The following is a 72089-nucleotide window of genomic DNA, read 5'->3' as shown; positions in this document are numbered from 1 at the left end:
GCGGGCCTAGCGGTTTGGACGCGCGCGATCCCTTTCCCCGAGCAGGTGCACTGTTTTATCACTTAAACAGCAGCAGAGCTCACCATTGTAGTACCCTCGCGATAAATCTTTTATTCCAGCGCCAGCAGACCCAAGCAGGGTACCCAAGCTTGCAGCCAGCGATGCTGGAATGATTATTTTATTTGATTTCATTTCATTTTGAGTCATTATCGGCTCACCTATTTAGTGAAGACCTATGAACACATGTTAAGTGGTTTGGTTTAAAAATGGTGAGAGCTACAGTGTGTAGCGAATGATGTTCACATTTGTCCGTTCTGCTCTATAGTATTCTTGCAAAATATATGGGTGCAAGAAAATAAAAGGGAAACGAAGAAGACAATTCACTCCTGTATGATGAGCGCTGCGTAGAAGCACGGCACCGTTTTCTTTGTGGAGGTATAGCGAACGCGCATTCCTTTCTTTCTTTTTTGGTTCGCGTCGGCCGAGTGGCGATATCCTATTACACCCGGAACGAGGACCTATCGCTTTGCGATCGCATACAAGAGTGAGCCATCTTTTGACGATGGTAGGATAATTATTGACCTGAGGAATAATATGGATTTATGTGGTTGTGGTGGACTTTGTGTTTGTGATTGTGAAAATGTGAGTGTGTGTCTGTGTATGTGTGAACCAGGGATCCCACTTGACAAGTAAGTTCTTTGTGTGTGCTTTTTCATGTGACACGAGTGATACATTTATGTACAATTGCGTGGAATAGTGGCTTAAAAAATAAGGGAAGCAGCGCTTGCATTGCTATCTGTAGGATAGACCGAGAGCGTTTTTAATGGAATTACCTCGCGAACCTTGTGAAGTCTTCGTTTTGGGCAGGCTGTTTTATGAGAGCCGGTCCTGTTGCGATGCATTTGATACGCTTTCCTGAAGCCGCGTGCTTTGTTCTTGTAGTGTGGTTTACGCCTTTATCAATAGAAATGAATAGAAGTGTTTGTTTGTTTGTTTGTTTGTTTGTTTGTATGTTTGTTTGTTCGTTTGTTAGTATGTGTCTGTCACGTACGTAGCGCTGTTCAAGCTTTATTTGCTTTGCAAAAATTCAGACTTTATGGTATTAAGCTGTTCGAGTAGAAGTGACTTTCCCTGCTCGCTTAAGATAAATTGTGTATCCCTGCCCTGTGCTTTCTTCACGCAGGGACAATGCAAATGAGTATTTAGCATTATGCAATAATTATCTGATAGCAGAAATGGGTGTCTTTGTCACAGTTTATTAGCGTGTGTGTCGATATTTTATTCTATTTTTTTCTCTTATTGCTATTCGAGCAAAAGTGCGTGTAATTTTCGCTGCTCTTTTCTTATTTTCTCTACTTTTATGTAGAAGAAAGCCTCCTGCGTAAAAGCTGAATAATGTTCTATCAGTGGAAGTGGGGTTGTTTGTTTGATTTTGTTGGGTGTTCGATATCTTGATGAAGTAAGCAGTGCTTAATTTTGCAGGGTTTTGAGCAGAAATGCTGGTATCTGAGCACGGAGTAGAAATTGCTATATTTCTCTGCTCCCTAAGAAACTTTGTACGTCGTTTTCCAGGCAGACCGCGTTTAGTTTACGCGAAATGAACTTATGTATGCTCTATGATGATCCGCCGCAGGCTTAGACCTTTTCCCCGATCACCAGTGTTTTGGCATTCGATGTCGCATGTCTAGACTTGTTCAGTAGTGTCTTTCTTGCTGCAATTTTTACCCTTCGCTGATATCTTGTTGCTGCTAGCCGCGTAGCGATCAGCGGTGATTCTCCGATTATTCCTAGGCGGTACGGCTTAAGCCTTTTCCCTGCTCACTGAAGGAAATTTGTGTATCCCTGTCCTGTGCTTTCTTTACGCAAGGGTAATGCGTCTGTGTATGTGGCACTATCATATACCAGACATGAGTGTCTTTTTCTTGGTTTATAGGCATATGCTTCAGGTTTTTTAAGTCAAGCAAAAGTGCGTGTAATATTTCGCTGCTCTTTTTCTTATTTTCTCGACTTTTATGTAGAAGAAAGCCTCCTGCGTAAAAGCTGAATAGTGTTCTACCAGTGGAAGTGGGGTTGTTTGTTTGATTTTGTTGGGTGTTCGATATCTTGACGAAGTAAGCAGTGCTTAATTTTGCAGGTTTTTGAGCAGAAATGCTGGTATCTGAGCACGGAGTAGAAATTTCTATATTTCTCTGCTCCTTAAGAAAATTTGTACGTCGTTTTCCAAGCAGACCGCGTTTAGTTTACGTGAAGTAGAAAAATGAAGTTGTGTATGCTCTATGATGATCCGCCGCGGGCTTAGGCCTTTTCCCCGATGAGCAGTGTTTTGTATGCGATGTCGCATGTCTGGACTTGATCAGCGTTGCAATTTTTACCCTTCGTTAATATCTTGTTGTTGTTGTCGTCTTGTGTTAGACGTTGAGCTTCGTAGCGATGTGCGGTAACGCTACGATTATTCCTGAGCGCTCCGTGTGTTTAATGCGTTGTCCTCTGTGCGTGCATGCGTGTGCTTTTTTTCTCCTGATTTGTGACGTCATCGTGGCATGTCTGGACTTGCTTAGCAGTGTTGCAGTTCTTCCCGCTGCTAGTATCTTGTTGGTGTCATGTTGTGCTAGCCGCGTGGCGATGTGTGGTGACCTGAGGTCTTAAGCCTTTTCCCTGCTCACCTAAGGAAATTTGTGTATCCCTGTCCTGTGCTTTCTTTACGCAAGGGCAATGCGTCTGCGTATGTGGCACTATCACATACCAGACCTGAGTGTCTTTTTCTTAGTTTATTAGCATATGCTTCAGGTTTTTTAAGTCAAGCACAAGTGCGCGCAATTTTTCGCTGCTCTCTTCCTCAAATCACCGATTTTACGCAGAAGAAAGTCGCATGGTGCAGCTGAGAAGTGGGTTTCTCTGATTGTTTGTTAGATGTTGTTAGGAGCTCGGTATGTTGAGGAAGTCAGCTGTTAAAGGTATCCGTGAAGAAATGCTTGCATCTGAACGCAGGATAGGAATTCCTGAAGCACGGCACCCTCAGTGTAAATTAATTATTTTGGATATGAGTCGGCTTCACTGCATGACAAGGCTGAAATGGGAAGAGAGAAAAAATTGGAGCGCTTCATTAGTAGCGATCCAAGTAATAGGGCAATTATAGTTTCCATAGAAAGTTGAATTTTAATGGGCTCCTAAAATTATAGTTTTGTAGAAGCTTTTCGAAACTGCAATGCAATAATCATTAACATAGTATAGGAATGCAATCATGTTCCCGTAAAGGCGTTCTGTCTTGTGCTTTGGAGTGCGCGAATAGAACTTTGCTCCCAGGCTTTCCCGCCTTTATGCTCGCAATGCGCGAATGGAACTTTGCCCACCCGGCTTCCGCGCGTTTTTGCTCGCAGGTGTAGCCTCAGACAACGAATGTATGAGCATAGAAAGGGTCATGTATTACATAAGCCTGGAGGTGACGTTGAGTGGTCTCACTTATTATTTTAAGGAGCAGTGGTAGTTTACTGTAATTCTAATGACCATGATGAGCCTTTGGGGTGAAAATAGTTAATATGCAGGGTGCTTTTTTGTTGAATTTTAATGAGAGAATCAATGTCATTCAGAGTAGGACAAAGGAAATAATCTTGCGATTCAATAATTAATAGGAGTCTTTGCCGGTGTCTTCTTCAGACAGGATGTGATGATGTCACGCAGTCTGTAGCAATGCGTTGACTGTTACTGAAAAAAGTGTAGCAAAATGGTGTGTATTCCCCTGGACAGATTTATGATGAGCACTGTTTTTGAACAAGAGGAGTGCGTGTGCTTGGAAATAGTTTGATGCTGGTTTCCTTCTTTGTTTCTTTTCGCTTTTTCCCCCTTGTTGTCTGACAAACATGCGCTGACATGCCTGGGCTTGTTCTGACATGCTTTCCTTCTACATGTAGTTTTTTTCTTTTTGTACAAGGAATATTCTTGACGATAGTGCTGCCTTGAATGGGAATAGTGCTATTCTTAATACTTTTGCGATTCCTTTAGTTCAGAGAGTAACCGCGAGGGGGACAGGTGTGTGACTTTATTCAGGAGGAACAAAGCATCATTATTCAATTATCTACCTGGCTCTCGGGTGGGATGAACATGTCTTGCTGCACCATTTTTTCCCTGTACAGTAAGACTTTGGGAATGAAATGCTATAATCTCCTCTTTTCTATGGTGCTCTTCTGCAATAGTTCCCTATGCAATCGTTATAGAAGAATAAAGGAAATAATCTTGGGATAGTGATTCAATAAATAACAGGTCCCATGTCTAGAGCGTACGCGTTCTTGAGCCACGCACCTGCAAGATGACGTCATACCGTGGCTTCACTGCAGGTTGACCTTGTGTAGAGGAGCATTAGTGGAAAAAAACAGGGTAGCCCTGAGACAATAGGATGCCGTCACGACCAATGAGACTGGCCTGCAGGGGGCGCAAGGATTCACTTCTCTCTCTTGGACGCTGGCGGGTGTAGACACGGTAATTATGATCCTGGCAATTGCGTTGATCGTCAGTTGAAGAGCGTAGCTTAGGTGGGGTTCTGTCTGCCTCTGATGGGGTGCGGATCTGTGGTTCGTCACAGGTGAATGGTGTTCGACGATGCACGTGGATTTTGTGACGAGCGGATTTACAATGAGGGAATGCTGTGAACGGGAAAAATGATGGTGAGTGTCTTTTCACTCTGTTCAAGTGTTCGTTTTCCTCTGTTGCCCAACAGTCGTGCGAATTTGTCCTGACGTGTCCTGACATGCTCCGATATGCATGCTTTCCTGTGTTAACGCTTTGTATTTTTTTCTTTTTTGACAAGGAACATTGTCGTCTTGACGATAGTGCTGCCCTGAGTACTGCGCGCGTTGATTTGTTGAGTGCCTAGTCCTCTTATTAGCCGTTGATGGAGTTACATGTTAGGATATTTTGTTCTTTTGCAAGTCTCATATAGTAAGACTTTGGAATTCCTACGATCAGTTTTCATGCATGGTGCTCTTCTGCAATAGTTTCCTATGCAATCGTTATAGAAGAATAAAGGAAATAATCTTGGGATAGCGATTCAATAAATAATAGGTCCCCTGTCTAGAGCGCACGCGTCCTTGAGCCACGCAGGTGCATGATGACGTCATACCGTGGCTTCACTGCAGATTGACCAAAGGAGCATTAGTGGAAAAGAACAGTGTAGCCCTGAGACAATAGGATGATGTCTGGACCAATGAGAACTGCCAGCAGGGGGCGCAGGAATGCTCTTCTCTCTTAGCCTCTCGCAGGTGGCGGTAGGAGCGCGCAGAGGGCGCTACGAGCGCGCGCATGCGTAGCACCCGTAGAGCGGCGCTTACGTCAGTCCACCTCTGGCTCTCGTTGGGAGAAGACGTGCGGTCGTTCGCTCCGTCGTCACTTGATCCCTGGCTGTCGACGAGAGCAGTCGCATCGGTCTGCGCTCCTACTGTGGTGAGGTGATTTGTTGTGTAACTAATGCTTTCGCCAACTTTGTTCCCGCTTTGTTTGCGATTTTCGTGCCCGTGCACGTCGGGTGCTGGTTGCTGTTGTCCGGGCATTCCCGCCATTTTCTATCATCTTCTGCCTTGGGACCGGGAGTAGTGCTGGCGTGATTCTTAATAATTTTGTGAGATTAGTTGAGAAAGTAACCGCTAGGGGGTGCAGCTGCGGAGTTTATACAGGACAAAAACCATTACGAGTCAGTTTCTGCCTGCCTCTCGGATGGAGCAGTTGCATGGTTCTGCGCTCGTGTTCTGGTGGGCTCATTTGTTGTGTAACTAATTCTTTTTGTTGTTAGCTATTGATGGTTTGCATACTCTTGCTTTCCCAGCCTCTGTATTACGAGTGTTTTTCTCCTTGCATGCCCAGAGCTGTCCTAACCTGCCTAGACATGTCATGATGACGTCACAGCTGACGTCACAGGATGTCCGGAACTTGTGGTCATAGCTGCGATGCTTTGCAACCTGCCTCTGTGCTCCGTCGCCCGGCGATGGTCAGCGGCCTTTCCGGGTCGCTTCCTTCAAGATGGCGTCGTTGATCTTCAACTAAACTCCTTCTCTCCACTCTCTCTCTATCTATTTTTTATTTTTTATGGACTCTCGTAGTGCACAACGCTCGGGTGGTCTGGACACGAGTTAGACGTTCCCAAATTAGTGTGATGACTCATTGGATGATGCTGATTAATGTGGGGGGTCCCAATTAGCTCTAATTGCTAATTAAATCGTGTTCAGGCCAGTTGGGCGTTGTGCACTATGAGAGTCCAGTACCTACTACTACCGTTAATACGATGAAAGGACACAGTAAATCTTTTTGCACCCTTTAGGGTGTAAAAGGGGTGTAATTTGCGGATGACACCCCACTTTTTTCAGTTACACCCTTCGCTACACCCTTGTCAAGCTACAAGGGTGTTTCATGGGTGTAAAATGGGTGTACATTATTATTCCATACTGAAAGGGTGTCCACGTTAACACCCTTAAAGGTGTTCGCCATGGGAAAGCTTAAAAAACACTCTTAAGGCTGTGAAAAGTTTTACTGTGTAGATAACCCTCCGGGCACATTTATAACGCTCAGGTCATTAGCGAAGATGAAGTCCACCACTTCGTCCCCCTACTATCCCCACGATGCCCCCCACACACGGCTTGCTTTTAGCATGCCACTCATCCAAGCCAATAGACCACACCGGACATGTTCGGCAGGAGTTGGTCTATAGAAAAAAAGCATTGGGATGAAAAAAGTAGTCAACGGCAGAAACAGGCATAGAGACCAAACAGACAGGCACACGGAGAGTCGAACTCGGATCGCTAGATTCAGAGTCCAGAATGCTGACCATTACACCATGAGACCTCATATTCCGATGCCGGGCCTCCTGGGTGAAAGTTAGGTATCCTAGCCACTAGACTACACTGCACATGTTAAGCAGGAGTTGGTCAATAGAAAGAAGATGAAAAATAGTCAACGCCTGAAACAGGTATACATGCAAGAACAGACAGTTCCCATGGAGAGTCGAACTTAGATCGCTGGATTCAGAGTCCAGAGTGCTCACCATTACACCATGGGACCTTATATTCCGATGCCAAGAATCGATCCCGGGCCTCCTGGGTGAAAGCCAGGTATCCCAGCCACTAGACCACACCGGACACGTTAGGCAGGGGTTGGTTTATAGAGGAAAGGAATTCAGATGAAAAAAGTAGTCAACGCATGAAACAGGTATAGATACAAAAACAGACACGTCCCACCGAGAGTCGACCTCGGATCGCTGGACTCAGAGTGCTCACCATTACACCATGGAACCTCATATTGTGACGACGATAACGAAGACTCATGCCACGCGACTCATGTCTCACGCATTCTCATTCTGTCCATTAAACCATTGGCATCACCACGCTGTACTGCCCGTATCATTTTGGTGGAGGTGCTGGCTCGCCCCGACGGAACTGCTGCCGCCAGGGTCATCGACACCCCAGCCCGACCTGCCAACAGACCTATGAGACCCAAGATGACCCGACCTGACCAGAAGTCCCCATCCCCGTTGAGAACCGACGCCCATGACAGCAGCACCCCGCGATGGCTCAGCTCCCGCCCTCGGACCACTGACCCTACAGCGAGCAGCACAGCGTCCCCATCGCCTCATCACCCCATGGTCGCCGAACATCGTTCCCCTGTGCATGCTCGTCCTCATCGTCATCACCCTTCAACCCGTTGACATCCACGCCGTCGACGCCACCTTCCACCATCCTCGTCTCTTTTGGCGCAGCCGCGTTGCGCGCCGACTGGAGCACTTCAGAAACCAGGAATTTGAGCACGCCTACGACAGAAAACCGGGTGCCTGCTCCCAGAGTTTCAGCAAAATTGGCCTTCAGTAAGATGCGATAAATACGACCTCACTGTTCTGATGACCCGGGTCGTCCTCTTTCACTTGGTAGTGTCAGCCATTCCACGACTTCATATGTTGACGCTTGAGAGGTTAACGACAAACTGCCAGCTGAGAACGGCGAGCCCGAGGCGGTGATGTGGGATGATCCTCATCTCATTTCAGGCAGCCGCGTTGCGCTTCTACTGGAGCACTTCAGAAACCAGGAATTTGAGCACGGCTACGGCATAAACCCGTGCGCCTCCTCCCAGACGTTCGGCAAACGAGCCTTGGGTATGAGGAGAAAAATACGACCGACCGAGCACTCGTTTGATGAGCCTGGTCGTTCTCTTTCACTTGGTAGTGCCAGCTTGTCCACGACCCTATATGACAAACAGGGCAGTATTTTTCCGCAGGACGGTTTTCCACATGTCTTGACGAAAAAATGGAAAACGCGGCCGGGTCGTCATCGTAGACCAGACAAACACAACGCACGTTTACCCGAGGTTCGACACAACTAAGATTGCCGACGAAGCCTCAGGGCTAGTTGTTGCCTGATGCCAAGTTAATTTTGTATAACACCTATTCTAACTTTGCGCAGGTCTCGCAGTATTCGCAGCATCCTCGCTCCTCGCGCTGAATCGGCAGCAACACGGTTTCTCTCCTTGCAATAAAACACGCTGTCAAACATGCCATTGCATAACCCCAATCCTTTTTTTCTTAATAAACATATCCCCCCCCCCTAGTAACGCCGATTCCTCTACATTCAAAACCCGACACTCTTTGCACTGCAATTGGTTTAATTCACGGTATTTGATTATGTGCGAAAAACGCAACATTCACTATATTGGTGAAACATGAAACTCCATGCGAGAAAGAATTTGTGGCCACAACTCCGATATAGCCCCGTCCCTATATCAATACACTTTAATGCATAGGGACAGGAATTTAACACTCATCTATCAATTGTACTCCTTGAACACGGATGTGAAAATGACATTAAATGAAAAAAAAAAAAAATTGCGAACCCTACCTAAACTTTGCTCCCTTCAGCCACAGAGGTTAAACATATACACCATACCATTAAAGTTGTTCAGTTTCCAATTATCCATCAAATAAGTCGTCCTTCAGTAGTCCAGGAAATGCGGATGTTGAAGGAGGGGGGCCCGACAGCGCTGCCGGCCGGCGACCGCAGGGCGATCTTGTGCCTTCCCCGAGACTCCGGACCCAGGCAGCACAATGTACTGAAAGTCGAGTGCAATGGGTGTGGACAGGTAGGTGGAAGGTCTTGAACAAACCCGTGACAATTAAGCGCGTTGAGAAGACACCCCCATTGCACTCGACTTTCAGTGCATTTTGCTGCCTGGAGGATCTGGAGGGTCGCCTTGCGTTTTTCGGCTGTCTGCGCTGTAAATCTTCCCCTGTTCTATCTCTGTGACACATGTGTTGTAGTTGCTGATCTGATTCCCACCTTTACTTATTATATTTTCAGTCTCCTCGGCTAGCTGCAACAGTGTCTTCGTTAGTGTTTTGTTTCACTTAGATATTTCCATCTTTCCCTACTCCTCTACTTGTGTCCAGTTGTATGGCTACTCTTTGACCTGACGAACGGTACAGGTCTTGTTTGTGTTAATTGTAATAAAGCTTCTTTCTTTCTCTCTGTGTAAATAGTGTATACGTCGTTTCTCAGAAACATCCAGCAATATCGTTAACCGAAATACCGTTTATCCTGGAAGAGGCGGCACTCGGATGAGTAGATTTCAACGCACGTGTCGTTGGTTATGATTATCAGTATGAGAACATGCCCTGACATTTGTTGGAACAGATTACGTGAAAATACTTATAACTTCCGGTTGCTCGTGTTTATTGCTATGGTGGAGCTGGAAACACGGCGGGATACTGCACACGATTAGCGAGGAAAGTATTCTGAGCACCGAAGAAAGTACGTTAAATGCCCCAAAAATACTTGTCGCCAAAACTATGGAGTAGATACAAAAATACCGGAAAAGTATTTAAAATACCGTGTTTCGAGTACGAACTCAAGACTCGTGCAAGCATGGTCATATACGCTTGCAATTCTGGCGCAGCTTTTCTGTGGCTAAAATCAAGCATCATAGAGGATGAGTGTTTCCTGTGTTTACGTTGCGGGATACTTGTTTCATAGCAACGACGCTCCCGCTGCTCAAGTAGCTTGCCGCCTATATTTTTATACAGGACGGCTTTTGTGGCGTTCTATAAGATTGGACTGTAAACGCAGCAAAGTTTCATGTACCGACAATATTGAACGTGCGGCATTACGTGCACTAAAATGCGGGGGTAATTTTGAATAAGACAGCAAAGCCGGAGGGTTCTCTCTATACAGCACACGTGGCAGTCATTGCACCCTTTTGCGCCAATTGTCTCAACAGCGGTAGTGGGAGTGTACAATCTGTTTCCTTTAAAAGCAAACTTCCTCCCATTCACACAAGATGTCCTTCCAATAGATGACCTTCTACAGTAATAATGAGATATGGAGGAAACGGAAGCAAACGATACTTTGTACAAATTGTTTCCGAAGCCCTTCGAAAGGAAATCGATGTCGTTAATCTTTCAATAACATTCACCATGTGGGCGAGGACTTCCCGGATGCGTTTGCCTACTCCGCGCGTTGTACTACATGCTCATAAAGCGAACAAATCTTCTACCGAACAGAAATGTAATGAAGGATCGCTAAACGTGATCGAAATACTTCAATTGAATGCGTTCCAGAGAAAGTAACAACATTTACGCGTTATTATTAATGAAGAAATCATTGACACAAGTTAACCATGCATTCTGAGGCTTATGTTGAGGCAAACACGCAGCCTTCTTGAGAAATAACCTCGTTACCTTTATGTCCTGCAGACGGCGGGACAATGGATTAGAAATTAGAAATAAAATGCATCAACAACCAACGACGAGATTCTAAGCGTAGAAAATCCAACGAAACGGTAAGAGAATGTTCAAGAAAGTACCTCGGTATATTTTGAACAGAAGATCATTCTCTGTTGGAACAGTCTATCGGCGTCCACTTCCCTCGACATTAGATTTGATTTCGGAACATCGGACAATGTTCTGAGGTGAGAAAGAAAAGTGTCGTTACTTTTAACAGGTCTTTGGAGAATACGCAACAAGTATATAGCCACTAAATATATGAGTCCTCGAATTTTTTATAACCCCAGATTATTTCGATTGGTCGGACTCAAGCAGACTTGTACAAGTATTGTATTTTGAAGTACTGTGTTTTATGTACTTTTATCGCTATTTAGTATCTTACTAGAATCATTCTGTTGTGGCGGCCCGGTGACGACGATGACGAAGTGCCTCTGCTGCCACGCGCTACGGCGCTGGCACAGCAGTTCTACCGGCACCGTCCTAGTATGAGGCCACGACCATCTGCACGCTGGGATACTCCATCATCGCCGGTCAGGACTCGTGTAGAGGAACACCACCTCCTCTACATTTGGTGACCCTAACAACGAACACCATGTTCGGCGTAATTCGGCCACTCACCATCCTAAATTTTTCGGCGGCAAACCAGCAGCGAACCACCCTCTAGCAGGCAAGGCGCACCGGGACCACTGTTCCACCGAGGACCCACAGGGAGATCACATTAAGCTTACTTTGCGGCCTCCACCTGCTTCATGATGCTCCTCCCTGGCACTTCTCTGGCGGCAACCGGCATTCACGCTGTCGTACCGGTCGCGGTACTGTCACCCACTCATCAGCGCATTCACCCATGAACAATTAGCACTCAACAACTCACTCAGCAACAATCAACGCTCGGCAGCAATCTCTCAGCAAGCACTCACCAGCTCAGCAGCACTCAGCAGTGAACAAGGGCTCAATGCACTCAGCAGACAATCAGCAACCACTCAAACACCCAACCACTCAACCAATCGTCACTGGAACCAGCCGCAGCACTCTTGTTCCCGTCATCCCGCTGCTGCTGCATCAACAGCCACAAGCACAAGCCGTATGCCCAGCCGTCCACCATCTACGAGCCGTCATCATTCGCCTCTTCGTAGTATCGACACGAACCTCAACCGCATGCACCGCTCCGCGTCTGAGGGGGGGAGTAATGTGGCGGCCCGTGTGTGATGACGAAGACGTGCCTCTGCTGCCACGCGCTACGGCGCTGGCACAGTTCTACCGGCACCGAGGCCATCTGCACGCTGGGACATTCCATCATCGCCGGTCAGGACTCGTGTAGAGGAACACCACCTCCTCTACACTGTCTTCAAAATACTTACTTCTGTATTTTCGGCCTTTCGCAGTTTTCTCTTTTTTCCTTGTTGTCCTCCCCCCCTTCTTGTTCCGGAGAAATATCGCGGAGAAATAATGTATTATCCGGAGAAATAATACATTTATAAGTTACAACAAGATGTTTTTGTTTTTTCCGAGATGTAACTTCTATTCGTGTTGTAAAGACATGACTTTGGTCGCTTTTAACCTCTAAATATACGTTACAGTGGTGTAACCTATAAGAAATCTCGAAATCTACGTCTATACAGAAGTTACATGTTTCTAAAAGTTACAATAAAAGGTACGGGTTTAAGAGTGTATTGTGACAGCGCTAGCGCATGGGCGAGTGACCGTTTGCAACTTCCTGGTTCATGGGTGCTCCCTCCCCTCCCCAGGAATGGTACATTTGGTATACTTTTGGGAGGGGCAACCGAGGGGAAATCCTCCCCCCACAGAAAGTCCCCCCCCCCGAAGTATTTTTCTGGGTCATGACCGAGCATCGATCTTCAGAGTCTTCACTCTAAAAACTCAACTTCACCGCATAGCACGCTCAGCTCGAATACTTGCCACGAGGGTTATCGCTTTTGATTCGAAGAGAGAGAGGGGGGCGTACGCCTCTTTGTGGCAATTTGAAACGCACGATAATCGACACAAAAAGGCGTACGCTTCCCTCTCTCCTCGAATCATAAGCGAAAACCCTATCATTCGTGGCAAAGGTTGGTGCAGAGCGTGCTATGCGGTCAAGTTCTGTGTTTAGAGTGTTCAGCAACATGAGCGGGAAAGTACAGGAATGTGTTTTCGAAAATGATCTACGACTTGGAGTATAGTATTAGGTATACCGGAGATAACGGTCTGTGTGCTATACGCGAGTTCTCAAAAATGTGTACAATTAGCCAATAACATGCATTAGGTGTGATATTCTGAAGCTCACGCCCACATTTTGTCTGGTATATCCATCCAACCGAGCTAGGCTTCTGTCGATGTTACATAAACCGGCGTAGTGTTCACAAGCGTATCAGTACGTACATGGTAGAAGTTGGCCTCCTCTAACCAATCAGCTCAGCCTACGCCGGATGCATGCCCGATACATTCCTCCCGGATGTATCGGGGGTTTATAAACGACAGCCTGGCCTAACAGAAACAACGGTCGTCTGCGAAACTTGTGCTGTCTTCTGCAAGTAGTAAGTCCCATTCTGTTCCTTGTCTACGTGTCCAGTGTTAGTTGGCTATCGATTTGGCTATGGATATGGCTATCTAAAAAATTAGCGCTCTCCCAGCTGGTGCAACGGGGAGTAATTTCGTTCAGCTTCTAAGAAAATGCGGGGATAATTTTTAAATTGCGCGTAATGCCTTGCAGATATGGGTCAAATGTAGGAGCATAACTGCAATGGGTTATGATTAGGGTTCTTCGTTTTCGGGGGGTGGGGGGTGCTATTTATCGGGCGCTTGGATCACCGTCTGATATGTTATCGGGGAATTTTCGGGTGAAACGAAACGCATATGAAAAAAGACACTGCTGTGACACTGGGAGGAGACACAAGATTCTTTATATTTCCGCTCGGAACTGGGGCAGTGAATGACAACGGTATTCAAACACTTGCCTGAGCTCCATAAAAGCTCGTCTTTGACCCCAGCATGAGGGGATTATCAAAGGAGGACAAATAGGTTGTCACAAATAGCTCTCTTTGTTGATATTATAATCTACTTTTCCGACGATTTACCGAGAAGGACAAGTTGAAGGACCGCAAGGATTTCGGGTAGATATCGGGTATTACCAGAATTAATAACTTGTTCGGGGGGGAACTATGGTGAGAAATCGGGTTTAAGTCGAAAACGAAGAACCCTAGTTATGATGTACCACTGGATGGGATAGCGTGCGATAACGGGTTTGGCGTGAAGAAAAACATTTTTGACTGGCAATGAGTACCTTAAGTAGCACACATAAATACCTCGCAACCTATAGTTACCCGATGTGAAAGAGTAAGAGATGTGACATATGCAGCTTCCGTGTGACGTACTGATCAAGCACCAATTCAGCAGAACCAGTACAAAACGGGGCATCCCGATCAATATTCGGTAATTACAACGGCCAGTGTAGTGTCCGGAATACTGGGCAAATGCCCATTGTTTTCGTGTGGTTTTAATAATGCATTTTCAATATTTGAGCACGAATCGGGTGATGAGAAACGTCCTCTATCGTTTTGATACTGTTTATAAATGCCGGCGTTCGTGCCTGTTTTCGCGTAGGTGCCGGAAACTCTGATCGCCCTTATCGAATCGAAACATCGCCTACATCGAAAAATCGCCCTTAAGCAGTGGTGCATGCAGGAGAAATTGACATCGGTCACCGCGCACACTCTTAAAAATGATGGTGGTGGTGGTGGTGATGGCGAAAGGGCTTGCCGTTGTCGGCCTCACGTATGTGGGCAACGTCACGACTGACGCCCTGGGGAAATGTGCGTCCTGGGCCGACTTCTAGGGGAACTGTGCCGACATATGTCTGAAAGCGTCTGAGGAAAACCCAGGAAAAACCCCAGACAGCACAGCCGGCGTGACGTGCACTCTTAAAAATGAACTTCACCGCGTTGCACGCTCCTAACCAACCACCATCTCGAGTGATATCGTTATCTGCCCTGATTTGCTGAAAACGGGAGGCGTACGCCTTTTCTGTGACAATTATGAACAGCATAAGTGTCACAAAAAGGGCGTACGCCTTCCGTTTTCAACAAATCAGGGCAGATAACGATATCATTCGAGATGATGGTTGGCTAGGAGCTTGCTATGCGGTGAAGTTCATTTTTAAGAGTGCACGTCACTTTGAAGCCATCGATCTCAAAGGTACTGGAACGTACTCACGTAAAGCACGCCCCATTGCGAAGTAAGCTCAAGAACACACGTTTCATTGGTGGACATGAGAGTGGAAGAGCGTCCTTTCGCGCTTCACCGCGACCAGCCGCGACAAAAATATGTAAACCGAAACCAATTAATTACCGCAACAAATGACCCGCTTCGCTGGCAGATTTTTCTCTAAAAGGTGTCCACTGAAGGTTCCAGAAGGGGTAGTACCCATTTTAATGCAAACGACGCCCTGCTTTAGAAGTTATGTTTTTCAAGAAACTCATTTGAATTTTTATTTAAATAACGAGTACCTCTCACTCACTTACACGGTGAGCAGCTTGCAGGTGGTAAAGGACGGATACTCGTAAAAAAGAAAGTTTGTCGATTGGTGCACCCGTTCGCGAATTATTTAGCCCGGGGATTTAACTGGGACGCCTTGTATGTCGCTGGGGTGGAACCGCCTTCCTGATACCATGCCCTCCATTACCGGCGCCAGGCAGTTTAAGAAATGTTTATGCGACCGTTCAGCTGCCGTAGTCATTTTTCAAGCTCCACGTTGTACACGTGTGATCCCTGCATTGTTCGTCTGATCATCCGAAATGTTTCATTTACTTTATATTTAGCTCCACGTATCAGCACAATTTGTTCTTGCGGACTCGGAAATATTTTGTATGCTGCTCATATTAACATTATGTTATTAAGTGTTGGGCACTCCCCGCCGTACTTCCCACGGCCCAGAGGACAAATAAATAAATACGTGCGTTTGAAGGCAGCACAACACGGCAACCATCCACCTTCCGCCTGCAAATCCTTTTAGGGTGCCGTAAACGAAATGCGTTCGCATGGCATACGATGGGCGTTAAAGTCAAACCGGGACTTTTCTTTTTTCGCAAAAGTAAAATGAACTTAGAGGCGAGAAATTAGTTATATTTTTGAACGTAATCTCCAGCTGCACTAACGCAGTTGTCCCAGCGTTTCACGAGGGCTTGGATGTCAGCAGCGTAGAAACAGCCATGATCGGACCGTATTCTTGACCTCGTCGTCGCAGCTGAAGTGGCGGCCCCCAAGGAACGCCTTCAGTGGACTGAAGAGATGCAAATGGCTGGGGGCGAGGTCTGGACTGTAAGGGGGATGTGGCGGAAACTTCCAGCCAAGTTCCTGTAAGGTGCCTGTCGTGAGATGGGCGGTATGCGGGCGTGCATTGTCCTGTAGGAGGAAGACTCCTTTGGTGATAAGGCCCGGCTTTCCGAAACTGGAGGTGTTCATAACTGATAGTGTTCAACGTTCCCACAGAAAGGTCCGTCTTTCGAGCCAGTTCGAGACATGCTATCCGTCGGTTCTTGAGGATCGGGCGCTCCACAAGTTGGATGTTCTCAGGAACTCTGACACTTGGCTCTGAGCCGTCCCGGCCGGGATCGTCCTGCACTGATGTACGGCCGTCTCGGAACCGTTTGCTCCACTCAAACGCTTTGCTGCGGCTAAGTGTATCGTGGCCATACTGAGCCTGCAGTCTTCCGTGAATTTCAGATGACTTTACGCCTTCATTCACGAGAAACTTCATGACAATTCGCTGTTCCATGTGCGCGCTCACCTCGTTGTCGGCCATCTTGTCCAGCACGTGTCTTCTGTTTTGCAAAAACTTTGGAGCACCACGTGGTGAACGCGGAGGCCTGTCGCGTGTGAAAATGACGAAAAAGAAGTAGCGCGGCCATTTGAACACTCAGGAGACAGAAAGTCCTGGTTTGAGTTGAACACCCCTCGCACATTCGCGTGGCATGCGCGACAATTGAAGTTTATTTTTTTTTTTCCTTGCGATGGCGCGTTTCAGATGGTTGGCTGTTGTTTGACTTGGATGCAGGGTTGAGAGGTCCGGAAACGAGACGCCGCGCTCTCAGCCAATTACGCAGCAGGAGGAGAATCACGTGGAACGCCGAGGGTATTAAAAGGAAACGACAAATTAGCATAGATTGAGAAGAAAAAGAACTCGTTACAAGTTAAGTTACCGTGTACAAAATGTAACTAAGTTAATAACGAAGTTCCTCAGCCTGAAATGTAACTCGTAGTTACTGAGTTACTTAACAAAAAGAACGAGTTACTTCCGAGTTACTTCGGACACAAAATAACATTACACAGGTGCAGCGCGCGTGAGCATTTGTGTTAGACATTGGGTTGCCTGCGGAGGAGTGCAACACGCTTAGATCGTTTTCGTTTATGTCCAACAATAGGCCTCCCTGTTTGTAAACAAATAACGTCATAGTGTTCGCCAGCGCCACAAATTTGGTAGAATTGAACTACGCTCGACACTAGAGGTAAACAAGGTCGCGAAAGCCCCGGTCTTGAGGGGATTACGATATGGTCCCTTAAAGAGACGCGACCCTCGGTCCTGCTTTTCTTTCAATGGGAGGCAGCGAACAAGCGCCCGTTCGTGGAAACCAGCCCTCTTCTTCCGATTTGTTTCGGTTTCAGTGTGTCTGGTAGAGGTCTATTCGAACGCTTTGCATATTACTCCGAACCTTACTCCTAACTCTTACTCCCTTTGGGCGCACAATGGTTCAGCTTCATTTCAATGGCAGCGGTTCTTACTTCCTGAACAAAATACTGTCATTGATTGATTCAATATCACGTTTTATGGCAAAAAATGCCATGAGGGAACCGGAGAGACAGCAAGAAAATATGTGGACGTGAGTGAAAAGCGAGTTAAAAGTAACTTGGAACTTAACTGAAGTTACTTTGACAAAGTTACCTGAAAAAGGAACGAGTTCCTCTGAAAGTTACCACGGCGCAAAAGTACCGAGTTAGTAGTTACAAGTTACCAAAAAAAGGAACTTAGTTACAGTAACGAGTTACCTCGAGCTCTGTAAGTTAGAGCGTTAACCATGGAGCAAAAGTGTCGCGCTTTACGCCAGAGAGAGAGAGAGAGAGATGATGATGACGATGATATGGGGATGACTTCCGCTCATTGAGCATAATGCAGCTTTTCGCCAAACGCACGCACAACCAATATGAAATCAATCTGCAGTTCATGATCGACCACCTCAATTTATTCGTGGGCATATTGTTGCCGTCCTACACATTATTAGACAGGCAAAAGCAGTGGACAGAATTAGCCGCAATATTGAACTGTGTTAAGAGCGTTGACTGGGCCTGCTGAGACAGGTGATTTTTTTAGGCAAATCTCCGCGTATGGTGCTGATGATCTGTTCGTGTCTGATAGTGAAGCGCGGTCTCTGCGGTGAAGCATGTTCCTATTTTGCTCGCAGTGTATAAGTTACGGCGCTCAGTGCCGGCAATTTGTTAAGTATGGCGCAGAAGAAAAATGAAGAGCTCCCACAAAGCAGTGTGCATGCCTGGTTGTGCGGGTCAGTGGCGACTGACCAGCTGATTTGCTAGTTACAAGCCATGTTCAACGGAACTTTTGGACATGAATGGAGTGGATAAAGTTAAAAGCAGCACCCTCGGAGAACGGGAGGGGGTCCGTATCTGATTGGTCATGCTGGCATGCAGGGCACAGAAGAGCTTGGTCTAAGCAGGCCACCCTGGAGCACTGCACGGGCTTTCGGGTACGTCCCGCCCGCTTTCTCTTTGCAGGCCTGGCATGCACATTGCCGGGCCTATAGATTCAGCTCGAACCTGTGTAACCCCACTTTTTGCGAGCCACGGTCAACTTTTACAGTCCGCTTCACTGGGTCGGACTGGGTACGCTACAAATTGGTCGGGGCCGGAAACCTATAAATTAATCGGGTTCGGTACGGAATCGTCGGGCATCGAACATTAGTAAACCAACGACGCTTCTCAGATGTGCACATGTGACGGATGTGAAGGTCATAAGCAATACGCATGTTTCTGACAATCTTCAAAGTGCGACTGATAAAACGGCATAGATAGAGGCAGGCTGGTAGACGAAAGGGACTTAACACGATGTTGAGATTTGGGGAGATATGTTTGGCCAAAATACACTCTTAAAAATGAACTTCACCGCATAGCACGCTCCTAGCCAACCATAATCTCGAATGATATCGTTATCTGCCCTGATGTGTTGAAAACGGGAGGCGCCCGCCTTTTTTGTGACACTTATGCTGTTTATAATTGTCACAAAAAAGGCGTACGCCTCCCGTTTTCAACAAATCAGGGCAGATAACGATATATTTTGAGATGATGGTTGGTTAGGAGCGTGCTATGCGGTGAAGTTCATTTTTAAGAGTGTACGCCAAAATCGAGGTTGGTCGCAGCTATGAGGAGGTGTTGAAAGAGGTCCTGGGCCGACTTCTAAGATATCTGAAAGAGTCTGAGGAAAATCCCAGACAGCAAAGCCGGGGTTCGAAGCCGAGTACTTCCCTGTCTGCAGTTTATGACACAGTTATGAGGACTTGCCCATTCATTTGGAGGGGTGGTGGCTGCTGAAACACATGAGGGTTGCTGGTGGTGCCATAGTGAAAGAGTAGCAGTCAAACAAGAGAAACCCAGTCCGTGTCCGTCAGGAATCGTAGTAGAGCTCTAATGGCAAAACGCTGGGATGCTGGGTTGTTTCGGTGCCCAGGAATTTTCAGATTTAATGGACCTGAGCTTGGGTTTACATGGAGGGACAAAAGACAAACACCAAGCGGCTCAAGTCAGCAAATGACTCTTACTCAAAAGACCACATAAATTGTTATGCGAGTACAGACCGTAGGAAAAGGGGCAAGTGACGCAGAAACCAAGGGCAGCTTCCACGGCGCCTCACTGACGCAATACCCTGACGACTAAAAAATGACTAAAGCTTCCCTCATCTGACGTTTCCTTTTTGCTTGTTGCAGTCTACCAATAACCCAAGCTTCATTCCACACAAGTTCACAATTTTAGTACAATACGTTTTTCTATACTGACCTAGCCTTTAGAACTGATCCAGGCGTTACAAGTATAAATAAATAAATGAATACCTTCTCTCTAGCATTTGCTCCCTATGTCAGCGAAGAAACCTAAAAAAAAAGCATGTTCTCTCGGTGTTGCTGAAATCACGTCTTGCTGTCCCACCGAAATCCCCCGGCTGGATAATTCGTGAACAGATGGCGCCATCGAATAAATTTCTGTTTGGTAGAGATCCTTGGGACATCGGCCATGAACTGAGTAGTGTGCGGCTCATTTGCATACACTCACTAATTAAATAAACATGCTAACTTTTAGCTTTTACTTCGCACGCTTACGGAACCTCTGTTTTACGCATCGGGACCTTCAGCAAAAAATATTCCAAGAAAAAAAAAAGGCATCGACACTTAGTGATTTTTCCGAGTAATTAATTGGTTTCGGTTCACATATTTCTTGCGCGGAGCAGTGCACCAATGCGCTCTTTGGATCAGCTATCCGGCTGTCAATTTCGTGTTCATTCGCCTGGTTCACCCAGGGGGGCGACGGAAGATTATAGGAACAGCCGCAAGAGACGCTTTGGTATTCGTTCTCAAAGCAACTGATAAACAGCGCTGGCGGTTCTGTCGTTCCGCAGGTGAGATAGCGTGCTCTTATCATGGATGATGGTGAATGCGCCGAGAGCGCTGTGGACTAGTGGGGTACACACTAACAATTAACCACACCACATAGCATGCTCCTTGCCAACCATCATCCCGAATGACAACGTTCTCGCTCGATTTGTTGAAAACGGGAGGAGGAGCCTTTTTACGCTTATGTTTGGCATAATTGATACCAAAAAAAAAGCGTACGCCTCCCATTTTCCTCATATCAAGGGAGAGACCGTTGTCATTCGGGATGATGGTTGGCTAGGAGCCTGCTATGTGGTGTAGCTAATTTTTAAGAGTGTACGCCAAAATCGAGGTTGGTCGCAGCTATGAGGAGGTGTTGAAAGAGGTCCTGGGCCGACTTCTAAGATATCTGAAAGAGTCTGAGGAAAATCCCAGACAGCAAAGCCGGAGTTCGAAGCCGAGTACTTCCCTGTCTGCAGTTTATGACACAGTTATGAGGACTTGCCCATTCATTTGGAGGGGTGGTGGCTGCTGAAACACATGCCCCACTACTCCACATTCACAGAGCTCGTGGCGCATTCATCATCATCCATGATAAGAGCACGCTATCTCGCCTGCGGAACGACAGAACCGCCAACGCTGTTTATCAGTCGCTTTGAGAACGAATACAAAAGCGTCTCTTGTGGCTGTTTCTAATCTTCCGTCGCCCCCGTGCGTGAACGAGGCGGATGAACACGAAATTGACAGCCGGATAGCTGGTCCAAAGAGCGCATTGGTGCACTGCTCCGCGCAAGAAATATGCAAACCGAAACCAATTAATTATTCGGAAAAATCACTAAGTGTCGATGCTTTTTTTTTCTTGGAATATTTTTCGCTGAAGGTCCCGATGCGTAAAACAGAGGTTCCGTAAGCGTACGAAGTAAAAGCTAAAAGTTAGCATGTTTATTTAATTAGTGAGTGTATGCAAATGAGCCGCACACTACTCAGTTCATGGCCGATGCCCCAAGGATCTCTATCAAACAGAAATTGTTTAGATGGCGCCACCTGTTCACGAATTATCCAGCCGGGGGATTTCGGTGGGACAACAGGTACATGGTTGTAATTGTGTCTTGCCGTAACAAGACAGAAAGGTGGGTGAACAACCTACTTCCCACTGGCCAGGCGTGTTCTAAAATTCTGGTAATATATAGCATGTCCATCTTTCAAATACAGCGCTGTAGCTGACACAGTGAAGAGCATCAACCAATCATGAAGGTCCTTCTCCTGTTACTCGTCGTCATTGGATGTGAGTATCCATGTCAACGTTTCCGAAACATTTCCAAATGTTTACGATGCTGTAATAATTCCATTGCAGTGGCAGCAGCTGATGCCTGGCCTGGGTGGGGACGTAGAAGTGCTGATCCCGGTAAGAATATCATTTTACACATCCATCGTCGATGAATATTAGTAATATGATGGATAGCTTATAATGAAAGAACATCAATGGACTGAGTCCACCTTTATAGGGTTTAGGACCCTCATTGGGTAACAATAATAATAATCTATGAAATATCCAAGTGGTTTTAGACCTACAACCTAAGAGGGTAGTCAGTCAGCACAGGTTGTTCCATAAGAAGTTATCCAGCAGACTTATCTATTTAAAAAAAAAGGGAAACAGTCATACCGCACCGTCTCGCGTTTTCTCGACGTGGATCTAGACTGTCCTAGGCACTACTAGACCATGTTGTTCCTGCTCACGTCCCGTGTATTTACAACGAGCGTAGTAACCGTGTCAATGTTTCCGAAACATGTCCAAATGTTTACGATGCTGTAATAATTCTGTTGCAGAGGCAGCAGCTCAGTACATGAATCTGGAGGATGATCGTAGAAGTGCTGATCCCGGTAAGAATATCATTTTACACATCCATCGTCGATGAATATTAGTAATATGCTGGATAGCTTATAATGAAAGAACATCAGTCGACTGAGTCCACCTTTATAGGGTTTAGGACCCTCATTGGGTAACAATAATAATAATCCATGAAATATCAAAGTCGTTTTAGACCTACAACATAAGAGGGTAGTCAGTCAGCACAGGTTGTTCCATAAGAAGTTATCCAGCAGACTTATCTATTAAAAAAAAAAAAGAACGGAAAACAGTCATCCCGCATGGTCTCGCGTTTTCTAGATGTGGATCTAGACTGTCCTAGGCACTACTAGACCATGTTGTTCCTGCTCACGTCCCGTGTATTTATAACGAGCGTAGTAACCGTGTCAATGTTTCCGAACAATGTCCAAATGTTTACGATGCAGTAATAATTCTGTTGCGGAGGCAGCAGCTGGAAACGTGTTTCCGTTTGTTCGTAGAAGTGCTGATCCCGGTAAGAATATCATTTTACACACCCATCGTCGATGAATATTAGTAATATGCTGGATAGCTTATAATGAAAGAACATCAATTGACTGAGTCCACCCTTATAGGGTTTAGGACCCTCATTCGGTAACTATAATAATAATCGATGAAATATCAAAGTCGTTTTAGACCTACAACATAAGAGGGTAGATGGGTAGAAATCCAGCGAACCGGTAGAGATGTAGGAAGGGAGTTGCCTCAGGAAGGGAGTTGCCTCAGGACAGGAGCCGCCGATATTTCCAACAGAGACTGTTCTTCTTCTGCCCAGAAGAAGAACAGTCTCTGTTCGAAATATCGGCGGCTCCTGTCCTGAGGCAACTCCCTTCCAACATAAGAGGGTAGCCAGTCAGCACAGATTGTTCCATAAGAAGTATCCAGCAGACTTATCTATTTAAAAAAAAAGGAAACAGTCATACCGCACCGTCTCGCGTTTCCTCGATGTGGATCGAGACTGTCCTATAAGATGTACTAGACCATGTTGTTCCTACTCACCTCTCGTATATTTACAACGTGCGTAATTAATCACCTTGGACTGGGCGTTTTTTTTTTTTTTTGCATCCGTAGAATCCTTGTAAGAACGTCATTTTACTCTCCCAAAACGCATCGATTGTTGTTGAATAATAATAATATGCTCGACAACTTTTAATGCAAGTACCTCAGTCTGTTGACTCGGCCCTTCGCTTACACCAATCACATCTTTGCTGCGTCGGACGCTGTACTCATCTTGTCATACCCCCAAGAACACACACGGTCCTCAGGATGTCCCCACAGTATCATCGTGTCCTCGTCCTTCAAGGTGTATCCCCAGAACATCCTGAGGATGACACTCGCGGACAGTCCGTGAAGAGTCATTCAAGTACGTCCTGTGCCCGTCAGTGTGGGTAGATAGTGGGACGAGAAATATTATTTGTTTAGTTTACCAGCTCAGACTCCCTAAACACTTTTTTTTCCCGGCCGAAGCTTGGACCCGATTGACATTCTTCTGAAATAAAGGGTGGTCCAGCATAAAATTATCTGCCTCCGAAAAGGATGATTGTCTATGATACATGGAGCATTTCTCGTGAGGCCGACAACGGCAAGCCCAATCACCATCACCACCACCTCGTGGAAAGGACGGAAACGTGCGATTCTGTCCTACTGCTTTTGACTTGCAAAGGCCCCACCTGAATTTCTCAAACCAGAATGAGTAAGAAACATAGACTTTGCAGTGATGTAGAGCTAATACGTACTTCAATTAATTATATGCTTTTAGTAGTTTTTCCTGGCGTAATCGAAACAAACATGGACAGCTCACCCTTTGTTTTGTGTCGCAGACGAGCATGGCTCTCGAATGTACGGAGAGTCGCCGTAAATAATCTATAATATTCGCCGATGCCCAGAATGCGTGTGCGAAGGCAAGTATACGAGAACCTCGTTTTACACGTTCGCTATTCGTATTATACCGTATACCTCGCACATCCAAACTAGCGGAAATGCAAAGGGTGCATCCACTGCAATGCGCGACTCCGATGTGCGCACGGAACTGCACTCTGGTTACCGGTGACCACGGATGTCCGGACTGTGAGTGTCCACCGACTCACTGCCCGAGGAAGAAATGTCCTCCGGGATGTCACAGAGAAACGGGCATCCTCCATGACCGATGCCCAGAATGCGTGTGCGAAGGCAAGTATACGAAAACATCGTTTTACACGTTCGCTATTTGTATTATACCGTATTCCTTGCACATCCAAACTAGCGGAAATGCAAGTGGTGCATGCACTGCAATGCGCGACTCCGCTGTGCGCACCGAACTGCACCCTGGTTACCGGTGACCACGGATGTCCAGACTGTGAGTGTCCACCGACTCACTGCCCGAGGAAGAAATGTCCTCCGGGATGTCACAGAGAAACGGGTATCCTCCATGACCGATGCCCAGAATGCGTGTGCGAAGGCAAGTATACGAGAACCTCGTTTTACACGTTCGCTATTCGTATTATACCGTATACCTCGCACATCCAAACTAGCGGAAATGCAAAGGGTGCATCCACTGCAATGCGCGACTCCGATGTGCGCACGGAACTGCACTCTGGTTACCGGTGACCACGGATGTCCGGACTGTGAGTGTCCACCGACATAACAATAAAACATAAAAATACAATATAAAATAACATATAAAATAACAATAAACAGTATCTGTTTCAGCTTCGGAAGAGAATACCTTTCGGTGTTGTTTTCGGGAAGGTTTTTCCTAATACCTTTCGGAGTGCGTCTGCGCTTATTGTCCATTATGTACTAGAAAGGAACAGTCAGGCTTCATTCTGGCAGTTAACCAAGATACCAAGATGCATGGAGTCAGAGTCAGTATGCAACTGTTCTCTGTGCAATAATAAAAAATAAAAAAACATTGATATAGGTTCTCTGACGACTTGGGGGGTGTTTTATAAGTGCGCATTCTGAAAAAGGGATATGAATATAAAAAAAATTGCATCCTAGAAATGCTCTAGCAGTATTCTCATGTGGTCCTTACGTAGGATCTGTGGATGATCTGAGGATGCCATAGGGACGCTATATAGTGCCAAAATGACATGCTGAGGATGATTTGAGGATCAGATTCACCGTCCTGCAGATGTCACCCCCGTCCATGCACGATGCTCTTAGGATATCCCTGGGATGACAGTGTGTTGTTGGGGACCCCAAGAACACTCGCAATCCTCAGGACGTACTCAAAGTGTCATCGCGTCCTCGTCCGTAAGGGGATGTCCGGAGGAGATCCAGAGAATGTCCTCATGGGATCTTCCAGTGATAGTCATTTGCGTACGTCCTGCGGGCGTCAGCCGGAGGACATATATAGGAGAAGTAAATTAGTTTAATACTACTGTGCATTTCAATGCCTCCGCCCATTGATTAGCGTTCCGGATTGTTTATCCTAACCAAATTCAACCATACCAGCATTGATCATCTATACAGTGGCTGGCAGATCTTTCCTTTTAATAAATGTATATTCCCCCTACGAAAAATACTACAAAGAGAAAATACAAAATACAGGGGTACAAATGCAAACTGAATGATATCAATGGATATTCCATGCACTGGGTTTAATGTGCGATAAAATATAGCTTTCTAGGTCTTTCATTGTGATCTTGTTGCTGTTAATATCCGAGCAAGGTCCCTGACCGGATGCTACACGGATCATTTCCGTGGAAGGTACAGAAAAGTGATGACATATTACAGCGCGTGCTTGACTTTCGATGGGTGCTTGAAATCAACTAAGTAGAAAACACGGACGTTACCTTGGTTGGAACCTAATACTCCGAGGAATTCGTCACTGCAGTGTTGCTTATACATGAAATTTAATTAAAGTTAGGTACCTCACCCTTCGTTTTGACTGCGATGCTAGGACGACTCTCGCACATGCGGGAGTTCGCAAGACAAGCAATATATAGTATATGTTTTATCTGCGAAAGGAAATGCCACTGGCGCATATTTCTTTCAAAGTGGACTGCCTTAGACGTAGTGGCGCAGGACTTTCTATATTTTAGGTTTTTATACCGCGACACCCATTCTTCGTCATCGAAAACAATCGAAGAGGAGAAACTGAAAATGACCAGCTGGGGGCCGAGGTTGAAAAACTGAAAAAAAAAAGTTGCTTTCTACTGTAAACGTCTGCTCACTTCTAAATGAGAGAAATGAAAGAAGATTCACTGTAGCAACATGCGGAACAACATGATCCTATAGTGCTCCTGAGACAGTCCCATTTTTGTCCCCAGATGTTGTCGCTAGGATCATCTCTGGAGTCTCATTTTAACACTTTTCTAACAAATTGAGGAGCCTTTGGGGATATTCCCAGGGTGTCATTTCTGTCCCACAGTGACATCCTCAGGATGAGTTGGGGATGTCAACGTGTTCTCGGGGTACCCCCACGCAATGCGATAGATTAAGATCCAGTAAAACACTCAACGCATCAGCACAGACATGTGTCTCCTGCTATGAAGACGATTATCACATTCGTGTCACATCAGCTTAGTGTCCGTAGCGGACGCTGATATGCTGGGTAACCACAAGGGTCAGCACACCGTCATCATGTCCGGCTGCCGGCACGCCCTCTATGTCTGTGATGATGAATCTGAGAAGAGATCCTTCGACCTTTAGATTAAAAACCTAGGACATTGAAAGAAGGGTGATACGTGCTCGTTATACTCATGTTGAGAACACACAACGAAGGGTAGGTTACATGCAGGTATGTGCCGTTGACTAAGCGGTGGTTGTGCTGTGTTCGCTGACTGAAGTTGGCATGGAGGAAAGACGACAAGGAGGCGCGCTCTTCTTCAGAAAAGAGAAGTGACGTGAGGATGGGACATGAGCTGTAGCTTCTTTGGAGGCACGTTACCTGAATACCCCAATAGGGTCGCTTTGCACACGACACTTTGGGGGACACTTTGACGCGCTAGACCGCACCTCTCGAAGTATTCCGAAACTATGCGTTGAGGTCTCCCGTAGAGATGTGTGTAATCGAAAGCGAAAAACGAACGGTGATGTCACTGGAGTGGCCACCAATCTCGGCTTCACTTCTCAGAGCAATAGGACTCCTCCTCTCTTTTCTTCCTCAATGGAAGTTGGTCTCACGTTAGTGGTCAGTGTCTCTATGTGCATGAAGATGAGGATGGCGATGGTAAATGATGATCTGGATGAAGAGACGATGAAATAAATCTAGATCAAGAGACGATGCCTCTTCTTCAAGTCTAAGATACGTCTTTTCCTCTTTCAGTTGTCACGACATACAATATGTTGTACGAATGAGACTTCCTCCATGACAGCAGACATTAAATGGAGCTAGCAGACGACGCGCGGTTATCGGATCGCCACCTCTCCCGTCTGGTGGCGCTGCGCAGCCCCGCCGCCACCAGGGGAACGGAAGTGAGGCGAAGGCGACGGTAGCACAGCAACTTGGTTCGGTAACCCGCTTTTACGGGGGGGTTGGAGATATCAAACAAGTATGTCGCAAGCAGTACCTTTTGGTCATTTAGGACATGAGAAAAAAAAAAGAAGAAAGGACTCGAAATGAATAATGCAATCAGCACCCAAAGTAACCACAGCATAACTTTGGCTACCTTTATGCTAACACTTTTCCGCCATTAGTGACCAGTGGCAGTGCAAGTCGAATCGTGAACACAGGAGCTTTCTTGGAAGCCCCTCTAGCAACGTGGGCGGAGCGTGACGCTCCTCCTTGAGGGTGACGTTGAGGATGGGGTGTATGCAATCAGGGCGACTACCTTTGACGAGAACAGGTCTCCCCTAGTCAAAGATAGGAACACAATACTATCATGGAGAGTGGTTGATCCGCTTGCGGAAGACACCTTTCCCTTGCCCAATAATAAGATGAATGTGCTTCGTCGCTTCGGGTTCGTTACAGCGTAGCAAGGGAAACCAATAGGAAACCAAAAGGGAATCCAATATAAACGAACGAGTGTTTGCGAAAGCCACCGCCTGCGCTTTTAACACACTCTAAAAAAAGAACTTAACCGCATAGCACGCTGTGCGTCAACCATTGCCACGGATGATAGGGTTATCGCTTCTGATTTGAAGAGAGAGGTAGTCGTACGCCTTTTTGTGACAACTTTCATGTATTTAAATTGCCACAAAAAGGCGTACGCCCACCTCTCTCTTTGAATCAGACGCGATAACCCTACACTGTTAAAGCAGAGCTTCACCGCATCAGCACGCTCATAGCCAACCATCATTCCGAATGATATCATTCTGGCATTGGTTTGTCGAAAATGGGAGGAAGCGCCTATCTGGGGCAGATTATCTTGTCCCAGATAGGCGCCTCCCCCTGTTTTGAACAAATCATGACACAGAATGATATCATTCGGTGTGATGGTTGGCTAGGAGCGTGCTATGCGGTGAAGTTCTGTTTTAACAGTGTAGTCAAAGATAGGAAAACAATACTATCATGGAGAGTGGTTGGTCCGCTTGCGGAAGACACCTTTCCCTTGCCCAATAATAAGATGGACGTGCTTAGTCGCTTCGGGTTCGTTATAGCAAGGGGTTTACGAACGAATGCGGTATTCCAAGCAGCACAATGCACTGAAAGTCGAGTGTAATAGGTGTGGATGGTATGTGTCTTCTCAACGCTCTAAGATGAAAGTCACTGAAAAGGTTAGCCAGCTATAGGGCTCGAACTCACATCTTCTGGATTACCGCGGTCCAAACTCTACCGATTGAGCTAAGCTAACAGTTTTTTTTTTTCTCAATCAAACTGATTTTAATGTGTCAATGGTATGTGAGCTAAGCTAACAGTGATGTGGGTTCCAGTCTTGCAGCTGTTTAGCCTTTTCAGTGACTTTCATCTTTCATCGTTAATTTCTTAGGCGATTTGAGGCTTTGTATGTATTTGTACTTTCTACGTTGTTTCAGCCCAAGAACATCCAGTTCTCTCATTATGAACGTTCTTTAGTTTCACCAGTCTGTTCAGGGCCTTCCCGTCCACCCCTATTGCACTCGACCTTCAGGACATTCACCGACGACGCCTGCGCTTGTAACAGGGTTGGGGACTTTACGAGATTCAAAGACGAGATTCGCCTCGTTAGACATAAGAAATTTGAAGAAAAAGCTACTGCTGGGAAAACGCATACTCGCGAAATGCATCAGAAGCTGTCTTACAGAAGCCCTTACTGTCATGCACGGAGTAAGAACTCCGGAGCACGGAGCATGTACGGAGCATGTACTCCGTGCTCTCAGGCAACACACCTTGCGGAACAGACATCTGTATTACTCGTGCGAACGTCTGGTGACGTGAACATCTTGAAATCGAAATTTCCTCGATGTATTTGCGACGCAACTTTTGCTCGCGCACTATCTTCCTGCGTTGCAAAAACAGCTGTCCCTCTAATAAGACGATCTACATGCCCTGGTTTCCCTGTACAGTTTGAGGAGGACGCGAACAGCGATTCGCAGAAAAACAGGAAGAAAAACCGCAGGATATCCCCAAAGAAAACTCAAAAAAGGTCCGAGATGTCGTCATGTGGAATACAGTGATCTATGAGTTATACCGGCATACCTTGGAGAAAAATAAATATAACGTAGGCTGCTGGCGAAGGGTCAAGATATCCTTTGTCGTGGGGGAGAGTAACGCACTCGCCGCCATAAAGGCGATTAACGAGACCTCAGGATATTACTTTTCTTGCTGACCTCTCCTGGACGCTAAAGAGAGGGGTACGTTTTTTCTTTTTTTTTCCTCTTTTTTTTCTCGATCCGAAGATCCCGGAAGCCTTAGCTGTAACTTAGTTCTTCAGATTATGTTTTGAGTGGCCGTGAGTAGTATATACTCTTCCCAACACAAAGTCCAATATATACTGATGACTATATTCCATGCAGAGAATTCAAAGTTCAAGGCACGTGAAGCATCTCCTGGCTATGGTAAGTATTGCAATGGAATTCACTTATTCTGTTCTCGAATTAACCACGAAAAATGCAAATTTCGTTCCCACATTTGGTGCCCTCCAATTGTGCAATACTTAAAATTTTTCGTTTTCTTCTTGTCTTTTTTTTTTCATTTGCCCCATTGTGTCTGCACTGTTTTCCGCCCTTGCGAGCAGGATATTGTGTATTACCTAAGCCGTTGTCCACGAGCGACTTTCAACACATTGTGGCTCTATTCTGGGGCACATTATAACTAGAGCTGAGCGCGGGTACAGGCATACCTGCGGTTACCTGCAGTTACCCGCACATCGTCACGATTTGCGGATAACTGCGATATTTGCGATAGCTGCGGGTAGTGGGCAAAATGCGGGTGTACCCGCAATGCACTCCATCGCCAACTAAGTAATCCCTCTCTGTCGCACGCGAGCTCAGCAGTGCGCCATATCGTTGGCCGTATAAATCCATGTGCCAGACTACAGCAGGCAAGTGCTGGCGGGTGAGTTCGGTTACTAATGCAGACATATATGGCTCTCTGTTGGATTGCAGTTTTATTGGCATATGATTGAAGCCGTCCGAGACACGTAGCCAACACTCAGAATTTCCTTCGTTTTAAAATAGAAACAGCGGTAAACTGGAAGAGGAACATTTCCCCCTGTGGGGCCGAATGCGGGTATGCGGACATACAGACAGAACTGCGGGTGCGAGTCACCCGGATTAAATTCTTGCGCGTGCGGGAGCGGGTCACACACGCGATGGTACAGTGCGGGTCCAAGTTTGCTTACCCGCACTCACCCTCCACTTATAACAGTCATTAAAATTATACAACATTTAAAGTTGAGAACATGGAATAAGAAACTGTAACAAACCCGCGAAAACTGTCCGTGCTTGAAAGCTGAAGAGACTCCTCCAGGCATCGATCGCCATTCCCAATGAAACAATACAGAGTTTTAGTACGTCGTGTGCTATCCTGTTTGCGCAAGTAAGGGATAGCATAGATGGTTCTGCGCATGCCCAGAATAGCGAGAGACATTCGCGCAGTGCGAGGAACCACCAAGGGCATCTGTTACGTACGCTACCGCCTTTACGTACGATGTACTAAAAGTCTCTAATGAAGCAAGTCAGCTGTAGATAACAAACGACACATGAATAATGATATGAGAAATAAGAAGACGACAAGATTGGGAGCGCGAACTCTCAGAGCAGATAAGTGACTACAAAGCAGACGACAGCGTCGTCCCTGACACTACTCTGTTAAACAATGGCATGGGCACTCATTTGCAGGGTGTCTTTTTTTAGGCGATACAGATTTGTCATAAAAAAACTATAAGGGCTCTAGACGTGCTGTTTTCACATCTGTCATCTCTGGGTCGGCGAACATTCTTGGCCATATGTTGCTCAACTGTCAAATCACTAATTACCTAAAAATAGTTAATTTACTTTTTAATTATAAAAGCTACGTAGCGTTCCAGTCTCCGAAACCGACCTAATGGTCCGGACACTAAGCCTAGCTTTATTGTCTTCCTAATGTCCCGTGCTTTTCCTCGTCCTCGTCTATTCCTACGTTACATGCTCCCACACCATCCCTCCGTGGATGGTACGGCAAGACGTTTTTTCCTATGGTGGCCATCTCGTCTCCCCCCCGCGCACCTTTATAACCAATAGCCTTCAGTAGACCCCTTTGGTGTACTGCTTTTTGGACTTCATATGGCCCACTGAAACTGGTCTTGCTTCCCGGGACACCAGTATCGCGTCACCAACTCAAATTTCAGGTATCTTTCTGCTCTTGCGCCTGTCAAAGTTCCTCTTCATTCTGGAGCGGTACTTGTCAATCGACTTACGTTGCTCTTGCAGTGTGACGTGATTGGTTACGTGCAAGCGTTCATCAGCAGGGAACAGCGCCGGTGTGTTAAATGCTGCAAAGTGTGGACTGCATCCGAGAGCAGTGATGTGCGATCTGTTATGGTGCCATACCGGAGCATCTAGTGCTCACTTCTAGCCTCCTCTGAATTGGGTGTACATCGAGATGTACTGTTTTATGACTCTAATTACTCTTTCGGCGAGGCCATTTGCAGTTGGGTGGTATGGTGTTGTCGGTTGGAGTCGTATTCCTCGTTGCTGGACCCAACTGCGTAACCGACGACTCCTGAATGGCGGTCCGTTGTCCGAAACTATTGTTTTGGTGTTCCGGAAGGTGTCTCGGTCCATTAGAGTAATCACGGCGTCCTCTCGCCCTGGACGCGCAGCGAGTACATTGGTCTATGGCCACCAGGAACGCCTGTGTACGACTAATGCCCTCCCCTTTCTTTTTGAGCTCGGCAGCCCCTCTCTCTCATGAGGATGAGTGAGAGAGAGTGGCTGGTTTGTCCCTTCAGATGACGCACCCTTGGAAGTCGCTGGGCAGGTGTGGTAGCTTAGCTCAATTGGTAGAGCCCTGGACCGGTAATCCAGAAGATGTGGGTTCGAGTCCTAGAGCCTGGCTAACCTTTTCAGCTAACCTTTTCGCCGAATTCTGACCTCGCCGAGCAGGGGCCTGCTAGAAATTTGCTTTTTTCTGGGTCACATATACTTAGTGGAGTTATGTGGTATCTGTTTGGCATCTTTTTGGGACTCGTTTTTAGATGGCTCCTATCTAGGGTTGCCACCTTTCCTAGTGAAAAATACCCGCTGAAGGAGAGGAGGTGGAGTAGATGGAAAGGAGGAAAGGCTACTGGGAAAAGGAAGCGGGTGAAGGGTATACACGCAGAGAGAGAGAGAGAAAGAGAGAGAGCTCAAGATAATATGAGGAAACATAGGTTCCTGCGTCTGGCTGTATGATTAATGCTAGAAATTGCTCTAAACAAGCACGAACGCTACACTGGATCGTACTGGAGCAACCGAATTGGACTGCCACTTACTTTGAAAAACACATCGACGCAGACAAACCCTTCTTTGCAGGCGGATATCTCATCGTGTACGGTATCGGTCGTGTACGGCCTAAGTTCTAGCTGGCTCAACGCAACCACCAACAGCTTCGCACAGCCACTGATCTCGTCCCCTCCGAACACAAGACTCAATGAATAACAATGATAATAATAATAATAATGAATAACTAAGAAAAGTACTGGTGACTGCGGAGTTGGGTGTGTGATTTATTCAAGCTGTAGTGGAATGTTGAAGGGAAAGCCCCGCGAAATCCCCTGTGAAAGGTCTCGAGCCACAGATACCGGCAGAAGGCTGCCGGTATCACCTTCCTACAGGGAACCGGCAGAGCGAGCAAATAACCGGCCGTGACGGTATAATACCGGCCTGGTGGCACACTCCTATCACACAGCGAGGTTTAGGCGATTCATGTCACATAGCGGCCACATGACCAGTGACCGGTGACTTTTTGCATTCAAGGATAAATGCTATATTCATTGTAGTTGAAATACTTTTTGGAGTATTTCCTACTCTATCTTAATTACTTTAATTTTTATGTATTTATACTCTGCCTTAATTACATTCTAACGTCAGTATTTATTATCTGATCTTAAATACATTTTTGAGTATCTTGTACATGTCTGATTACAGCCAAACGAAGCTTCTTCGCACCGCCAAAGATTCCAGTTGGAAATGGTCTGTGTTCTTATCTGGACACCATAATACCGTGTTAGCAGAAGAGTCTACAACGGTAGGTGTGTTTGCTACTTTTTGTCTCTCTCCCCCCCATGTAACAACAACAACCTAAATAAATGAATGAATGGATGATGCTGATGATATGGGATGTTTCCCTGCGTTGTGTGCATGACCCTACCCCTTTCCAAAAAGGTTCACATGAAGAGATGAAGTGGGAAGGAAAACAAAACAAATCCCTACAGTTCTTGAAGGAGGCCCTCAGAAAGGAAAGACAAGAGGGCGAAGTGCACGGCAGTGATGTGCGGGGTTACACCATGGGCCGACAACTTTGCGGATGTTGAATGGCATCCAATCCAGCAGATCAGGTTCCGTCGCCAGGCTGAAGCCGACTTGCTATTCCTTGCAAAAAAAGAAAAAGAAACAGAAACAGAAAAGGAAAAAGGGGCAGCGGGGGGCATTCGGCTGGTGGATAGTAGCCCATAGGGACCAGCACAGCTGCCGGGGCACCATCCGCTCACTTGTCGCCTCAGGCGCGGAGGGGAACGGTATGCTTGTATGTGCACCAATTTGTTAGGGAGCCTCCATGGGTTGCTGCGGCTTCTCCGCTTTTCAGGGAGGAGACACCCTTTAACCGTGCCAACGCCGCCTTTCCTCCTCGCCCTTACGCGGAGCGCGCATTTTGACTCCCAACTTGCTACGCGCTGCCCATTGCCGGCTGTGCATTTTGCGCGTTCGAGCGGCCATCCGGCACATATACACGCAAGTGATTGCATTTCTTCGGTGTCTTAGCGTAATTGTACGTTTTGGGAACAAATATCGCAACTCATCCCTCCGGAATTTTAAATCCAGCGTGCAACAAGTGTGTCAGAACTTCCTCTATGACTGCTGAAATCGGTCGTTCCACGAGTCATTTTCTCGGGTAATACCAGAGTTCCAGAGATTTTTTTCTGCGTGTACCACGTTCGGGTCACAGTTCTTTTGCATCGGAATTTACGCATGAAAGAGCTCCTTTTTTTCTTTTCTCTATTTCTATGAACCACTGCTAGGGCTCAGTTCATCTCCGTATGGTGGCATGGGGTCGTTGATCTGTCGCCTAAAGAGCTAGGTCGGAAACCAGCGTTCGCTCTTGTTTGAGTAGTTCCTACTTGATTGAGCAAATACATTCGTTGGTGGACGAAGACAAGCGTGCGTGGAGATCTGCAGAGTGCGTTACTCGCATGATACGTCGTGCAGCGAAAGGCCAGGGTGCTGTGTGCCCAAGTGTGCCAATTGCGTTAAATCTCCGCAAAGCCACAACAAGCTCATTGAGCTTCGTGAACACGTACGTGGTGCAATGAATGTTCGGTATATTTCGGGTAGCGTGAGAAATGTGCTACACGTTTCTTCGTACAAATGTGAAGAGGCATTCCTCTTTTATTGATAATAATGTGGGCAATAATCTTCCGACTTGTAACCAACACAAAGAAGAACTATGTCATGTAATCGTGGGCAAATTTGTACAACTGCGATTAAGGGTGCAGTTGCGACAGGAGCATATTTCGGTAAAACAACGTCGTTTTCAAGCACAACGGCAGCTGGCGTTGCACTTGAATGAGATGTTATAATAAACTCTGCTTGCGATTAACATATTTCTGTTGTCTATACACATTCCCATGTTTACTATTGTAATTCGCTGGTCGAGACGCAACCGCGTCTCCAGGTGCAGTGACGAGTTTAAACAAACGTTACAAAGCATTAACAACATATTTTACAACCCATGACCAGCTCTACTAGCATATATGACAGTTTTGCTACGCTAGTATCCTTCATTCTGCTTTTACCCCCTTCCTGTCGCGAAAAATTGAGAAAAACGCAACCCCGCCGCTGACGCCCAATGCGATGTGGGAGTCAAGATGCCGGCGCTCGTAGCAGACGACGGAGTTGTCGCCTCCCTGAAAAGGGGACGCACATGGAGGCTCCCTACAATTTGTGGAACCGCAGCGCCCTCTTGACTACTAGAGGTGTGCGCCGCCGCCGAGTGCATAAGCCACGCCGCCGCCGCCGATGCAGAGGGGTCGTCGCGGCGCCGCCTCCGATACTGCAATAGCTGGCCGTGGCGAGAGCCCATACAAGAGCCCGTTGACGTTCTTTGTATTGGCTAAATCCGAAATATAACTTTGCTTTTTCCGACAGTCGTCTATTCAGAGCATGCTACGAATAATTTGTACCTAAAAGCGTCGAAACCTAATGCTTGAAAGACTATAAAACGCCGGCATCGTGTTCACCCCGCACTTTTACATAACACTTGCAGAAGCGGGACAGGGGCGGAGAAGGGTCACGCCGATAGAAGCAGGTCGGCGTGGCGCCGCCGCAATATAGTAAATAGTAGATACGCCGCCGCCGACAAAATTGCGTCAGCGCACACCTCTATTGACAACATCCATAGGTCTGGCGCAAGGGAGGCGAAGACGCCAGGGGGCATCCAGGCTATAACCGTTCGCTCTCTCGTGGACACTTTTGGGCGCTTTGGATCTCGCTGAATCCGATATGGAGGTGGGGTGGGGTGGGGGGAGACCGCTGTATCGCCGACCGCTTGCGCGGACACAGAGAGCGGGAAGCCGCATGCGGACCTCCAAAGTTGGAGCATCTTGGTTGCCGCCGCGAAGTGCACTCCTTCATAGAGTACGGTCCCGAGCACTGTGTGGGCCAACGACAGTTGCGCGAGAGATGCCCGAAACGCTGGCAGTTGGAACACTGGGTTGGGCCATTCAAGTCCCCATATTGAAACATTTTCCTCTTTACGTGTACTCCTCACATAGTATTCCTCAGAACGAGGTTAACGACCACAAGTGTCTCCATAAAAGTAGGAATACTACACTCCTAAGAAGACAGGTAGAATTTTCTACCCAAGCTGGTAGAATGACAGTTACTACTGTATAGTAGTTTGTTTCTACTCTGCAGCTATTCCCAAAAGGTAAAATTGGTTTGAGTAGAAATGTGGTTGCAATACAGTTCTACCGAGATGGATAGCCTTTTTGTCTTGAAGTGTACAGCTGGTACTTTTCCTCACTTACGCGTAGCACCGCGAAACAGGGATTTCCCTACGCCCTCCCTCCCTGCATTTTTGCAACCCCTCGAAATTTCTCAGGTGACCCCACCCAGCTCCGCCACCAACACGTTCTGATAGTGTCTCCAGCACAGCGAGTTACATCCTGTACTGCCAAACTTGGGCTGTAGCACCACAGTCATGCAGATGGTCGTACCACGCATTTGTCCAAAATCATTTGAAAGTGACTGTTCAATGCATATATTGCGCGCATATATGCAATGTGTGCGGATACGCAAACTCAATGTGGATAATCAAGAACCATTTGTGCCCAACTCAATCGAGCAGGGTATTCTGCTTTTTTCCTATAAGGTTTTCACTGTTGGTTGCTAGGTGTTCACTGAGATTCGTGAGATAAGGTGGTAGTCCTTTTTTCTTTGTCGCACGTGTGACTATGCATCGTAATGTTGAAATGCCGTTCATAATGAATCTCCATTCTAATGTACTGTGTTCTAACGTAATAACATGTAAAAATAAAACGGGAAAGCTGTGCAGATATGTCACCAATGTACCACGATTCTTTCCGTGTCTAAGAAAAATTCCGTAAGCGGAACCTTCACCAAGCTACCCCTGCCCCTTGAAAGCTCGCCCCCCCTCCCCCCCAGCAGTGAATTTCTGGGGAAATCACTGCCACGAAACAAGACACAACAGGAGGGCTAGTCAGTACGCATATATGGGCCGGTCTTCATGACGGAGACTATCGACATCTAGCTGCAAAGTCCGCCATAACAGAGAGAATACGAGATACCGGGGAAGGCAGGAATTAGAAGCCTTTTCAATGAAGGACGAACGAATACGATGCTGTCTTCGCTAGTCGTTCACGATGTCGGTTAGCAAACTAGCCCAAATTTGTGCTACCAGCGTCTCGGCCGAGCGGGTTAAAGGGATAGCTCGTTCCCCACCGAAAAAAAAAAGTGTGCTGGACAGTACACTAGCCCCTTTCGTTCGACATATTTTCCTGTGGGCATCGGCAGCGTGGCGTTCAGTTCTCGCTTTGCCGTTCACATTCATACAACCCCGAACTGTGTCACTAGTGAGCTGTTCCTGGGATGGGCAGTAACAGTAATACTTCGTATTATAATACTATTACTGTAATACTTTTGAGTATTTGTATTATGTATTATAATACTCGTTTTTGAAATGTATTTGTATCTGTATTATAATACACAAAACGAGGTATTTCATGTGTTATAAAACTTTTGAAGGCGTAATACTTACCCAGAGGTCGTAAGTTCGACGTGCAAAGTGTCACTGGTGCACCGTTACCAGTAATTTTTCGTGTCCCACAAACATCTGAACACGAACAAGGCTCCTATTACAGTGTTCCCCTGCCCCAAATTATCCAAAAGCGAGTGACATTGGCGCCAGAGATTACTAGAGGTTTCCTGACATTCCTTCCAGTTCAGCATCCGTAAGGATAAGTCACACCAGTGCAAGCCCTTTGTCTTATGAAAGAGTGCATCCAGTGCAGCCAGTCACCCCTGTACGTGGTTGCACTATGGGTAGTCACAGGTTTTTGAACGGCCCACATTTTATAGTCCAGAGTGGATGAAATCAGGGCTCTACCACAGTGAGAGCAAGTTGTTCACTACGATCGAATTGATCAGCGCTATCTGATCGTATTCGGAAAGATCAAGCCACGTGCAAGAATGTAAGCGTGAATACGACGTCATTGGAGAATGATTGTCTCGATAAGTAATGGGCATATATCTAAGTAATTCTTCTGTTCCTTTCTCCCCAAGTTAAGTATCAATGTATTACAAGTATTACTCGTGTAATACAGAGAAGTATTAGTATTATGTATTATAATACTCATTTCTGAAATGTATTTATATATGTATTATAATACTGATTTCTAGGGAGTATTATGTATTACTATTATAATACAAAATATGAGTATTACTGCCCATCCCTGAGCTCTTCGGCAGAAGGAAGGAACGGTTGCATTGAAGCAACGAAGATTAGGCCACTATTTTGCAGTGATGACCACTAACTACCTCTACAGTAGTTTAACTATAACTTCTAATTACTTTGCCACTGAGTAGTTCAAGTAGTAGTTTAACTACTTTTTGGGGGAGTAGTTAGAAAGTACTTCTTTAACTACCGCAATGTAGTTTAACTACATCTATAACTATACTTAACGTTGTCCATCAACACCAATCCTTTGTAGTGTTCTCAGACACCTATATATGAATCACAAGCAGTGATAAACTTATGCTCAAGCCATTGCTACGATCGTCATATATAAAGCTTGCGGCGGGATTCTTTCTGTGTCTACGCGATAAACTAAGTTGCAGAATTATTTCGCAGCAAATGAGGCTTCACTAGACAAGCATTAAAAGTGAAGATGTAGTATACATGCAGGGAACAATTGCTCTGCAGCTCCGTTCTCATCAAACAAGCAGCTCGAGATAAAAGTCGGAAGCACAATCGTGCAGTAAAGCTTGCGGCAAAATCGGAAGTAGTTGGCGCCTTCAGTAACCTAACTACTGTAGTTAACTACTTAAAATAGTAGTTTAACTAGTAGTTGCATACTGCATTTCTGCAGGTAGTTGAGAACTACTTTTTAACTACAATCACGTAGTTTAACTAGTAGTTTAACTACATCTACGCCTCACCATCGCCGCTCAGCAGTCTCCATCATACTTTCGAATGGAGATAGGCGCTCCCTCTTGTCCGCGTTGACGTCGCCCTGGGCCCATCAGGAATGGTGTCATGACATCACCCGGTGGTCGCTTCTGTATGCTGTTGACCCAACGCTTTCATTTGAAATGCCAGGCGGTTTCCCTCGCCTCTTTACGTCCCTAGTGCGTCGTTTACGACTTAGCGTCGCATTCACCCCTGCACTCCGGTATAGGCTGGGCCACAGCACCACGGCGCTGTGTACAACTTGTGGTTTCCCGGCAACAATCCGACACATTCTCGAAGACTGCAGCCAGTACGCACGCGAGCGACGGGCCTTTAAATCTCAACTTGAAATGCTGGATCAGAGGCCATTCAACATCTGCGAAGTTCTCGGCCCATGGAGTAACCCTGGACACCAGTGCCGTGCACTTGGCGCTCTTCTTTCCTTTCTGAGGGCCACCGACCTCCTTCACGAACTGTAGGGATTTCCTTCCCTCGTCATCCTTTCATGTGAACCTTTTTGGAATGGGGTAGGGTCCTGCACTCAACGCAGAAGAACACCCCACCTCATCATCATCATCCATTCATCTATGTTGTTGTTGTTGTTAACTACATCTAGTTAACTACTGGCCATCACTGCTATTTTGAGAGGCTGCATATGATTTGTTTTCCTAGAAAAGATCATATATTGAATAGCAGTCAACGAGGAAGAGCTCGCCATGCTGATTTTTCAAACCAGCAGACGATTTTTTTTCTAACAACGAATGAGAAGACCCTCTCTCACAGACGTCAGACAAGAGAGGGTGTGGTCTGCTGTTCGCACACTCGAAGCTCTAACTGCGGCAGCGATTTTGTAAATGAAATTGCGCCTCACTTAAAAAGTTTTGGGCAGAAGTATTCTTCGGAAATGTTTTTCATATACTGCTTTACAAGATGAGAGCAGGTTTTCTCCATATTGGACATCACTTTCACGCTCCATTAATTGGATTGGATTGGGCTCGTGCATTTTAACAGCCTAGGGTACACATTTGGAACGATAAGCGAGCCATCTTATCGACAGGGGTATCACATAAGAGCGCACATTGTATATTTCAGACTTTTACTGCAAAGTGAAAAAAAAAAGGCTGGAGTGGGAAGAGCATTTTTTAGGTTGCAGCAAACCATAGACTGAGAAGTTACCCGTCAAAAAGAACTCTTTACGAGTTAAGCTACCGTGTAAGAAACGTAATTAAGTTAGGAACGAAGTTCTAAAGCCCGAAATATAGCTCGCAGTTACTGAGTTACTTAAAGAAAGAAAAAGTTACTTCCAACTTACTTCCTACACAAAATAGCATTACGCAGGTGCAGCGCGCGTGAGCAGTTGAATTAGATCTTGAGTTGCCTGCAGAAGAGTGAAACACGCTTAGATCGTTTTTGGTTTATGTCCAATAATACCCCTCTCCCTGCCTGTAAACAAATGACGTCATAGTGTTCGACAGCGCCACCAATTTGCTAGAGTCGAACTACGCTCGAAGCTACGTAGATGTGAACAAGATAGCGCCCGAAAGCCAAATGTCTTGAGGGGGTTACGAATGGTCTCTCTGAAAGGGACGCGACCTTCGGTCCTACTTTTCTTTCCATGGGAGGCAGCGAACAAGTGCCCGTTCGTGGAACCCAGCCCTCTCCTTGCGATTTGTTTCGGTTTCAGTGCGTCCACCAACGTCATGATGACGTTGTGGGCGCATAATGGTTCAGCTTCATTTCAGTGGTAGCGGTTTCTTTACTTTCTGAATAAAATACTGTCACTGATTGAATACCACGTTTTATGGCACAAAAAAAAAGATGTCGTGAAGGAATCGGAGAGAAAGCAAGAAAATATGTGGACGTGAGTGAAAAGCGAATTAAAGGTAACTTGGAACTTAAGTTACTTTGGCAAAGTTAGTCGACAAAGAAACGAATTTCTCTTAAAGTTACCACGTCGCAAAAGTACCGAGTTAAGTTACAAGTTACCAAAAAAAAAAACTTAGTTACAGTAACGAGTTACCTCAAACTCTGCAGCAAACTAAAGGCTTTACTCTCTCTCTTACAGGCACGTGACGAGGTGAAAGAAAAGACTCTCGCAATAAAGCTGAAAATATGAAGCTCGAATTTGTGTATGTGTGTGTTTTCCTGCTCTTCATGTGCTCCAGGTCATGGGAGCACCCACTTATTGAGCGAACTCACCATATTGTTCCCCGATCCTGTCAAGGCAGGGGTAACGTACTTATACCGGCAGGTTACGAGTGGACTCGTGCGCAGAATCATTGAAAGCACAAGCATCTTTCTTGCACAAAAACGAGTCATATTTTTCGTAAATCAGTTTACATAATTCTCAATCCATCAAGATTGGGGGATCTTAAAAGCACGAAACGGGCAGGAACACAATTTTTAATTCAATTCCTCAATTCAATTCTCGCCTGCAGGTGCAAGAAGTCGAAAATCATCTGTGTTCTGACGAAGGACAACTCTTATGTCGACTCCATTGAGAAGAAACTTTTCCTGTTGACATATATCACTGAAGATAGGGGAATAAAGATCGCAGAGTGTCGAACCTTTGGTCCGTTTGTAGCTTGCAAAAATTCCTTTTGCCTCAACAGGAGCGGCAAAATTTTCAGATTCTCCCACTGGATCTGGTTCGTAGACCATTGCAGAGAGGATGTGAGTTTGAGTAACATTATTAGCATTTGTTATTATGTCCAAGTATGAACAATATGCATAATTTTCGAAGTTAGAAACCAGTGTCGAATTAAGGTAGACGTGGACATGATGAAAGAGCGAGGATGCAAATGCTTGCACAGGTATCACACTATCTGGTGTCACTGTACTGCCAACTGTACTTGATGCTGTATCTCCATTTTTCCATACAATTTTGCATTGAATGTGTAGAAAACTAGACTGCAAGTCAAAGAATCCACCTCCGAGACCTGGAACATTATATTCGATTACACCACTTGCTGTAGGGGCAGAAACTGGAAAAAACTCCACATATTCTGACTTCTCCAAGGAAAAGTTTGTTGGAGGAAGAGAAAACAGTTCCAATTGGTTCGTGGTGCAGAGGCAGGAATTCTTATGTACTATTGCGATGCTAGACATTTTCTGTAGTAAAAAAATCGACCTTTCTTCGCTTCTTCAGGGATTTTACTGACCGACCCACCCTCTTACGTTTGCTTTTATTGTTGACAGATTGTTTTCTTTTCCTTCCTTTTCCTCTGAGCCTCTGAAGCAGCTCGTCACGTGTTGAATGGATTGTACGACCAACTCCTTTCCTTAGAGCTTCTCTAAACGTTGATCCCTGCTTAACTTCTTCTGCTATGTGTCGTCCAGTGTCGAGGAGCTTTCGACTCACATAGGGAGCTACTTTCTTCGTTAGTATAGGTACAAACTGCTGCACTAAATCAGAGAAATAACCAGATCCGACTTGATAAAGAGGAGCTGAATAATGTGGCAGTGGTTGATCACGTTTGCCCGTACCATAATGTGCTATGCAACAGGGTGCCTGTGTTATATACATTTTCGAAAATGCAGTGTCACTCCAACACGTCCTGAGCCGGCAATGAATGGAATGAAATCACCTATCTCGTTTGCCAGTTCGATTTGAATGGTGGTCAGTTCTTTTGCTATCACATATTTATAGTAAAGATTAGTGAAAGAATATGAAATCACTTCATTCCGACTCTGCACTCTGAAAGGGAGTAAACGGAGAAGAGGTGCCGTGATATCACCGACAGCTTCATTCTCGATGATGTCACTGTAAATAAAGATATAATTTTGTGCTGGAAAAAGACAGACATCCCGCTGGGCTACAGCAAAACTTGAGAAGGTTGTCCTTTTTCCGAATCCAAGCATCAGAGCCAAATATGGATGAAATGTGACATAACCCTTGCTACGACCTTTCAGCTGACAAACTCCATTGTATGGATTATAAAACAAAACACGTGCACTTTCTGGTAGCCCTAGCTTTGTTCGGTATGCATGATTTATTGCATCAACTAGGTCCTTTCCTGACTCGTAATACCCTTCTGGAATTTCATATTTTGTTGTACGTGAGCGGTACATGACTAAAGTAATTTTTTCTTCTGTATCCTCTTGATACTTCAATACTTTTACTGGTTGACCTTCATCCACTTCCGAACATCCAATAATCTTTTCAGGAAAACCAAGCTTGGCAGAGAGAGCTAGGCTCAACTCAAGTCCGGTATTGAGTGGCAGTTGTAGCTCATAATGTCCAGTGACACGTAGAATCCTTGCTTGGCTTTTTAAATGTTTCGTTAGGAATTGTCGAATTGGTAAGATAATGTTTTCTCCTGCGCGAAACTTAATTTGCTCTGTTGTGAGTGTAGGAGCAAAGAGACTAGTTTCAGATATAGCGTTAACAGTGTCCGTGACGTTCTTAATTGCAAACGGGACATTCACCTCTGTCAGGGCAACTTCCCACTTCCCATCTAAGTGCACGGGATGAGCAAGTTTAACTCTGAACTTACTCATCGTGTTATTAGGAAATACATTGGTGGAAGCGTTTGAGAGTAAATTGATGTAGAACTGGTCTGCCATTTTTTATTGTTCTGACTAATCTCCGTTTGCATGCACCGTTTTTATAAGACTGAGGCGCGTGCCCAGTCTTAGTTATTTACATAGAAGGTGTGCATGCAACCTAATTATAATAAGAAGCGCGTGTTGCGCGTGCGAGGGACTTGCTGGAGGTTGGCTTACGATATGGGGGCTGGTGCCCACGTGGTTAATTCCTCAGATGACACAGTGAGGTCGGTATCACTCTGACGTGGTTTACTCCAACACAGTAGGGCGTGCACCTAATTATAATATTAAGAAAGGCATGTTGCAGGGATGGCTTACCAGAGGGAGTCGTGAAAGTGGGCTGGTGCCCACGTGGTTAATTCCTCAGATGATACAGTGAGGTCGGTATCTGTGGGCTGGCGCTCACGTGGTTTAGCCCTAATTAACATTCGCAAGAGCGGGATGGGGCGGGGACGGGGGCGGTCTTGTTTGTTGATGCTAAATACGCTAGCTAGCGTATCTAGCAATTGTTTTCCTAGATAAGCACTGCTAGATACACTACATTTCTAGACTACTACAAGCACTCCATGTAAAATACTAGAGCACATTATCTACTCACCTTGTCGAACACATTGAATTCCACTCCTTCTCTCCACATCAACACGGTTTTAGAAAAAAAAGTATTTTTCTTGTGAAACGCAACTAGTCTCATTTGTTCATGACCTTCATGTTGCACTAGATCATGGATTCTGCACAGAATGCATATTTCTTGACTTCTTGAGGGCATTCGATAAGGTATCACACTCCCTTTTGCTTCATAAGTTGCGCAATCTTGACATCGACGATAAAATTCTAGCTTGAATACACTCCTTCTTAACTAATCGCTCACGCAGTTTGTCTCCGTAAACGATAACGAGTCCAGTCTAACGCCTGTCCTTTCTGGGGTTCCCCAAGGTTCTGTCCTGGAAGCTTTCTTGGTGGTGTCAAACTTGGCACATGCAACTTAACTTATCAAAATGTAAATTAACGATAATTTCTCTCTCTGTTAAAGTGCAGGCGACTTATTCCATTAATTCCACATGAACTCAGTATCAGTTTACAAATACCTTTCCTTTTCATTTCATCAAACCTTTCGTGGCGCCCTCATGTTGAATATATCACTAGCAAAGCTTCTCGAGCTCTAGGTTACACTCGCCGAAATTTTTCATCCGCTTCAATTAACGTTAAGGTGACTTTGTATAAATCATTAGTCCTTCCTAGGTTGGAAGATGCACCCTTATCACACCACCATTTCAAACTCAATAGAAACAGTACAAAACATGGCAGCTCGATTCCCATTTGGTAACTACAATCGCACCGCCAGTGTCACTACTATGAAACATAGCCTCAATCTCTCTCTACTTTGCACTCGACGAAAAATAGATCGTCTCTGTTTGTTTCACAAGATTTATTATCATAATATTCACCTCAGAGAGTCGTTATTCCAACAGCCTTCATACATCTCAGCTCGTACCGATCACCCAAAGAAAGTCGGCATTCCCTCATGCTCAACGCCAATCATTTCACGATTCATTTCTTCCCCGCACATCGTTGGAGTGGAACTGCCTTCCCGGTACCATCACCTCCATTACTGACCTCGCACAATTTGAGAAGTGTCTCTGCGATTATTTCGCTGTATAGCCAATTTTTCATTTTAGATGTTGTACATTTCTACTGTCAGTCCTTTCCTCAATTTTATATATCTATATACGTATATATTATATACCTGTGTACGTACGTACGTATCTATACAGCTTTGTTCATGTTGAATTGAATTGAATTGAATTTATTTAAACTTTACAATGCTTAATGAACAGTAGAGTTTATACAGATGGAAGACCCAGAGGGAAAAGTATGACGGACCTATTTGTATGTGGACCTAATTTGAAAATATTTTGTATGCTGCGTGTATTAACATCTTTTTACACATTGTTCACCTACTCCCCTCTGTATTGCCTTATAGCACTGAGGGTAAATAAATAAATAAATAAATTGCATTTTTGCCTTGCAAAGGAGGGCGTCAAAAATAATTTGATCCATCCACATGAAGAAACTGTCTGAAGCCAATTTGTACTGGGGACAGAATATCGTTTTCCACTACGAATCGAGAAATGCGGGAAAAATAGCGCGTTCTACCAGTTTACCAAAGAGAGAAGTAAGGGCAATGGGACGGAGGCTATCAATGGAAGAATCTCTGTGGGAGTTCTTACTTATGAAGACAATCTTCGAAAGTTTTCAGGCATCAGGAATCCAGCAGTCACGGACAGAGACATTAGCGAGACGAATCAAAAGAAATGAGTGGGAAGGCCATAGCGACTTCAGTAGCCGAGCTCTGATTTCATCAGGACTTGGTGCAGAAGGGCGAAGAGCACGATTGTGCGAATCGAACCCAAGCAGCACAATGTACTGAAACTCGAGTGCAATAAGGGTGGACGGGTAGGTGGGAGGCCTTGAACAGACTTGTGAAACTAAATAACATTGCAGAGGCGGAGAGTTTTCATTTTCCCGGGGGGGGGGGGGCAAGGGCGCACGGCGAAGTAAGTACTCTGGCGGGGGGGGGGATATGTTTATTAAGAAAAAAAGAAAGGAAAATAAGCCAGATGGATGTCGGCTTGTTATTAAAAAAAAGTGAAAGGGGGAAGACAAAAAAGGCAAAGAAAAGGAGAAAGCAAAGAAAACAAAAAGAAGGAAAAGAAAAATGAAGAACACAAAACTAAAGCTGAAGAATCACACACTCTGGCGGGATCCTATGGTGTATGCAGAACTCATATAGAAATAAGAGAAAAGAAGAACAGAAAAAACAAAAACAAAAAACAGAGAGAACGTAAACAGTGAACATGTGCACAACTGAAGGCATTACGCCTTTGAAAACTGAGTGCAAAATGAACAAAATGCATTGAATCCTCGGTGTTTGACACGAAATGCGCGCAATATAATGAATATGGTCAATGAAATGGAGCAGCGGGAGTTGAACCCGCTCCCAACGGATATGCGTTCCGAAGATCCTACCGTTACACCTCACTAGCAGTTGCTGGTACCTTTTCGACTGATTCGTTTCACTGATTCGTTTCGACTGATTGCTTTGGGCGAAATTCAGGCTATGTGTTGTGTCACCCTCTGTGTTTCTTCGCCTCACCTTCTACTGTGATCATGAGTATGGTGGGCGGATACATATTTTACAAATTGCAAGATGCATTTTTGGGGTTGGTGCCTGTTCGCCCTTTTGACCCGGGCGCGCCGAGCCCCAAAGGTTGGTGTCAGTCTCTTAGCGGGACTTCCCGGGCAAATGGCTCTGTTCCCGGGGGAGGCGGCGCCCCCCCCTAGTTCATGTTCCGCATGTTCCCCCGCAGTCGGCGCCTATGTAACATTGATAAGACACATACCGTCCACCCCTATTGCACTCGACTTTCAGTACATTGTGCTGCTTGGGAAGTCATCAAAGGACACAGGAACAAAGGTGCCACGTGTGAAGGGGAGAGAACAAGAGCGCGTTCATGAATCGAAGCTATAGGTCAAGGGCACACATTGATTCAGCAGATGACAGATGTTTGAGGGGTCAGAAAGATTCTGAAGTCGATAGAGAGACGCATGCCGCTTGGAGTGAGAGACGCGAGTATGCACAGATGAGTCATGGGCGGATTTTGCTGAAGCGACAGTGCGTTTGAAGGAAACGTTGAGCCGCCTGCATACCGGAGCCAGTTTTGCGGGCAGCAGTTGTGGCGGAGTTTCTTCAACGCTGCTTTCCGCAAGCGAAGAGCGCGAGCGCAGTCTTCATTCCACCAGAGGGGGAAGGCACAAGTGGTGCGTTTTAGGACCGAAAAAGAGGATGATGGGACTGAATCAGCAACAGCAGACAGAAAGTGCAAACCGGAAGCAACAAAATCCACAGCAGGCGGGATGCGACCTCGGAGAAAGTCTAGTTGAGACGACAACTTGCCAAGCGTGACACGGCGCACAGCTGGCACAGCTGAGAATAAGTCAGAATCAAACGAAAGAAGAATGGGCACATGACCACTGCCATAACCATTATGAAGCTGCCACGATGAAATGAGACAACGACCGGCATACAGGGAAAGATCAATGGCAGAGCGTTGGGAACGACGAAAAAACGTAGGCTGCCCGGTATCCGCCAAAATGAGAAAGTTATCGGCGAACCAGAAGAACAATTGAGAGCCACGTGGGTAAGTGCGACAATCCCAAGCAATATGATGAGAGCTAAATTCCTCAAGAAGGACAAAATCAGCTTCACCTTCATGGTCGAGAGGAACGACAAGGATGTTTATTACGCGCGCTGGGTGAGGCGCAACCAGGAGCGTCGATGACGATGGGGCCGCCAGAAGCTTATGAAGCGTTAAGCCCAAAAAGAGAAAATCGCTAGATAAATAAAAGTACGCAATGTCTGCTGCTTAGTACCGTTTAAAAGTTCCCGCCACCTATGATAATGTTCGGAAAAGAGAATACCAGTGTCCGTTACTTAATACGTGCAATTTAATCATTTCATCATGCACATTTCTTGCACTGGCTTTCCGTGCTGCACCAGAATTGAGGGCACACAGTACCCTCAATACAATAGCAGAGTCCAATTACACGACCTGCAAAGGGACACGAAAGAGTCTTCACAATGATGGCTACGGTACAATCATTGTCTACGGCAACATCGCTAATAATTCCAAAAGTTCTTACGTTCAAGCTCGTGCTTTTCGGGTGCAACTCCACTCACGACAAATGCACCTTAAAAAGAAATGTAAATATTGAGTTTCTCACACTCTCAAGTTCCCTGCAACTTCGAGCCCACCAGGTGAGCTGTTGCGCCACGCGCTAGAGTTTCGACAGCTTGTTACGTGCCCTGAACACCTGTTTACGTGACAATCTCATGTTTCTAAACGTGCTACCGAATGACAAGGAAAGCCTTCGTGAAGAAAACTTTCTGCTGTCTTACGGCGGGGGATATATTCAATGAAAAAAAAAGAAAGAAAAAGAAACAGGAAAGGAAAAGTTAGGGAGTGTGTATAACGGCTTTTTTCAGTCTGTCCACCATTATTGTCCACCTAAATAAAGCTGAATTATCCTGAAGCACCGCTGAGGCTAAAAGGTGGAGACAAAGGTCGAAGTTAGGAAGCCGCCGATGTTTCGAACACTGTCTGTCCTTCTACTAGGCGTAGGACATCTTCTACGGGTTTGTAGAAGAAATGTCGGTTGGAAATGACCACGACCTTCGAAATGTAACTTTTGGGTTGATCAAACGCTCACAACATCCCATATTAGATTCTATTAGTGTTACCATAGAGGAGGACGAAGACAACAGCGAAACGTAGAAGCGTCATTGTGTCCACGGAGAGATCGTTGAAACTTTCCTGGGGAAGAGAAAACAAGAGCTTGTTTGTCAGAAGTCTTCAGAAATTGTCTCGGTAAAAACCACATTTCCTCAGATACCAGATGTGTACTTTGCACCAGGGGCGGATCTAGGATTGTTCCGAGGGGGGGGGGGGGGTCCGCTATGGACAAGTGCCAGGTGCATGCTGGGATTGGCCCATTGAACCCTATGTTCAAGTGTGGAATTGTGGGGGGGGGTCCGGACCCCCCCCCCCCGCCCTAGATCCGCGCCTGGTTTGCACGACACTTAAAATTGAGTTGCGCGTTTCGCATCTAGGGTTAGGGCTCTAAAACTTTGACGTGTGCGACGACATCGAAAATATGCTCTTGAGCTGTTGTGCTTTTGTGCTTTGTTTGTGCTTTTGTGTATGGATGTCTCGAAAAGTCTATATCTTTTATCCCAAGCCCTCGTTTTTCAAAATCATCTTGGAGTCAAAATATTACCAAGGAGGGAATTTTCTACAGACACAAGCCTTATCTCACAAACGTCGTAGATAGAGCCGTGCCGGGAGAAGTTGCTATGAAGTGATTAGACGTATTCAGGTTCATTATGGCACATGATAGCCAAAGCATAGAACAGCTCTGCTAACAGAATACCATACTAGTCCAGTATAGCAAGTATAAAGAGCAGTTATCTCTCAAAGGAGTGCTTACCTGTAGGGAGGATATTTCGGATGTGTTGATTATAGGAACTGTCCTGGCTTTTATAGGACATTCCATGCAAGCGCACGTGCTTCTTTTGTCCTTCGTAAAACCCTGTTCCTGAAGCCTTCGGGGAGTTTTAAATGAGATTTCTGAAAAATCACCGACGAGAATTGCCTTTGCCAGAAAGCACCGCGTACGTGGCATTCATTTCCCGGTATTTAAGCTCCAGAGAGGACCCCAGCACACACGTGCGAAGGCCTGTTGCGTTAGACCAGGTGGCGCTACAAAGCTTGTGTGTCAGCGCTGACATTTTGAAAACACAGCCGCTTCCTAGCAGACGACACTCATTAAGCAATGGTCCAGTTGGTGTGCCGTTGCCACGTGTCGTCTGTTGTACGGTTACGACGAAGTCGAAAGGATTGACAAATTATTTCCCAGAAAGTTGCTGAAGCACGTGTACGATATGCAGCAGGATGTTTACAGCAGCTACGTGGTGTTAAAGGGAAAATGAACGCGGGGAATGAAGTGAATAATAACGTACCTGTTGCTCGTGTGTCGCGAATGAAGCTGTTCGCTGGATTATTTAGTGGCTCCTCCGGTGCACTGGGTTGCCAAAGTACGAATTTAATTATGCGAAAAATCTGGCTTAACACAAACACGGCGAAAATTAATTCGCAGGGCGCATGTGTAGAATTGAATAGGGATTTATCGAAGCGTTTGCCCTCATAACTGAAAATCGGTCAGTGGTTTGGCATATAGCCTTTCTTGTTGAGATGAGTGAACAGTAATAACGGGACATCTAAAATAAATGGCAAACTGTTTTATGACCCAGCACCCGAATACAATCGTGGTTGGTTAATATGGACAACTCGAATTATGGACGACTTTTGTGAGGAGCAAACTTTTCCAATGCAATTGGGTCTCGTTTATATGGAAACTCGCTTTTCGGACAATGAATGGTTCCAGCAAGGTAGAAACCATATGTAGTCCACGTATTTTTGTCTCGTTATTATGTACGGTATCGATATGGAGGGCAAACGTCTCATCATTCTACGGGAGAGCTGTCGAAAGTAGAACGTTTCGTTGTACAAAGGGAGTTATGCCATCTCTTTCACAGCTGTCCATGAGAACTATAAGAGCAAAGGCGGTTATTTGTGGACACGAATGGCCCGGAAAATGTCATATGACGGCATGACTGTTCCGACATGACGTCCACGGGTGATTGACCCTCGTGCAAGGAGTTGTGCTTTTAGTAGTGCAGTCGCTCTCAGCAGCTTGTGAGAACAGATGCGGTGCAGTTGTCAGGCTCAGGCGATGTTTCCTTTATTTTATTCTTTAGATTTCATTCATTTTTCTTTAAGAGATTACCTCCTGGTAATTGGCCAAAGAAAACAATTCACAAACTGTGATACCCAGGCGGAAATTTTCTGCAAGTGGAACCACTTGCAAGTGGTTTATGAAACCTTTCCCACTTTGGAGAACCACTTTGGGAATATCCACTTTAGGGAAAACCACTTGCAAGTGGTTCCACTTTGAGAAACCACTTGCAAGTGGTTTATGAAACCTTTCCCACTTGGGGGAACCACTTGCAGGTGGTTCCACTTCCGTAGCCCACTTACAGTCAGCCACAGACGCCTATTTAACTGCATTGCACTTTTATTTCTCATTTTTACACTCTCGGCTGGTTTTGAAGCAATGTAAAACAGCACTGGAGTACAAAGACAGACACATATACTAAATGAACTGCAACAATTCATTTCAAGCTGTCACGGAAAAATGTCAAATGCACTTATTCACTTATTTGCACTGATGTCATCCAGTATTCCAAGTTTCACAGCAAAGGGAGCAATAGACACAGAAAAATGGCATCAAGAATATCGAAGCTTGTGAAGTTTTGATATTCACTACTACTACCTCTAATTTAAAAGGCGGTAGTTCACACAAAAGCCCAACGGGCAAAGCTGCCATGGTACCATGTACCTGACAGATGTTCGCTATTCGGACAGGTCCCAGTTGCAAATGAGTCACGGTAAGCATTTCTGCCAATGAGGAAGCGTGAGAGAAGTCACATGCTAACAGACAGCAGTGACGGGAGCTCTGATGTCAGAGCCCGACGGGCACATGCATTCCAAGGGCTTAATCTCACCAAGAATGACACATAAAAAAGTAGAAATGATATGTCTCCCTCCACACTCTACAGCAGTGTTCAACATAAGAAGGAAAGGGAATCTAGTCTGTCAACAACATACACCGTTGGAGATAATGAAAAGCAATAGTGTGCCAGGAGAAACACTGCAGTGTAGTGAGTATGATGGATTATATTATCTGGCGCAAGCAGGGAGCGTGACCTCACTGTCTCATATTTCTATCCGTGGCGCACTCATATTTGGAGAGCTGACGGACTACATTTTCTTTCTCTTCTTAAGTTGAATATGAGTATAGTGCGCAATACAGTTTGTGCGTGAAGCTATAAAAAATGTCCATCAAAATAGCACGACATGTCACCACAAATCTTTCAAGCAAAGAGTACATGGTGGCAACCTATAAAAGTGTATCAATTGCTGTGTGCACATCTATATTTGTTGGATAGACATTTATTTTTAAAGTAGGATTCCACAACAAAATCACCAAAAAGATTATGGTATAGCCATAACGTTTGGGATGTCAGGAACATGTGTACGACATACACAGATTTTATTCAAACAAATTTATTATGAAGCAAGTGCTTCGCCTCTGTTAAGCGAGAGGGCACTGAAAGCAACACGCTGCTGACATCATCTGGCAAGGGAGAATGCAGGTTTTGAAGTAGACAACAATGCTGGGTGACGTCACGGTATCCTCATCCGGAGGAACCGCCGTAGTATGGAGCTCTGTTTTCTGCTCTTCGCATTTCTGTTTCGGTTTGCAATTGTCATAATTTAGAAACTAATTACACGTGCAAAATGAATGCGAGCATTGTATTCGGTATCGAGGGGCGGTTCGTGCTCGGTATCCGTATGATGCTCACCTAATTTTTCTCAAATCCTTGCGAAGTCTCGCATTCAATTTACTTCAATTGCAGTAAAGTTTGAAGTGTAAGTTTTGAGTCTACGAGCTTTGGACAAAATTTTCACCTATCCTTTGTAATGGGCATTGCATGCCAACACAGGTCACACTTTTATTTGTTGCCAACAGAGGAGGAACAACAAACTTGGCACACCAAATAATGAAGCTCACACATCTGGTTAACTGCTCTCGAGACATCTGTCTTCCTTTTGGCAACCATTTTCTTGTTCAGGCCAGCCCACTTTCTGTCGAGGTAAAAAGGGCAGTTAAAGAAAATTTATTTCACAACTCAATGCTCGCTAACCTAGCATTTATGCAAAAGGCCATTCACTCATCTCAGCCCACTATAAAATTCAAAACTGGCATTACTTTGGTTGATTGTTACATTATCAGGGACAATGTAGCTTATTTTACAGAATGATATATGAAGTTCGTACATGGTATTAGAGATATAACCCAGCGATGAAAAGACATGAACGAGGACAACACGCACGGTGGACTGCTAACAGTTTAATCACCAAAAGTGAACATAAAAGGTTGCACTCCTATCCAACCATGACTTATCTCTGTTTGTTACAAGGAATTCGGGATGAACCGACGCACAAAAATATACACGATAAACAGGGTCTGTAAAACAGATCTGTTGATAAACAGGGACGGGAAGCAATGCAGATGAAAAAAAAAAAGTGCACTACAATAAAACAGCTGTAATACCACAGATTCAAAGCATATAACCAAGACTAATACAAAACTCGCAAAGCTAACTAGGTCCAGTAAAAACCTGCACTCCTTATCGATGATCGAAAGTGGCGGCTCGCATCATTAAACTGCCGATAGTAAAGCATGCATGTTATCCTTCATTCACCTTTTCATCAGGTTTATATCGCAACATATTCGTTTCAATACGCACCTTGGATTATGTAGTCTTTGCGGTCTAGATCTTGTCATTACCACACAACACAACAACGTTCTACTCACTCTCAAGCTCGAATGAAATGGCCTTACCAGGTCTACAAAATGCATGTTGATTGCCACAACAACAAAAGTAGTCTCCTTACCTTGTAATTACTTGTGATCGGATCCAGTAGTCCATAAAATTCAATGTAGCGTTCCCGTTCACGCCATAACCGCAAAACACAACGGTTCAACTGAACGACAGGGATTGGATCGGATTGGATGGTGTCCTTTTGATTCTGTCGCTAGCGATGGCGATGCCACCAGACAGTGATGCTCCCACTTTCTCCAAGATTATTGTCAAAGTGGTTTCAGTGGGCCCGTCTAACCCACTTTAGTTTTCGCTTTATCACCAAAGTGTAACCATATTGGATTAAAGTGGACATTGTCAAGTCTACTTGCTGGCAAAATGGAACCACTTCATTCCTACGTGGTACCCACTTGGGGCTGGAAAGGAACCAGTTGGGAACCACTGAGCATGCTTAGTGGTTCCCTACTGGCAACACTTGACTCTGAAGTGGGACCAGTTCAGTCCACTTCAAACCACTTCGGTAGTCAAGTGGATCCACTTGGGATTCCAGTTCAAATTTCCGCCTGGGTATTGACTGGTGATGATGGTAACTCTCAGCTGTAAGGCCGGAGACAACTGGACGATGTTCCGGAATGAAATCCTCTGACCAACCACCGGGGTATATTCATTAAAAGTTGTCTATAGCATATCAGTATTACTCATCCAGGATGGATGCGTTCTGTGAGAGTACAATGAAGTTACCCGGATTAGCTCCTGTATGGTCGTTCAACCCGTCGTATCTGGCATCCGCTACAGACACTGCAAAATAGGCATTATTAAAGCAACAACAATCTATGCTTTCTATATGTTTAAGACACATTGCCATGGACACTCACATGCAACAACAAGGAGCAACAGGAGAAGGATCTTCATGGTTGCGTGATGCTCTTCGCCGTGTCAACTGCAATGGGTATTAGAAAGATGAAGATGCATGTTGTTACCAGGATTATGAGGATGCCGAGCAACTCAGAACTAGTTTCTGTCTTCTTTCGAGGGGACACAATTATTATTATTATTTAAATAGCAATACGTTATTCCAGGAACGCAGAGGTAATACACTTTTGGAAGAAGGTTTCTTCGCTGAGGCGTTCATTTCTTCTCCTAACATCCTTCTTGGATGTCACTGCCCTGGCAGCAAAAAATATTTGGCCCATATTGGCTGAGCATTGGCGGTATATTGGCCGAAAATGCCGAAAAATAGGACGAGCCCGTGTTGGTTCTTGTATAAAGCACACCGTTAAAACAGAACTTCACCGCATAGCACGCTCCTAGCCAACCATCATTCCGAATGATATCATTCTGTGTCCTAATTTGTTCAAAACATGGGGGAGGCGCCTATCTGGGACAAGATAATCTGTCCCAGATAGGCGCCTCCTGCCTGTTTTGAACAAGTCAATGCACAGAATGATATCATTCGGAATGATGGTTGACCTAGGAGCGTGCTATGCGGTGAAGTTCTGTTTTAACAGTGCAGCACTGCACGTGACGCAGGTGGAACGCCCTGCTCACTACGTGGTTACCTCTAATAACTTGCCGCAGAGGATACACGGTGTTCGAAAGAGTCAACATCTGGCAGTCACACTTTAACATTCAATGGGTACAATCAGCTGGTATTGTGAGCTAGAGCGAACGGCGTGCTGAAGGGCGGCTGCAACACACTCTTAAAAATAAACTTCACCACATAGCACGCTGAAGGCCAACCATTGCACAGAGTGATACCTATGTCACTCTTGATTTGTGCAAAACGCGAGGCGTACGCCTTTTTGTGATAATTAACATTTCTGCATAAGTGTCATAAAAAGGCGTACGCCTCCCGTTTTTAAAAAAATCAGGGGCGAGAACGCTGTCACTCACGATGATGGTTGGCTAGGAGAGTGCTATGCGGTGAAGTTCATTTTTAAGAGTGCAGGGTCGTGCCGATAGGTGGCTATACTACGGGCGCTTGTCCTGCCCTAAAGACCACGTGACCCCAGTGCACCTGGGAGCGATCGGGAGTACCTGTGACGGGCGAGATTAAAAGCACCGGGGGGGGGGGGATGTGGGCGTGCAATTACGTCACCCTTCCCAGATATGGTGGGAGCTTCTAGAGTCGCTAAATAAGCTTCGCTTCAGAGTATCGACACTGATGTCTTCAAGGGAGAGCAGGAGCGCCATCTTGTTTTCCCACCGCACCGGTACCATCCCCAGTTGAGGAACAAAGACGGCTAACATAATGCTCCCTGTGGGATAGAGAAGCGTGTATGATTGTTGCGCGATAATCCATGTATTGTGATTTGTGAACCAGAGCGTCCCGAGGATATCAAGGTGAGCTTAACTGCTCCTTGCAAACGAAAGGAACATGTCACCCGCGCACGAGAGATGACATCGGGCGCAAAAGTATGCAGTGCGCGTGGGTAGCATGGCGCGGAAACAAGATGGCGCACGCTCCCTCTTGGAACTCAGTGTCGATACACTAAAGCGTAGCTTATTTATTGACTCTAGCAGCGTCTCAATGCGTACCGAGGACAGGACTTATCTCCCGTTGTGGGACACTGTGGCTGCAGGATGTTTTACGTCCCATTATGGTACACCTCAAATTGCATCTCAGTCTGCACCAACTGATGATCAACTGCATGGAACCAACTGGTACCAAACTGGTGGCAAAAGGAAAGTAAACTTCCAGAACTTGGGTTTAAGCTGGGCTGGTAGCCACTGGGCATTACCTGGTACCAGTTCATGGTGGACAGGTGCCAACTGGGAAGTGTCGGTTGGATAAGATCTACGAAGACCAAGTTATAGGAAAGGTCAGAAAGTAACTTTATAGTAGAAAAGAAAAGACATTTCAGTTGTTTGTAAGGATCGTTTGTAAGGATCTGTCCTGGCTTTTATAGGACACTCCATGCAAGCGCACGTGCTTCTTTTGTCCTTCGTAAAACCCTGTTCCTGAAGCCTTCGCGAAGTTTTAAATGAGATTTCTGAAAAATCATCGACGAGAATTGCCTTTGCCAGAAAGCACCGCGTACGTGGCATTCATTTCCCGGTATTTAAGCTCCACAGAGGACCCCAGCACACACGTGCGAAGGCCTGTTGCGCTAGGCCAGGTGGCGCTACAAAGCTTGTGTGTCAGCGCTGACATTTTGAAAACACAGCCGCTTCCTAGCAGACGACACTCATTAAGCAGTGGCCCAGTTGGTGTGCCGTTGCCACGTGTCGTCTGTTGTACGGTTACGACGAAGCCGAAAGGATTGACAAATTATTTCCCAGAAAGTTGCTGAAGCACGTGTACGATATGCAGCAGGATGTTTACAGCAGCTACGTGGTGTTACAGGGAAAATGAACGCGGGGAATGAAGTGAATAATAACGTACCTGTTGCTCGTGTGTCGCGAATGAAGCTGTTCTCTGGAATATTTAGTGGCTCCTCCGGTGCACTGTGTTGCCAAAGTACAAATTTAATTATGCGAAAAATCTGGCTTAACACAAACACGGCGAAAATTAATTCGCGGGGCGCAAATATAGAATTGAATAGGGATTTATCGAAGCGTTTGCCCTCATAATTGAAAATCGGTCAGTGGTTTGGCATATAGCCTTTCTTGTTGAGATAAGTGAACAGTAATAACGGGACATCTAAAATAAATGGCAAACTGTTTTATGACCGAGCACCCGAATACAATCGGGGTTGGTTAATATGGACAACTCGAATTATGGACGACATTAGTGAGGATCAAACTTTTCCAATGCATTTGGGTCTCGTTTATATGTAAACTCGCTTTCCGGACAATGAATGGTTCCAGCAAGGTAGAAACCATATGTAGTCCACGTATTTTTGTCTCGTTATTATGTACGGTATCGATATGGAGGGCAAACGTCTCATCATTCTACGGGAGAGCTGTCGAAAGTAGAACGTTTCGTTGTACAAAGGGAGTTATGCCATCTCTTTCACAGCTGTCCATGAGAACTATGGCCCGGAAAATGTCATATGACGGCATGACTGTTCCGACATGACGTCCACGGGTGATTGACCCTCGTGCAAGGAGTTGTGCTTTTAGTAGTGCAGTCGCTCTCAGCAGCTTGTGAGAACAGATGCAGTGCAGTTGTCAGGCTCAGGCGATGTTTCCTTTATTTTATTCTTTAGATTTCATTCATTTTTCTTTAAGAGATTACCTCCTGGTAATTGGCCAAAGAAAACAATTCACAAACTGTGATATTGACTGGTGATGATGATAACTCTCAGCTGTATGGCCGGAGACAACTGGACGATGTTCCGGAATGAAATCATCTGACCAACCACCGGGGTATATTCATTAAAAGTTGTCTATAGCATATCAGTATTGCTCATCCAGGATGGATGCGTTCTGTGAGAGTACAATTGTGTTACCCGGATTAGCTCCTGTATGGTCGTTCAACCCTTCGTATCTGGCATCCGCTACAGCCACTGCAAAATAGGCATTATTAAAGCAACAACAATCTATGCTTTCTATATGTTTAAGACACGTTGCCATGGACACTCACATGCAACAACGAGGAGCAACAGGAGAAGGATCTTCATGGTTGCGTGATGCTCTTCACCGTGTCAACTGCAATGGGTATTAGAAAGATGAAGATGCATGTTGTTACCAGGATCATGAGGATGCCGAGCAACTCAGAACTAGTTTCTGTCTTCTTTCGAGGGGACACAACTATTATTATTATTTAAATAGCAATACGTTATTCCAGGAACGCAGAGGTAATACACTTTTGGAAGAAGGTTTCTTCGCTGAGGCGTTTATTTCTTCTCCTAACATCCCTCTTGGATGTCACTGCCCTGGCAGCAAAAAATATTTGGCCCATATTGGCTGAGCATTGGCGGTATATTGGCCGAAAATGCCGAAAAATAGGACGAGCCCGTATTGGTTCTTGTACCAAGCACACCGTTAAAACAGAACTTCACCGCATAGCACGCTCCTAGCCAACCAGCATTCCCAATGATATCATTCTGTGTCCTGATTTGTTCAAAACATGGGGGAGGCGCCTATCTGGGACAAGATAATCTGTCCCAGATAGGCGCCTCCTGCCTGTTTTGAACAAGTCAATGCACATAATGATATCGTTCGGAATGCTGGTTGGCTAGGAGCGTGCTATGCGGTGAGGTTCTGTTTTAACAGTGCAGCACTGCACGTGACGCAGGTGGAACGCCCTGCTCACTACGTGGTTACCTCTAATAACTTGCCGCAGAGGATACACGCTGTTCGAAAGAGTCAACATCTGGCAGTCACACTTTAACATTCAATGGGTACAGTCAGCTGGTATTGTGAGCTAGAATGAACGGCGTGCGGTATCCGGAAAAAACGGTCCCGGAAAAAATGGTCCCGGAAAGAAGGGTCCCGCTGGCACAAGGCGGAAAAAATGGTCCCGCAGGCAGGCGATATAGCTTTGCCACTGCTTAAACACACATCTTTGGTGTGGCAGTGATATATGTATTATATTTTGTGAACACGGTGTTTTATTTTCCTCTTTCTTTTTTTGCTTTGAATTTTTAGATAGATAAGTGCTTTATTTAGACATTCAATACATTACAAATTATAAATTGCGCAGTGAATTGCGCAGTAGTAGCATATGACAGTAGTAATGTATCAGCTCAAGTATCCGGAAACTCACATCTTCGCCTTGACGCATTAATTAGCAATTAGAGCTAATTGGGACCCCCCACATTAATCAGGACCCACCAGGGAGTCATTACACTAATTGGGGATCATCTAAGACATGTCCAGACGAAGATGTGAGTTGCCGGCTACTTGAGCTGATAAAAAATAAAAAATAGGTAGAAAATAAAATAAAAAGATAGAGATAGAGTGGAGAGAAGGAGTTCAGTTGAAGATCAACGACGCCATCTTGTAGAAAGCGGTCCGGAACGGCCGCTGACTGTCGCTGGGCGACGGAGCACGGAGGCAGGTTGCAAAGCATCGCAGCACCAGTTCCGGACATCCTGTGACGTCAGCTGTGACGTCATCATGGCATGTCTGGGCAAGTTAGGACAGCTCTGGACATGCAAGGAGAAAAACACTCGTAATACAGAGGCTGGGAAAGCAAGAGTATGCAAACCATCAATAGCTAACAAGAAAATAGAACTAGTTACACAACAAATGATCCCACCACAACAGGAGCGCAGAACCATGCGACTGCTCCATCCGAGAGGCAGGCAGAAACTGACTCGTAATGCTTTTTTGTCCTGTATAAAGCCCCGCAGCTGCATCCCCTAGCGGTTACTTTCTCAACTAATCTCACAACAAAATTATTAAGAATCACGCCAGCGCTACTCCCGTTCCCAAGGCAGAAGATGATAGAAAATGCAGGGGATGCCCGGACAACAGCAACCAGCACTGGCACGAAAATCGCAAACAAAGCGGGAACAAAGTTGACGAAAGCATTAGTTACACAACAAATCACCTCACCACAGCAGGAGCGCAGACCGATGCGACTGCTCTCCGTGACAACCAGCCAGAAAGTGAGCGAGCGCGGGGAGCACACGTCTGCTTTCTTCGACAGCCGGAGAGAAACTGACTGGGGCGCCGCTCCGCGGCCGCTACGCATACGCGCTCCTAGCGCCCTCTGGGGCGACCACCTCCGAGAGGCTAAGAGTGAACAGCATTCCTGCGCCCTCTTCTCTCGTTGCTCATTGGTCGTGAGGCTAAGTGAGAAGAGCATTCCGGCGCCCCCTGCTGGCCGTTCTCATTGGTCGTGAGGCTAAGAGAGAAGAGCATTCCTGCGCCCCCTGCTGGCCGTTCTCATTGGTCGTGACGTCATCCTATTGTCTCAGGGCTACCCTGTTTTTTTTTCCACTAATGCTCCTTTGGTCAATCTACAATGAAGCCACAGTATGACGTCATCATGCACCTGCGTGGCTCAAGGACGCGTACGCTCTAGACAGGGGACCTATTATTTATTGAATCACTATCCCATGATTATTTCCTTATTCTTCTATAACGATTGCATAGGAAACTATTGCAGAAGAGCACCATGCATGAAAGCTGATCGTAGGAATTTCAAAGTCTTACCAAATGAGACTTGCAAAAGAACAAAATATCCTAACACGTAACTCCATCAACGACAAATAAGAGGACTAGGCACTCAACAAATCAGCACAGAGTACGGGTAACCAGGAGCGCAGAACTCAGGGCAGCACTATCGTCAAGACAACAATGCTCCTTGTCAAAAGAGAAAAAAATACTAAGCGTCAACAAAGGAAAGCATGCATATCGGGGCATGTCAGGACAAATCGTACGACTGCTGGGCAACAGAGGAAAACAAACACTTGAACAGAGTGAAAAAGGCACTCACCATCATTTTTCCTGTTCACAGCATTCCCTCATTGTAAACCCGCTCGTCACAAAATCCACCTGCATCGTCGAACACCATTCACCAGTGACGAACCACACATCCGCACCCCATCAGAGGCAGACAGAACCCCACCGAAGCTACGCTCTTCCACTGACGGCCAACGCCAGGAGCAGAATTTGCGTGTCGAGACCCGTCAGTGTCCAAGAGAGAAGTGAATCCTTGCGCCCCCTGCTGGCCGTTCTCATTGGTCGTGACGTCATCCTATTGTCTCAGGGCTACCCTGTTTTTTTCCACTAGTGCTCCTTTGGTCAATCTGCAGTGAAGCCACGGTATGACGTCATCATGCACCTGCGTGGCTCAAGGACGCGTGCGCTCTAGACAGGGGACCTATTATTTATTGAATCACTATCCCAAGATTATTTCCTTTATTCTTCTATAACGATTGCATAGGAAACTATTGCAGAAGAGCACCATAGACAAGGGGAGATTGTAGCATTTCATTCCCAAAGTCTTACTGTACAGGAAAAAAAATATGGTTCAGCAAGACATAAAGTCACACACCTGTCCCCCTCGCGGTTACTCTCTGAACTAAATGAATCGCAAAATTATTAAGAATAGCTCTACTCCCATTCAAGGCAGCACTATCGTCAAGAATATGCCTTGTACAAAAAGAAAAAAACTACATGTAGAAGGAAAGCATGTCAGAACAAGCCCAGGCATGTCAGCACATGTTTGTCAGACAAGGGGGGAAAAAGCGAAAAGAAACAAAGAAGGAAACCAGCATCAAACTATTTCTTCTTATTCAAAAACAGTGCTCATCATAAATCTGCCCAGGACAATACACACTATTTTTCTATTGCCACACTTTTTTCCAGTAAGGGTCAATGCATTGCTACAGACCACGTGACGTCATCACATCCTGTCTGAAGAAGACACCGACAAAGACTCCTATTATTTATTGAATCGCAAGATTATTTCCTTTGTCCTACTCTTAATGACATTGATTCTCTCATTAAAATTCAACAAAAAAGCACCCCGCATATTAACGATTTTCACCCCAAAGGCTCATCATGGTCATTAGAATTACAGTAAACTGCCACTGCTCTTTTAAAATAATAAGTGAGACCACTCAACATCACCTCCAGGCTTATGTAATACATGACCCTTTCTATGCTCATACATTCGTTGTCTGAGGCTACACCTGCGAGCAAAAAAGGCGCGGAAGCCGGGTGGGCAAAGTTCCATTCGCGCATTGCGAGCATAAAGGCGGGGAAGCCTGGGAGCAAAGTTCTATTCGCGCATTCCAAAGCACAAGACAGAACGCCTTTACGGGAACACGATAGCATTCGTATACTATATTAATGATTATTGCATTGCAGTTTAGAAATACTACTACAAAACTATAATTTTAGGAGCCCAACTTTCTATGGAAACTATAATTGCCCTATTACTTGGATCGCTATTAATGAAGCACTCCAATTTTTTTCTCTCTTCCCATTTCAGCCTTGTCATGCAGGGAAGCAGACTCACATCCAAAATAATTAATTTACACTGAGGATGCCGTGCTTCAGGAATTCCTATCCTGCGCTCAGATGCAAGCATTTCTTCACAGAAACCTTTAACAGCTGACTTCCTCAACATATCGAACACCCAACAAAATCAAACAAACAATCAGAGAAACCCTCTTCTCAGCTGTACCATGCGACTGTCTTCTTCGTAAAATCGGTGATCTGAGGAAGAGAGCAGCGAAAAATTGCGCGCACTTGTGCTTGACTTAAAAAACCTGAAGCATATGCCAATAAACCAAGAAAAAGACACTCATGTCTGGTATCTGATAGTGCCACATACACAGACGCATTGTCGCAAAGAAAGCACAGGACAGGGATACACAAATTTCCTTAGGTGAGCAGGGAAAAGGCTTAAGACATCAGGAATAATAGCAGAGTCACTGGACATCGCTACGCGGCTAACACAAGATAACAACAACAAGATAATAGCGGCGGGTAAAATTGGAACACTGCTAAACAAGCCCCAACATGCCATCATGACGTCGCAAACCAGGAAAAAGAAGCACGCGCGCGCACACAGCAGCTCAGGAATGCACAAGGAGAGGTGCTTTATAGGAATTTCTACTCCACACACTCAGATACCAGCATTTCTGCACAAATACCTATAACGGCTGACTTCCTCAACATATCGAGGAAAGCGAATACTAACACTCAACATATAACAAAAAACAAACAAATTCCATTCTCATGAACTCTCTCCTCTGCCGAGCGGCTTTCTCCTGCTCTACCTGGATGCTGACTGTTTCCCCTCATCTACATTCTGAGTAAAAGCCGTGAAAGGAGAAAAGAACCGCGAAAAATTACACGCATTTGTGCTCCAATAGCTGCAACTGCAAGAAACCGTAGCGCACGCCAATACACTGAGAAAAAGACACCCATTTCTGCCACGAGATAATTCTTGCATAATGCCACATACACAGTCGCATTACCCTTGCGTAAAGAAAGCACAGGACAGGGATACACAAATATCCTTAGGTGAGCAGGGAAAAGGCTTAAGACCTCAGGTCACCACACATCGCCACGCGAAATCGGCTAGGTAGCCTACCAGACGTTGTGCCTTAAAGTTGGCTGCACGCAATGCGCGGAAGCATGCTGTGAAGCCAACTTGCGGTTTTGCTGGATGCACATGCATGAAGTCCGATTCCAATTGGAAATCGCGCTAAGGACGTGCCAAACGTGGAATTTTAGCAAAATTAATCCCAATACCTGGAATTCTGTTCATTTTAGCGGGAATGCTGGCGCTTGTGCTCCATTATTCGAAATTTTCGAATATTCGAATTTCTCGATTATCAAATTTTTGAATACGAATAGGGTTCGAATATCAACAATATTCGAACAATATTCGAAATTTCGAATATTCGCACACCTCTAGTGAATACTGACACTCAACGATATATAACAAAAAACAAACAAATTCCATTCTCATGAACTCTCCTCTGCCGAGCGGCTTTCTCCTGCTCTACCTGGATGCTGACTTTTTCCCCCCTCACCTACATTCTGAGTAAAAGCAGTGACAGAAGAAAAGAACCGCGAAAAATTACACGCATTTGTGTCACAGGACAGGGATACACAAATTTCCTTAAGTGAGCAGGGAAAAGGCTTAAGTCGTACCGCTCAGGAATAATCGGAGAATCACCGCTTATCGCTACGCGGCTAGCACTTGAACAGCGCTACGAACGTGACAGATACATACTAACAGACAAACAAACAACAGCAGGACCGGCGTCGAGCACTCATAAAATACCCTGCCCAAAACAAAGACTTCGCCAGGTTCGCGAGGCAATTCCATCAAAAACGCTCGTCCTATCCTACAGATAGCAATGCAAACGCGACTGCCCTTATTTTTTAAACCACTATTTCACGCAATAGTACACAAATGTATCACTCGTGTCACACGAAAAGGCAAACACTTACTTGTCAAGTGGGGTCCCAGCGCGTGCGCGCGCGCACACACACACACACTAACATTTTCACACTCACAAACACAAAGTCTATTTTCACAACCACATAAGTCCATATTATTCCTCAGGTCAATAATTATCCTGCCATCGTCAAAAGACGGCACAGACATGTATGCTTACGCAAGACAATCGGTCCTCGTTCCGGATGTAATAGGATATCGCCACTCGGCCGGCGCGAACCAATAAAGAAAGAAAGGAATGCATGTTCGCTACGAAGAAAACGGTGCCGTGCTTCTACGCAGCGATCATTATACAGACGCGTAAATGTGAACATCATTCGCTACACACTGTAGCTCTCATCATTTTTAAACCAAACCGTGTTCATAGGTCTTCACTAAATAGGTGAGCCGATAATGACTCCAAATAAAATCAAATAAAATAATCATTCCAGCATCGCTGGCTGCAAGCTTGGGTACCCAACAGAGCAGCGCGCTCCATCAACACGCCTTGGGCTGACCTTACACACCCGAAGCCTTTTCTGAATACATTCTGCAGGCGCTGGAATAAAAGATTTATCGCGAGGGTACTACGATGTCAGCTCTGTTGCTGTTTAAGTGATAAAACAGTGCGCCCGAACCGCGAAGCGCGCGCGCGCGGGCCCGGTCTCGCGGTTTGGACTCGCGACGCGTGCGATTCCCCGCGGCGCGAGCGCAACGCGGACCCGTTCTCGCGGTTTGGACGCGCGCGATTGCCCGAGTAAGCGCACTGTTTTATCACTTAAACAGCAACAGAGCTGACATCGTAGTACCCTCGCGATAAATCTTTTATTCCAGCGCCGGCAGAATGCATTCAGAAAAGGCTTCGGGTGTGTAAGGTCAGCCCAAGGCGTGTTGATAGGAGCGCGCTGCTCTGTTGGGTACCCAAGCTTGCAGCCAGCGATGCTGGAATGATTATTTTATTTTATTTTATTTGGAGTCATTATCGGCTCACCTATTTAGTGAAGACCTATGAACACGGTTTGGTTTAAAAATGATGAGAGCTACAGTGTGTAGCGAATGATGTTCACATTTACGCGTCTGTATAATGATCGCTGCGTAGAAGCACGGCACCGTTTTCTTCGTATAGCGAACATGCATTCCTTTCTTTCTTTATTGGTTCGCGCCGGCCGAGTGACGATATCCTATTACATCCGGAACGAGGACCGATTGTCTTGCGTAAGCATACATGTCTGTGCCGTCTTTTGACGATGGCAGGATAATTATTGACCTGAGGAATAATATGGATTTATGTGGTTGTGAAAATAGACTTTGTGTTTGTGAGTGTGAAAGTGTTAGTGTGTGTGTGTGTGTGCCTGTGTGTGTGCGCGCGCGCACGCGCTGGGACCCCACTTGACAAGTAAGTGTTTGCCTTTTCGGGTGGCACGAGTGATACATTTATGCACTATTGCGTGAAATAGTGGTTTAAAAAATAAGGGCAGTCGCGTTTGCATTGCTATCTGTAGGATAGGACGAGCGTTTTTAATGGAATTGCCTCGCGAACCTGGCGAAGTCTTTGTTTTGGCCAGGGTATTTTATGAGTGCCCGACGCCGGTCCTGCTGTTGTTTGTTTGTTTGTTAGTATGTATCTGTCACGTTCGTAGCGCTGTTCAAGCGCTAGCCGCGTAGCGATACGCGGTGATTCTCCGATTATTCCTGAGCGGTACCGACTTAAGCCTTTTCCCTGCTCACTTAAGGAAATTTGTGTATCCCTGTCCTGTGACACAAATGCGTGTAATTTTTCGCGGTTCTTTTCTTCTGTCACTGTTTTTACTCAGAATGTAGGTGAGGGGGGAAAAAGTCAGCATCCAGGTAGAGCAGGAGAAAGCCGCTCGGCAGAGGAGAGTTCATGAGAATGGAATTTGTTTGTTTTTTGTTATATATCGTTGAGTGTCAGTATTCACTAGAGGTGTGCGAATATTCGAAATTTCGAATATTGTTCGAATATTGTTGATATTCGAACCCTATTCGTATTCGAAAATTTGATAATCGAGAAATTCGAATATTCGAAAATTTCGAATAATGGAGCACAAGCGCCAGCATTCCCGCTAAAATGAACAGAATTCCAGGTATTGGGATTAATCTTGCGAAAATTCCACGTTTGGCACGTCCTTAGCGCGATTTCCAATTGGAATCGGACTTCATGTGCATCCAGCAAAACCGCAAGTTGGCTTCACAGCATGCTTCCGCACATTGCGTGCAGCCAACTTTAAGGCACAACGTCTGGTAGGCTACCTAGCCGATTTGATTTTTTTTATGTGTGCTTTCGTTATTTTTTAAAAGATAATACAGACTCGAAGAAGTGTTTGTTTGTTTGTTAGTATGTGTCTGTCACCTTCGTAGCGCTGTTCAGGCTTTATTTTCTTTGCAAAAATTCAGACTTTATGGTATTAAGCTGTTCGAGTAGAAGTGACTTTCCGTGCTCGCTTAAGATAGATTGTGTATCCCTGTCCTGTGGTTTCTTCACGCAGGGCCAATGCAAATGAGTATTTAGCATTATGCAATAATTATCTGATAGCAGAAATGGGTGTCTTTGTCACAGTTTATTAGCGTGTGCGTCGTTATTTTATTTATTTTTTTCTCTTATAGCTATGCGAGCAAAAGTGCGTGTAATATTTCGCTGCTCTTTTCTTATTTTCTCTACTTTTTATGTAGAAGAAAGCCTCCTGCGTAAAAGCTGAATAGTGTTCTACCAGTGGAAGTGCGGTTGTTTGTTTGATTTTGTTGGGTGTTCGATATCTTAACGAAGTAAGCAGAGCTTAATTTTGCAGGTTTTTGAGCAGAAATGCTGGTATCTGAGCACGGAGTACAAATTTCTATATTTCTCTGCTCCCTAAGAAAATTTGTACGTCGTTTTCCAAGCAGACCGCGTTTAGTCTACGCAAAATAGAAAAATGAAGTTGTGTATGCTCTATGATGATCCGCCGCAGGCTTAGGCCTTTTCCCCGATGAGCAGTGTTTTGTATGCGATGTCGCATGTCTGGACTTGTTCAGTGTTGCAATTTTTACCCTTCGTTAATATCTTGTTGTTGTCGTCGTCTTGTGTTAGACGTTGAGCTTCGTAGCGATGTGCGGTAACGCTACGATTATTCCTGAGCGCTCCGTGTGTTTAATGCGTTGTCCTCTGTGCGTGCATGCGTGTGCTTTTTTTTTCTCCTGATTTGTGACGTCATCGTGGCATGTCTGGACTTGTTTAGCAGTGTTGCAGTTCTTCCCGCTGCTAGTATCTTGTTGCTGTCATGTTGTGCTAGCCGCGTGGCGATGTGTGGTGACCTGAGGTCTTCAGCCTTTTCCCTGCTCACCTAAGGAAATTTGTGTATCCCTGTCCTGTGCTTTCTTTACGCAAGGGCAATGCGTCTGTGTATGTGGCACTATCAGATACCAGACATGAGTGTCTTTTTCTTGGTTTATTGGCATATGCTTCAGGTTTTTTAAGTCAAGCAAATGTGCGTGTAATATTTCGCTGCTCTTTTCTTATTTTCTCTACTTTTTATGTAGAAGAAAGCCTCCTGCGTAAAAGCTGAATAGTGTTCTACCAGTGGAAGTGGGGTTGTTTGTTTGATTTTGTTCGATATCTTGACGAAGTAAGCAGTGATTAATTTTGCAGGTTTTTGAGCAGAAATGCTGGTATCTGAGCACGGAGTAGAAATATTTCTCTGCTCCTTAAGAAAATTTGTACGTCGTTTTCCAAGCAGACCGCGTTTAGTTTACGCAAAATAGAAAAAATGAAGTTGTGTACGCTCTATGATGATCCGCCGCAGGCTTAGGCCTTTTCCCCGATGAGCAGTGTTTTGTATGCGATGTCGCATGTCTGGACTTGTTCGGTAGTGTTGCAATTTTTACCCTTCGCTAATATCTTGTTGGTGTCGTCTTGTGTTAGACGTTTAGCTTCGTAGCGATGTGCGGTGACGCTACGATTATTCCTGAGCGCTCCGTGTGTTTAATGCGTTGTCCTCTGTGCGTGCGTGCGTGTGCTTTTTTTCTTTCTTTTTTTTCTGATTTGTGACGCCATCGTGGCATGTCTGGACTTGTTTAGCAGTGTTGCAGTTCTTCCCGCTGCTAGTATCTTGTTGGTGTCATGTTGTGCTAGCCGCGTGGCGATGTGTCGTGACCTGTGGTCTTAAGCCTTTTCCCTGCTCACCTAAGGAAATTTGTGTATCCGTGTCCTGTGCTTTCTTTACGCAAGGACAATGCGTCTGTGTATGTGGCACTATCAGATACCAGACATGAGTGCCTTTTTCTTGGTTTATTGGCATATGCTTCAGGTCGAGCACAAGCGCGCGCAATTTTTCGCTGCTCTCTTCTTCAAATCACCGATTTTACGCAGAAGAAAGTCGCATGGTGCAGCTGAGAAGAGGGTTTCTCTGATTGTTTGTTTGATTTTGTTGGGTGTTCGATATGTTGAGGAAGTCAGCTGTTAAAGGTATCCGTGAAGAAATGCTTGCATCTGAGCGCAGGATAGGAATTCCTGAAGCACGGCACCCTCAGTGTAAATTAATTATTTTGGATATGAGTCTGCTTCCCTGCATGACAAGGCTGAAATGGGAAGAGAGAAAAAATTGGAGCGCTTCATTAGTAGCGATCCAAGTAATAGGGCAATTATAGTTTCCATAGAAAGTTGGGCTCCTAAAATTATAGTTTAGTTTTAGTTTTTCTAAACTGCAATGCAATAATCATTAATATAGTATAGGAATGCTATCGTGTTCCCGTAAAGGCGTTCTCTCTTGTGCTTTCGCGCCTTTTCGCTCGCAATGCGCGAATGGAACTTTGCCCACCCGGCTTCCGCGCCTTTTTTGCTCGCAGGTGTAGCCTCAGACAACGAATGTATGAGCATAGAAAGGGTCATGTATTACATAAGCCTGGAGGTGATGTTGAGTGGTCTCACTTATTATTTTAAAAGAGCAGTGGCAGTTTACTGTAATTCTAATGACCATGATGAGCCTTTGGGGTGAAAATCGTTAATATGCGGGGTGCTTTTTGTTGAATTTTAATGAGAGAATCAATGTCATTGAGAGTAGGACAAAGGAAATAATCTTGCGATTCAATAAATAATAGGAGTCTTTGTCGGTGTCTTCTCTTCAGACAGGATGTGATGACGTCACGCAGTCTGTAGCAATGCATTGACCGTTACTGGAAAAAAGTGTGGCAATAGAAAAATAGTGTGTATTGTCCTGGGCAGATTTATGATGAGCACTGTTTTTGAATAAGAAGAAATAGTTTGATGCTGGTTTCCTTCTTTGTTTCTTTTCGCTTTTTCTCCCCTTGTCTGACAAACATGTGCTGACATGCCTGGGCTTGTTCTGACATGCTTTCCTTCTGCATGTAGTTTTTTTCCTTTTGTACAAGGCATATTCTTGACGATAGTGCTGCCTTGAATGGGAGTAGAGCAATTCTTAATAATTTTGCGATTCATTTAGTTCAGAGAGTAACCGCGAGGGGGACAGGTGTGTGACTTTATGTCTTGCTGAACCATTTTTTTTTCCTGTACAGTAAGACTTTGGGAATGAAATGCTACAATCTCCTCTTGTCTATGGTGTTTTTCTGCAATAGTTCCCTACGCAATCATTATAGTAGAATAAAGGAAATAATCTAGGGATAGTGATTCAATAAATAACAGGTGCCCTGTCTAGAGCGTACGCGTCCTTGAGCCACGCACCTGCATGATGACCGCATACCGAGAGACTATTGTTTCAGGTTGACCTTGTCTAGAGGAGCATTAGTGGAAAAAAACTGTGTAGCCCTGAGACAATAGGATGACGTCACGACCAATGAGAACGGCCTGCAGGGGGCGCAAGGTTTCACTTCTCTCTTGGACACTGACGGGTCTCGACACGCAAATTCTGCTCCTGGCGTTGGCCGTCAGTGGAAGAGCGTAGCTTCGGTGGGGTTCTGTCTGCCTCTGATGGGGTGCGGATGTGTGGTTCGTCACTGGTGAATGGTGTTCGACGATGCAGGTGGATTTTGTAACGAGCGGATTTACAATGAGGGAATGCTGTGAACGGGAAAAATGATGGTGAGTGTCTTTTTCACTCTGTTCAAGTGTTTGTTTTCCTCTGTTGCCCAGCAGTCGTACAATTTGTGCTGACGTGTTCTGACATGCCCCGATATGCATGCTTTCCTGTGTTGACGTTTTTTATTTTTTTCTCTTTTGACAAGGAACATTGTTGTCTTGACGATAGTGCTGCCCTGAGTTCTACGCTCCTGGCTACCCATACTCTGTGTTGATTTGTTGAGTGCCTAGTCCTCTTATTTGTCGTTGATGGAGTTACGTGTTAGGATATTTTGTTCTTTTGCAAGTCTCATTTAGTAAGACTTTGGAATTCCTACGATCAGCTTTCATGCATGGTGCTCTTCTGCAATAGTTTCCTATTCAATCATTATAGAAGAATAAAGGAAATAATCATGGGATAGTGATTCAATAAATAATAGGTCCCCTGTCTAGAGCGTACGCGTCCTTGAGCCACGCAGGTGCATGATGACGTCATGCCATGGCTTCATTGTAGATTGACCAAAGGAGCATTACTGGAAAAAAACAGTGTAGCCCTGAGACAATAGGATGATGTCACGACCAATGAGAACGGCCAGCAGGGGGCGCAGGAATGCTCTTCTCACTTAGCCTCACGACCAATGAGCAACGAGAGAAGAGGGCGCAGGAATGCTGTTCACTCTTAGCCTCTCGGAGGTGGTCGCCCCAGAGGGCGCTAGGAGCGCGTATGCGTAGCGGCCGCGGAGCGGCGCCCCAGTCAGTTTCTCTCCGGCTGTCGCAGAAAGCAGACGTGCGCTCCCCGCGCTCGCTCAGTTTCTGGCTGGTTGTCACGGAGAGCAGTCGCATCGGTCTGCGCTCCTGCTGTGGTGAGGTGATTTGTTGCGTAACTAATGCTTTCGTCAACTTTGTTCCCGCTTTGTTTGCGATTTTCGTGCCAGTGCTGGTTGCTGTTGCCCGGGCATCCCCGGCATTTTCTATCATCTTCTGCCTTGGGAACGGCAGTAGCGCTGGCGTGATTCTTAATAATTTTGTTGTGAGATTAGTTGAGAAAGTAACCGCTAGGGGGTGCAGCTGCGGGGCTTTATACAGGACAAAAAGGCATTACAAGTCAGTTTCCGCCTGCCTCTCGGATGGAGCAGTCGCATGGTTCTGCGCTCCTGTTGTGGTGGGATC

The 72089-nt window shown here is 45.5% G+C and overlaps 2 long non-coding RNA genes across 3 annotated transcripts; both read left to right on the top strand.

Moving 5' to 3' along the window:
- The first annotated feature begins 13169 nt into the window (after nucleotides 1-13169).
- On the top strand, nucleotides 13170-41603 carry LOC135376591 (uncharacterized). Its single transcript, XR_010417760.1, has 5 exons — nucleotides 13170-13275; nucleotides 21595-21667; nucleotides 21737-21787; nucleotides 33722-33821; nucleotides 41545-41603. It is a non-coding gene; the product is annotated as an uncharacterized LOC135376591 (long non-coding RNA).
- LOC135376592 (uncharacterized) lies at nucleotides 22733-24880 on the top strand. Of its 2 annotated transcripts, none has more exons than XR_010417762.1 (4): nucleotides 22733-22742; nucleotides 24242-24436; nucleotides 24510-24704; nucleotides 24778-24880. It is a non-coding gene; the product is annotated as an uncharacterized LOC135376592 (long non-coding RNA). The 2 variants fall into 2 exon arrangements; XR_010417761.1 differs by lacking the exon at nucleotides 22733-22742 and adding an exon at nucleotides 24143-24168.
- Nucleotides 41604-72089: the final 30486 nt, after the last annotated feature.

This window comes from Ornithodoros turicata, unplaced genomic scaffold (genome assembly GCF_037126465.1).
Source record: "Ornithodoros turicata isolate Travis unplaced genomic scaffold, ASM3712646v1 ctg00001168.1, whole genome shotgun sequence".
NCBI lineage: Eukaryota > Metazoa > Arthropoda > Arachnida > Ixodida > Argasidae > Ornithodoros > Ornithodoros turicata.
The sequence above is the reverse complement of the archived record's forward strand: the minus strand, read 5'-3'. Positions and strand labels throughout refer to the sequence as shown.